The sequence below is a fragment of the Chaetodon trifascialis genome, chromosome 20, assembly GCF_039877785.1.
Source record: "Chaetodon trifascialis isolate fChaTrf1 chromosome 20, fChaTrf1.hap1, whole genome shotgun sequence".
Classification (NCBI taxonomy): Eukaryota; Metazoa; Chordata; class Actinopteri; order Chaetodontiformes; family Chaetodontidae; genus Chaetodon; species Chaetodon trifascialis.
Genome location: NC_092075.1, coordinates 18737837 through 18808442, shown reverse-complemented (window position 1 = coordinate 18808442; position 70606 = coordinate 18737837). Strand labels below are relative to the sequence as shown.

General features: G+C 41.4%; 5 protein-coding genes across 7 annotated transcripts; 3 read left to right on the top strand and 2 right to left on the bottom strand.

Annotated features, from left to right (window-relative positions):
- The first annotated feature begins 12606 nt into the window (after window positions 1–12606).
- LOC139349091 (uncharacterized) lies at window positions 12607–14456 on the top strand. The gene is made up of 2 exons (XM_070989583.1): window positions 12607–13030; window positions 13969–14456. The coding sequence occupies exons 1-2, from the start codon at window positions 12720–12722 to the stop codon at window positions 14432–14434; spliced, it is 777 nt and encodes a 258-aa protein (XP_070845684.1). The 5' UTR covers window positions 12607–12719; the 3' UTR covers window positions 14435–14456.
- Window positions 14457–25898: 11442 nt separating this feature from the next.
- On the bottom strand, window positions 25899–27514 carry htr1ab (5-hydroxytryptamine (serotonin) receptor 1A b). Its single transcript, XM_070989091.1, has one exon. The coding sequence runs from the start codon at window positions 27391–27393 to the stop codon at window positions 26143–26145; it is 1251 nt and encodes a 416-aa protein (XP_070845192.1). The 5' UTR covers window positions 27394–27514; the 3' UTR covers window positions 25899–26142.
- Window positions 27515–29531: 2017 nt separating this feature from the next.
- Window positions 29532–38627, top strand: rnf180b (ring finger protein 180b). 3 transcript variants are annotated; one of them, XM_070989576.1, is made up of 8 exons: window positions 29532–29664; window positions 30670–30770; window positions 31319–31417; window positions 33056–33814; window positions 34872–35000; window positions 35290–35509; window positions 35799–35924; window positions 36620–38627. In XM_070989576.1, exons 2-8 carry the CDS (start codon window positions 30714–30716, stop codon window positions 36814–36816), a joined length of 1587 nt encoding a protein of 528 aa, XP_070845677.1. In that variant the 5' UTR covers window positions 29532–29664; window positions 30670–30713; the 3' UTR covers window positions 36817–38627. The 3 variants fall into 3 exon arrangements, with proteins under 3 accessions (XP_070845677.1, XP_070845679.1, XP_070845680.1); XM_070989578.1 differs by having other exon boundaries at window positions 29550–29664; window positions 31322–31417; XM_070989579.1 differs by having other exon boundaries at window positions 29557–29664; window positions 31319–32664.
- A 543-nt stretch (window positions 38628–39170) lies between these two features.
- c6.2 (complement component 6, duplicate 2) lies at window positions 39171–59290 on the top strand. The gene is made up of 21 exons (XM_070988309.1): window positions 39171–39607; window positions 39870–40042; window positions 40902–41032; window positions 42340–42478; window positions 48291–48423; window positions 50153–50197; window positions 50578–50722; window positions 50820–50961; window positions 51694–51832; window positions 52600–52809; window positions 53061–53304; window positions 53781–53903; window positions 54024–54190; window positions 54283–54508; window positions 55495–55663; window positions 55840–55951; window positions 56562–56694; window positions 56827–57021; window positions 57783–57870; window positions 58210–58454; window positions 58597–59290. The coding sequence occupies exons 1-21, from the start codon at window positions 39476–39478 to the stop codon at window positions 58776–58778; spliced, it is 3273 nt and encodes a 1090-aa protein (XP_070844410.1). The 5' UTR covers window positions 39171–39475; the 3' UTR covers window positions 58779–59290.
- A 1825-nt stretch (window positions 59291–61115) lies between these two features.
- Window positions 61116–70387, bottom strand: c7b (complement component 7b). The gene is made up of 18 exons (XM_070988713.1): window positions 70366–70387; window positions 69858–69919; window positions 69643–69718; window positions 68408–68549; window positions 67921–68065; window positions 67668–67806; window positions 67217–67345; window positions 66867–67110; window positions 66413–66526; window positions 66105–66271; window positions 64304–64532; window positions 63564–63735; window positions 63205–63292; window positions 62859–62991; window positions 62431–62622; window positions 62075–62171; window positions 61782–61963; window positions 61116–61418 (listed from the first exon to the last, which is right to left on the bottom strand). Exons 1-18 carry the CDS (start codon window positions 70369–70371, stop codon window positions 61240–61242), a joined length of 2496 nt encoding a protein of 831 aa, XP_070844814.1. The 5' UTR covers window positions 70372–70387; the 3' UTR covers window positions 61116–61239.
- Window positions 70388–70606: the final 219 nt, after the last annotated feature.

Genomic DNA, 70606 nt, shown 5'->3' with positions numbered 1-70606 from the left:
CTAGAAGCAGATTAGTTCTCTTATCGCACGTATATCCACAGATGGGCATCTTTTTGGAGCTGAACTGATTTCGACCCATCTGAAGATGTGAATTGCTGAAATACCTCTGTTGTTGCTCATGCAAAAGGCCCGTGGCACACAGTGACGAATCCAGAGGCTCTGTTCCAAATGTTCCCCTAAGCTGCACAGCCTCTGGTCGGCTGAAATCAGGGCAGGAACAAACTATAAAGCAACAGAAATGGAGAGAGCATCTGTTTGTCGTGTATTGTATTGTAATATCTGACATCTGGAAGGTAGCATGATGTTATAGGTGGGGGTGTGTGCTTTCACATTGACTATGACATAAGAGACTACTCTTTGCATGCCATCTGCTACCAACGTTTGCTTCTTTTAACCATGAACATTGTCCTTTGCTTACCAAAGACAGTGGTCATGCTTACAAAACACATTGTTCTGAGCAGACAGGAGACATTTGAAGATCAAGAAAATACCTCATTGCTGAATAACAGGTGAACTCATGGAGTGACTTATAGAGTGCCGTGGTCACTGTTAACTTCCCTGGGACTTTCTAGACCTGTTCCCCACCTGTCCACTAGATACCATCAGACTTTTCTGCCATTTGCCACCTGGTTGCCTGACTGCACACCTGCTCCTAATTGCTTTATCAGCTCCCCTAGTATAAAAACCAACCACTTTCCATCCTCCCTGTGCCAGATCCAAGTCCCTAGCTGTACTGTGTTCCACTCTATAATCCGTTCAGACCTGCTGTCTGTCTCTGGACGTGCCAACATGCCTTGCCCTTCTGGACTTGTTTGCCTGCTTGGACCTAATATCTGAAATGAATCAATGAAAAATGAGTTAATAATGATAGAATAAATCAATAAATGCATTTGTGCATGTGTGTTACTGCAGACGAAGGAGCTGACAGGTGCTCGGCCAGCTGCCTGACATAAAGTGCACTTAAATCCGATATTACCACTGCAGTTCTGCATGTGCTGCCTTATGAAAGTCATGAGTCAGACCGACAGAGACAGACACAGACATACAGTCGATTTTTTTGTGAAAAGGCGATCAGGTGAGGCGTACAACGCATAAAGCCATCCACAGTTTTTCTTGTTGCAGTGATGTTTTTTAAATCGATTTTACTGTCACATTATGTATCACGTCAGTGTTTATATCCTTCAGCAGCCAGTGACTCATGTCTTAATATGCTTTCTGGTTTCCCTTTTTCCACTCTGCATTACATTCCAAGTTTTTTTCATGCTAAAACAACCTTGACAATGGTCGAACTTTGCACTTATTGGCTTTAAAGTGACCTTGAAAGTTCATTAACACCTCAACGTAATCTCAATTTAAGGTCCACTTACTACCTTGTTCCGGAGCATTCAATTATATCAAACAGTCTTCATCAGAGCATGCAACTGTCTCAGAGCTGTAGATACTCATTAGTTTTACTGAGCAAATTTAGGCCTTTGCGTCTGCTCGGGAAAGTGTAAAGTTATGGCAAGTGAACATCTACAAACTTAATCTTCGAGTTTAGTGGAGTGTTTAGAATTTAGATCACAGTTTGAGTTGAGATTGTTTTGGCTTCCTGCTGTTACCAAGGTCACAAATGAACTTTTAAGCAATGGCCGTCCAGCAGAAGCGTAAAAATGAACCCGACACAGTCTTCACCGTAAATCCGTTCAAAGGCACCTTGACAATAGTTCAAACTCTGACCTCTACGGTACGGCCATGAATATGGAGATGGGCTTAGAAATTATGAAGTCGATTGAACCATCACTTGATGAGTGTGACACATTTATTAAGCATTTGGTTAGAGACTAATGAAAGCCTTTTAACCCACGTCTCATCTCCACACTCCAGATAAACCAAGTCTGACACCAATGTTCACTTTGATTCACGAGGTGTGAAAACTGATCCTAAACACAGTTGGGTATTGAAGGCATGAAGTGTCTAACAGGCTTGTGGAGATAAAACGTCTTATGGAGTTCAACAGTGTTTATTTGCAAATGCTGATTTAATGAATGCTCGCGTTTGTAAAGTTGTGTTCAAGTTCTCAAGGATGAACTGATTGCTGATTTCTTTCTTTCTTCACTACTATTACATTTAAAACTTAGGTTACTTGCAGATTTAGATTAATACTACAAAATATAATCAACAAATACATGATTATGTAATATTATTAAGAAGATAAGATGAAGTTACCTAGCTGTATAAATATATATAACAGGAAAAAAGGAAATAGCTAAACCTTTAAGAGCTGTAACATTAAATACAAATAATAAATCAATAATTATCATTCAGTGCTATAATATAATCCATTCTGAACTGAGCCATTCTGTTTTTACAGTATGCATTAATATTTGTCTCATGCTAATATTGTCATAATTCCTCACATCTTAATATTAAGACATTCACATAGACATGCACAACAGGTGAATATAATATAGCCAGAAATAACCAAAAATTCAGCTATTGTCCAAATACATATTGATCTATGTGTATAAATCCCAAACCAACCTTACACCTGTAGGATCCCCCCACAGCTTCTCCTTCCTCCAATTACAAGTGTTCAGACATGGTGGACATGGGGTGTGTTCCTCACCATCAGGAATCAGGGGTTAATCCCTAGCAACCTTTCAGCAGTTTCCTCCATTTCACACAAACTTCTCATAGGATGAAATGACGAAGTGATGACATTTTATATCTAAAAGGTCATACTGTTCTCCAAATACACTTTTCTGGCCTTTATTCAACACCATACCTCAGGAACAAAAGGGGAGGTTGCGACCATATTTCACATTTGGTCAGATTCTGATTTGGTGACACTAATCATGGGTGTGGGCTGCACGGTGGCGCAGCAGGTAGTGCGCGTGCCTCACAGCAAGAAGGTTGCCCGTTCGATCCCCGGGTCGGGCAGGGCCTTTCTGTGTGAAGTTTGCATGTTCTTCCCGTGCATGCGTGGGTTCTCTCCGGGCACTCCGGCTTCCTCCCACAGACCAAAAACATGCTCATTAGGTTAATTGATGACTCTAAATTGTCCGTAGGTGTGAGTGTGAGTTTGTTTGTCCTTGTATGTGGCCCTGCAATCGGCTGGCGACTGGTTCAGGGTGTACCCCGCCTCTCGCCCATTGTAGCTGGGATAGGCTCCAGCCCCCCGCAACCCCGAAAGGGATAGGCGGTATAGAAAATGGATGGATGGATGGATAATCATGGGTGTCCACCTTGAAAATCTGGTGTTTGTATGGATCTTCTTCGCCGGGTTGAAGACATCCATATCCACGTTTACAATTTGTAGCTCCTTTGCAACCTAATACTAATTTGTTAAATAATTCATTATGGAATGACCACCCATCACAGAGGATTCAAGAAATTTTTACTGACCTTTGAGGTGCACTGCTACATAATCTGGTTACATTTTCATAGTTAAAACAATTCATCTCAGATCATTGGATTTAAGTGGAAGTTTAACTTTTGTGATGCTCAGATTTGTGATAGTTGTTGACCAACAGGGAGCTGTCTGATAGTACTGACCTTTGAGGGAATGGAGGAACAGAGAGTCCAAAATGGAGGAAGCAATCATATCTTATTAGCTGGATTGCACTATTCACTTTTATTTAACCTCCTCTTGCTAAAAACTGCTCCACAGTAAAGGAGAATGAAAGAGGTTTGCATACTGTTATGTGATAGGAGTCAGTGGTACGAATCCATCTTTTGAATAAACTGTATGAATGTATTGTCCCATTTACAGCCAAGCTAATAAACATTGTTGTCAAGTGAGCAAACGTTTGACTCTTTATTATCTTTTATTGTTCACAAAGTTGCACTGGAGGAACAGAATTCCATCCCACTGTACAAGTTTAATATTGTATATAAATGTTGGATATGGATGATAATAAGTTCTACTTTTTCATTTTGTTTCTTATCTTTGGAGGTGCAGTCTCTTGGATACATCACTAGACTTTTAGTGTGCCATGTGTCTGTGTGTGTGTGGATTATTTGTCTTCATAGCACATTCAGTTTGAGGTGAAGGCTTTGGAAGGTCACACTCTTCGGTGCCCCTGAATGTTTTCTCTCTGACACAGAGACATATTAAACAGCGCCACCAATTTCCACCCAAGCCATCCCATGATTGCCATCAAGGGTCCTAAACAGCTCGCACTGGTCCTCTACTTGTCTATTAAGACTCTATTCATTCTCAGTCTGTGTGTTTTTTCTCAGTGGCAGGAGGGGAGAGGATCATGGCCCACTGATCATAGAAGGACTCTTCACCGCTGTGACGCATGACAGACAGCAATTACCTGACATGTTCCATATTGCATTTTTGCAGGATAATGAGGCCTGCCCAGCCTTTGTTAGTGAATCAGTTGTGGCTATTGTCTTGACATCTTCTTTTGTCTTTTCATTTGTCTTTCCTTCTCCTATTTTCTTCCCTCCTGTATTCCAAGTAGTGAAACTACTTGAAGGATCAGGTTGGCATTATGGGTAGTGATGAGTATTTAAACCTTCCTGTTTTATTTTGCAGATTAAAGAAACACAATATAAGATATAATATTGATTCAGCATTAGAGGTGCTGGTAGGTGGATTAGAAGCTTAGCTGCTTCTTCCTGCTTCCTTTATGCCAAACTAATTTGTAGTGTTGTTTTTATCAGACAAATATAAGACTTGTATCAATCTTCTCATCCACCCATTGGCAAGGAAAAAGCATATTTCCTAAATTGTAACACTGTTCCTGGAAGCTAACACAGATGTTTCACAGGCCTTCCAGTTGCTCAGAGATTATAATCCTGTTTCTGACACTAAATGCCATGTGCCTTTTTTTCTCTTTTTAATGTGAAACATCTCTGCATAAATTTAATAATCAGTAAAAGAGAAACCTTCATAGTAAAGCAATTAGTGATCAAGACCTGTATTTCTGTTTAAAAGAGAAACTCAGAGCAGCAGAGTGGACGATCGCATGGCTGTCATTGTACTGATGGAAGTACTGCTTTGTGAATGTTCATTATACTGAATATTCACCATATGAAGTACAGGAGTGAAGCTGAAATGGTCAGTCAATTCATCCACTAGTTGTTTAACAGAAGAATAATCAGCTGCTATTTTAATAATTGATTCACCCAAAAATGCCAAACGTTCCTTAGTTCCAGATTCTCAGTTTTTTTTTTCAATTTTTTGTGCAAATTAAAGACCAAAAGATTAATTGAAGCTAAAATGAGTGGATTAAAGAATAATAAAAAGAATGAGTTGCCTATGTAAGAGGATTGATAATTCCATACCCTCTTCAGCTAAAACATTAAGGTGGTTCTGTGCTGAGTGCTTTGAGGTGGAACTGATATTGATATCTGACTGACACTAATACAGCAAATCAGTGAAGATCCCAAACTGTCAGGAGGGGCTTTTAAATGTAGACGTTTAGCTGTGTGTGTTGGTGTAGACAGATGAGGGGTTCGGCCCGGCTGCAGAGCGGTGCCATTCTGACGGCTGGTGAGCGCAGGACAATGGCTGACCGAGAATGAATGTGGACAGCTGAGCGACCGCGGGGCAGCCCCGGCCGCGGGTCGTCGTCTGATGACCTTGTGCTGTCTGCCGTGGAAAGCTGATCTGACAGCGCAAGGCCCGAGGCCGCGGACACACATGTTGGACCACAGATAGCCACCAGGACGCAGACTGACTGACGCGGTGTCAGGAGGACTGTGAGGACTGGGAGTTGTCGGGGCGTTAACGATGATGCTTTGCACATCAATTAAACAATTAGTGCTCTCTTTTTTTCTTTTGAAATGGCAATGCAGAGTTAGTTTGGTGAGTGGTCGACACTGTGACACATTAGGTGGGTCAAGAGTTCAGTCCCTGCAGTCAGTCTTACATACAGATTCATATTGAAGCTCCTTTTTTGTTTGGTACTACAGGTCATGGAACATTATTCGTGTATGGAAAGTTTCTTATTGCTCAAAAATTGCTAAATAGTGGCTTTTTGTAAGACTAGTAGACCTAGATAAACAGTGATAGTGGATGAACAGCTGATCAGGCCATAAATTAAACTGTCTGTCAAGTTAGTGGGGCTGGCAATGAAGCTTAGTCTGAGCAGATACAAAGGAGATATAAGGCAGAGTCAAGCCATCAAGTATCTGCTCTTCAGCTAGGATCCACTCATTGTTGGTTTTTAGCTTTGGGATTTGATGAGAACAATACACAATATAGCCAGCCTTATAATTTTTCAGGAAAAGTAATGTACTGTAATTTCTCCTCTAACCTATGGGCCAACAGACATATTTATTTCATTGGTGCGCATATTTAAATAATTTGGATCCTTGTGTCAAACACAGCAAGTCACTTTAGGGCTTGCTATGTTCCATGTAAATTTCATATGATAGAAGAATTTAATCACAGTTTTCCCATAATGTCCCCAAATCAAAGTCTTAGAAGGGTTTTAGAAACAATAATGTTTTGAAAAAGCAACAAGCAAGTTAATTTGTTTAGCCCTATATAAGCCCTTTGCTGAGTTATTAAGGTCAACATTAATGGCCACTTTGCTCCTGAGCTGTCTGAGTTCAGGCAATGGATTCAATTTCCTGACATCAATATAACAAATTCATCACAGAGTTTATAATTTCCTTCCACAGACACATTCTCTATCTATGAACTGTACTTAATATAACTGACAATTAAAACCTCAGTCCCTGGTGCAGTAGTTGCTCCAGCTTGCCAGAGTGGATGCTATTTTTGGCTTCTGTGCAATTTTACATAAATGCTGGTCAGTGACCAGTAAAGTCATGTTACCCTCTAATGGTTGAGTGGACAGATATGGCCTAATCACTCGATAGAGACTGTGAAGGAGAAAGGAATTACAGGGTGCGTTGAATTACAAGTTGAGTCCACTTTTATGTAAAATGCTTCTATTAATAAATGCATCAGATTATACATGCAGCTCAAGTTTTTTGGAGGAAATGATCCAGAGCTTTTCAAAGCCGGTAGATATCGCCATTGTTTTTAAGAAATTACAGAACCAATCACCATCTCATTATCTCAAAATCCTGCTGTTTTGCTGATGTAAAGTGAAAAGGATTCGGAACTTTTACAATCATGACTTAACTATTTTCCTCTCTTTAGAAAAGATTGGCTTGTCTTATCTGGATCTTCAGGTGTCTGAGTGAGTGACTCCTTCAGCATTGAAGGCAAGATGTTGTGACAGCCACCCATGGGGGTCCCACTGGGATGCTTCTGGTGGTCCCTGTTGAGCGGTCCCTGTTTAGTTAGTGCTTGTAGTCTCAAGTTCAGATCAGATTTTCATCATCCATTCCTGGTGTGCATTGACTCAGAGTGTCCCTCACATTGACTGCACCTTTCAAAAAACCATATCAAGTACATTTTTGGTGATGTTAGCTAAATGAAAATGAAATACACCCAGTTCCTCAATAAAGGCCTACCACTGCTTTCACATTTAAATGAAATTGCTGAGAAACATACTGGACGGGGTGTACTATCAGCAGTTTCAACCTTAGCTGAACAGCAGAATAGAAAACTGGATTTAATGTTGATTTGTCACATGTGGCTGATATCCGATTTTCTTGATAATCTTTATACTGTAAATCGCAGCATTGACTGGAATTGGTGCATCCCTGTTTAAAATGTTTAAAATTAAGATGTTGAAATTCTTAATATGTCTTCAGGATATTAGTTTCTGTTTTCATAAGTAAATGAGTTCAAAGCCACATTTTGTATGAATATGAACATACAGTAGAAAGTGTTGCATAACCACACATTAACTATGTTTTATTAAACTGGTCTGTGCATCTTTAAGGCTTACAATTTATTAGATGATTTTATATACACACTAGGTCCTTTTTTCCCTTCCTGTCTCCCCCCCCACACTGTGTCATACTTAAAGACTTTTGAAGGCCTTGTTTGCAACAGTGTGAGTTAACAGTGGATGGCGATTCAAAGAGCACTTAACAGCTCCTTGGTAGTCTTTAGTCACGCACAGGAAAAAAGTCCAATCACTGAACTCCTACTTCAGTCCGTCAGCTCCGTCAGCTTGTCAGAGCGGCTCCACGCTCAGATGGCAACGGCCACATTAGCTCTTCACATTAAGAGCTCATGAATAGATTTACATCTGCGGGGTGATTAACTGGAGGATTCTCTCCGCTGCTTTTCACCCCACACTGCCTTTAAAACGCTGTCATCAGCTTCAACACATCATCTTCATCCTCCTCATTATAAGCATCTTCATCGTCTTACTAGCATCATCATCATTCTCCTTACTAGTATTGTCACCATTATTAGAAGCTTCATCATCTTCCTCATTATCAACACCATCATCACACTATCATCATCCTCATGTCATCACCATCCTCATTATCATCATCATCACTGTCGTCGTCCTCATTTTCATCATTGTCCTCATATCATCATCACCATCACCCTCAATATCATACTCAATGTCATCATCCTCATCACCATGCTTGGCATCATCATCATCATCATCATCACTGTCATCATCCTACTCATTATCATCACCATCATCATCAATATAGTCATTATCATCATCATCCTCAATGTCCTCGTCAACAACATCATTATAATCATCATCATATAAATCATCACCGTCGCTGGTGTTTGGACTGATTAAAACATGCAAATTTCAATAAAGGAACATGCAGCTAACACACTTCAGTCACAAAACAAAACGCAGGAGTAAAACAAGACAACAAATAAAAAAACATGGCCACAGTTGCTTTTTGGGAAATTTTTACAAAGTTCAAGGTTCAATTGCAATTTGCTGAAAGAGCGTTGTGTGGGAAGAAAATGGCAAAGTGCTGTTCTTCTGACATTTCTTTTTTTGGTGAAACATTTTTTTCCTATTACTGCCGATTTGTGATGATGATTCAACAACAAGAGATTCATATTCATCCAGATAATAGAAATCGCAGACAGTTTGTCCCTCCTCTGTACTTCAGCCTAATTAATCCAACATTAAAGTGTCTTAACAAAAGATTAAGTAACATAACAATAGAATAAATGAACAGAATATATGAGAATGAAGACACTTGTTTCTATTGTCAGCTTTGTGGTTTCAAGAAACAGTCCAGCTCCTGAATCCTTTCCTAGCAGGTTGTCTGGGTGGATCACCTCCTCCCTGAACTACAATTGGGCCTCTGATAACAGATCTTTTAATATGACTCTCTTCTTCAATATCAGAGGCTTGTGGTTGTGCCAGGCAGGGATATTAAGTGAGAGCTAAGAGTTCCTCCCTTTCAGCTTGGCCCGGCATCAGAACTTATTAGACAGATAAACGAGAGGTGGGCTTACGTCGGAGCCCAGCCTCTTTCTGTGCCTGTGTGTCACTTATTCGTCCCCTGAATACCGGCTCAATCAGATAGCAGCCAGCCTTTCTCTGCAGCTACCATCTCTCTGCATCCGTTGACCTGCACTGGTGCAGTTGGGACTAATGTAGGCTGCTTTGGTGCCACTGAAACGGTCATTTCTCTTTCACTGGTGGTTCTGCTACCCTATTTGGTGTTTCGATCCCTGATTTATCAAATAAAGAAGCCATGTAAACTCTTTTAACACAAGACTTCTTTTTGTGTCCCGAGTTTTTGACTTTCATCCTACTCTTCTAGCTTGTATGACAAGATTCTGCACAGATGGATGATGTTCAATAATATTAAAGCAGCGATTAGAGTTTGACTGAAAGACTTGAATAATAAGTATTTCTTCTCTTCAGCCTTACAAAAAAAAAAAGATCATCCTTGACCAGTTTCCTGTAACCATGGTGATAGGAAGTCCTCCCCAATCACATCTCTGCATTGTGTGTTAGGGAAGTACACTGTTTCCTGCTGTTTTCACTGGCTTCCTCCCGTCGGTGTGGGCTCAGAATTCCACACTTGGTCCTGGAAAGCCACACAGTTCTTAAGCAGTGCTCCTGAACTCTTCTGTTCTTCTATTTTGTGCATTTGTTTTGCTAACGAATGTGCCGACTACCACGCCGTCAAATTCAAATAAGTAAGTTGCAAATTTTTTGTGAATATTAATATATTTTTTTGTCTATTTACCCACATACTTGATACAAGGTCTGTAACGGTACAGAGTTCATGGTGTGGTATGGACCTCAGTTCTGGGGTCAAGTTTCAGTATGTTTCAGTATAGAAGGGAAATCAAAAAAAGACAAACGCAAATGCTAGGAAGGAAGAAAACCTAGTGAAATTGTTTGTTAGATCTCAAGTGTGTTTTGGTGAATGACACTGTACCACAGGGTACCATTAAAACTGGAGTCGGTAACATTGGAGAAACCAGGAAAAGTAAGCTTGATTTTGAGAGAATACAACTGAAAAATCCCAGCCCGTCCCTTCATGGCTCCCTCCAAAGACACTTGAAACACATGAGCATGCACTGCTGATGGAGGTTGTGTCCACCAGAAAGAGATGAGAAGGCTGATTCTTTTAATAAATGCATAAATTAACACCTCTTAAATACCACAGTCATGTAAACACAAGCAAAATAGCCATTACAGATGTACCTTTCACTCCTTCGCAGACTGGCAGCTACTGCTCACTGCTGTCGGTGCTTTGTGCTACTGGATTAGCTGCTGAATGACTCGCTGTGAGAGCGAGCGCAGTGTATCATTGTCATGGCTAAAGGTCTCCAACTACTGCATGTTTCATTCATATGTAAGAAAACACCCGACATTGTCATAATGATCAAAAACAGCGATCATGGCTGTTGTTTGCTATTACTGGATATTAGCAGTCAATTAAGGAAAACAACTTAACAACTTCCACAAAAATGGTACGACTAATACATTAGTGTTGTACTTACTACACCAGTTTGAGCATGGTGGCTCAAACTGGGCCTGATAAGGTGGATCACTGTGTCATTCTCCAAGATGACAGTTGGGAAGGGGGGTGCTGACAGATGCATAATTTCCACCTGGTTCTGATGTAGCTGCTGGTCTCGTTTGTGTTGGTGAAGGAGTGGGCACTTGGCTGCACTTGCTAGTTGCTAGATTGCTAGTTAGGAGTGTTATTACCGTACATGATGAAGTGAAACCAACTCAACAGAAAACCAATGTACCTGCCCCAACTTTCAATGCAAACTGAATTGATGCAAATGAATTTGCCATTTGCGCCAATGATCTCTGCTCTTCATCTAATGTTTCAGATGCTTCTTAACCTGGTGAAGAATTGGTGGAATTGCTAATTGGTGGTAGCATCAACGCTACTTCCTGTTTCATTACTGAAATCTGTAAGACTGCTAGCAGTAGCTGATTCTTGTAGTGTGGCTGCACCTGCACCCTCATCAGGTGAGCTGTTAGTAAATCAATTTCTTATGAGCATTTCCTCAGAGAAATAGGATTGCTAATACTTAAACCAAGCTAGCCAGATGCTGGCTGAAGTGAAGTATCATACCAATTAAAAAGAAGAACTCTTGAGAGGTTGACATTGTGTTACACACAACTCAAAACCAGTCTCGCAGATCACCAGCAGAGGGTAGACTTTATTACCAGAAACAGAACAAATTCTTTCAGACTTTCATCCCAAAATAAAAACATGTGAATAAAGCACACATATATCCATTTACAACCACCAAATATGATATTTATAACAATATTAATAATTACCATCGTAATAATAATCATGCTGATTTCCCCTGAAAAGGCTAAATTCCTGGATGGGCTGGCCTGGTCCATAACACTGGCAGTAACACAAGTGGAAACATTTGTTATGTTCCCGCTAAGGCTTTGAAAAAGAACTCCAAGTAAGCGATGATGTTCTGTAAATGAATGTTAATGATCAAAAGGCAATTATTCGCTGTCAAGCTCACTATGTCGACTTAAAAGGTGAAAATATGTCAATTTGAAATATTTAAAAAATGGGCTTTTCAAGGAGGTTATTAGGAGGGAACGGAACTCCTAACGGTTATTAGGAGGGAACGGAGCGTCGAGCTCTCTGGACAGGGACACAACACACACAACAGTTGTAACCATAAGTGAGGTGGCTATCACATTTCTTCAGGCCAGTTGTATTTCCAGTCAAATGTGTCCCTTGTCAAGTTTTTTTCTCTCTGAAATCACTAATATGTGCTGAATGTTTGGTAATACATAGTACTGCACTACATAATGTAATTAGAATGATAAATAATGAAATAATAATTAAAAGTTAAATCACATTATTATGTATGTAATTCAAGAATAACTGAACACCGGCCTGGAAAGTCACTTCACTGCCCTCTTTCATTAAATATATAAAGGCTAAAGTTCACCTCTGTTGTACCTGTGACCACAATGATGTCACCATGTACTAAACATGCTGGAGAACAATTGCACATCACTGCAGCAAGGTGAGAAGTTAAACCATTAGAGGTAAAACAAAATAAAAAAAAAAAAAGGATTTTCAGCTGGTGTTCAGTTGCTCTGTTGCTCTTCAAGTTCCTAATATATATATATATATTTTAATGTTTGTATCTGAAAATAGCAGTCTTTTACACCGAACTGTTAAAAGATGCAAAAGACACACAGAACATGACTGGAAAACCACACAAAGGCTTCATTTTGAAACATGCAATGATGGACAACTTTTTATGTCCTAGAGAATCTGACAGCCCTTTGAAGCTGCCTCCTTGGACACATCTGCTGACACTTCACAGTGTATTCAACATGGGGAAATAATTTCCATGCAGCAACACTCCACCACTCGTCCCCACTGGTTCAAACCTGGCAGCGATGCAGTTTAGCCATCAGGTCACGAGCAGAACCTCTCTCCAGATCCCTCCCCAGCCTCAGACTGCTGTACTGGGAATCCAGCACTCAATCCTGCAGGACACCGTACAGCCCGTCCTCCAGGCCATCATCAATCCAAAGCGGGGTATGGAGGAACCCCTCCAGACACCACCGCCCCCCAGGACCTGCAACTCACCTGGACCTGCTGGGAAACCCTGCTGGAGCTTGGATGTGAGGGTGGCCGTGCTTCTGGTGACGCTGGCTGGAGCTGTAATCCTGCTGCTGCTGTACAGACTCTTACAGCTGAGACACAGGTGTGTACACTTCACAGAGAAACACATGATGTAACCAACCAGCCTTATCCACATGGGAATCTTCTCTGCTGTTTTTACCCCATTTACTCATTGTACTGTTTGCAAATATGGAAGCATATATAGGCAACGTTACTCAAAAGACAAAGCTATAGCTTATCAGGTGTGTTGCACCATCCATTTTCATTGATCGCAACATGATCAGATATGTCTGACCACATCTGGAGGCAGTCTGGCTCGTATTGCGTTTGGATCTTAGGTGTAAACGCCATCCGTACAATGTGCTGGCATCCGTACACAACCTAACACTGACACAGATATTTGTTTTTAGCCAACATGAAATAGAGGTTATTGTTCAGATCCAGATTCAGAGCGAAGAAGCAAGAGCACTGCAACAGGCACACATTTAATTACTGATAATGCTTCTATTCTGTGCCATGAAAGTGCCAAAAGATGTGTTATTCAACGGAACTGCATGAGAAATGAAAGCAATATGGGTTGGAAATGAATGATGTATAGTTAGAAATAACTCTGAAGCCATCTGTGCCGCTGATCTGCTGTTAACAAGTTACATGAATTATATGCCTGTGACTAGATAAATGAATAATTTTACACATGAAATTATTAATTTATCTAGTGACAGACGCTAGTGCTGCGAGATGGTGGGACAAAACTGATCCAATATTTTCTGTACAGAGAAAGGAATAAATTTATTGCCTCTGTTGCATTTACAAGAGGGACAAATAAGTCAGAATTTACCATCAACAGTTTATGAAGTTTCCACCGACTCAACAACTTACTCTGTGACAAAGACATGAGATTTATACAGATCTTGTCATCGAACCTGAAATGTTCAGCTACTCGTTGAATCTCAATGGGACCTTCACCTGGTTAAATAAAAGACAAAAACCAGCTTGATTTGTGATTGATGTGTCCTGCAGGCTGAGGTTGGCCAGGGCGAGGCACGCTCTGGAATACTACAGCTTCTTCCACTCCGCCACCTACACCCTCAAACACCCTGCACCACGTCAGGACCTGCCCACCAAGAACGGGACGGTCCCCGAAGCTACTCCACCTGTCCAAGCTGTACCCACAGTGACACCCACCGTCATCACCCCACTTCCACCCCCACCAGTGCCTTCTCCACCCCCGCTGCCACTCCCCCCACCTCCTGCACTACCCCCGCCACCGCTCCCCCCTCCAGCTTCTGTTCCTCCAACACCTTCTGTCCTGGCCTTCCCTCTCCCTCTACCTGTGATTCACACCACCCCGCCCAGCCCTCACCTGTCATGGGGCGCCTGCTCAGATGCAGATGTGTACTCTCGGATTGGAGCTTTCAGGCCCTCCAGGCTCTCCAGCCTCTCCAACCAATCGAAAGTCATCCTGTTTGAGCACTCGTCTCTCTGACCTCTGATGCAGAACATGGCTGGAGCTGTCAACGATTGAGAGGACTGTAGTGGTTACCAAAAACGTAATTCTTCTGATGGACTGATGATTATCAGGCATGATCAAATGTTTGTTTATAAATCTATATATTGTGTACAAGCAAGGTGTCGACAAATATTTGAATTTCAAATACTTTCAGGCCTCTCCAAAACTTCCAAAAATGAAGTTTAACTTTTGAAGTGATTGATTTATACACTATCCTTTAAAATGTACCAAACCGTGTGCCAGACCGCTGCAAGAAAGTTACAGTTTGAACTGAACATCCCAACCCGAATAATGCTTTGTTCCAGAGTGGAGAGTGGGGTTATCTCTTCATTCAGCCTGGTGGGAGCACTGTGACAGGCCCATGGTGGATATGTCTTTTGGATCCTCACATCTGTTCTGAAATGTGTTTTGGAGGTAAAAGAAAGAAAGCTGAGCTTGAAGAAAGACATGTTTTTGTATGCTCTGTCCTTCACAACCTGATAAATGCTCATAATTCAGAGCCTCAGGATCACCTTCAGAGTTTTATTTTCCAGATATTTTTTTCTGAATTTATGTTGTTAATAGTAACTGTCTGTTGGTATTGACCTTTCTGCACCTATAACTACATAGTGGCAAATTGAAAGGATCAGTATTGGGTGAAAATTCAAAGTATTGACAATTTAAATGTAATTTTGTCTTTGAGTTTATCCAGCTTAAAATTTTCACCGTGGATGCATTGTTACTTCAACAGTTACATCATTACAAATCTCAGCAAACTGGTGGTTAGCTCATAATTTTAAAGGAATTGTTTGGCATTTTGAGAAATTTGCATGTTTGGGTTTTATTTAAAGATTAAATGACAAGAATGAGAAGATTCTAAGCTGTTGTCATGAAATCAGAGGAGACTCAAAGAGGTTTCAAATTGCGGTCAAGAAAATAGTCCAGTACATAACCCCACGTGAAACAGCTTGTTGTTTTATACTTTAGCTCTTGTGGCACTAGTGAGCTTTAAAGGTGCTGATTTTGTGACCTTTTGACGGAGCAGCTAGCTGTTTCCCCATTTCCAGTGTTCATGCTAAAGATACTGTCTGCAGCCTTATATTTAACAGACAGATACAAATGTATTAGTCAAAATGTAGAAAATTAGCTTTACGTTAGATGACTGTTCTCATGAATAGGAACTCATTTCATAGCTCTGAATTTGAGACCGAGACAGGTTGACTTAAGTCTAGTTACACTGAGGTCAAAATAAAAGACGAGTTGATTAATTACACGGGTTAAGAGATTGCACAGGGCATTATCAAAAAAGTTTGATATAAAGCTGACATTATGTGAAAAACTTGGTTTACTTGCATTCCACAACTAAAAACAGAAGTTAACACAACTTTTTACTGCACTGCATTTGAACTATGACTGACTCCTGAACATAGATGTTAAGTAAATAGTTTGGTTTGGTTTTCTTGTATGCTAATAATTGATATTTCTGTCATATCTTCATATCTGCAGTGTAGTTACTGTAGCAGAGCCCATTGTTACTCCAAATGGGAGGCATTTCCTGAGCTGGTTTTCCATGGCAGGGTCCCTCCCTGTTCCTCACCACTCTCTACAGTCTCTGTCTTTCCTCTCACTCTATGGCAATTTACCTTTTCATTTTCAGATGGGCACAGATTGACCGTTCTCTCAGGTAGCCCTGTCACAACACAGCTGTTGTTCATATGGTAACCGTGGCATGCACACCTTGACCCTAACAAGCTGTTAACATTCATTTTCTTTCAATATTTAACCATGTTTTCCCAACAGGCCTCTTATTTATAATTCACAGTAGTTTGTGAATTCATGAGGGAAGCTGTGTCAGGCGATGGTTGTTGGTTGCTCTCTGCTTGCGTGGTTGAAAAACGAGGCCTGGCGTGACATGCCTCTTTAGTCTTTCCTGTATTTAAGCCTGCTACTGATGCCGCTGTCTCCATACTAAAAGCCTGTTAATTCAATCTGCACATGCACTGCAGCATTGTCTCTTAATTGGTTGTAAGCTGAGCAGGAAAGACATTTGTAACAATATACTGCTGCAGGAATGAAATAAAATCAGGGAATATCATGCAAGGATGAATATGAATGGGTTTGTATCCTAGATCTGAATAATATTAATTGAGGGTTTTAATCTCAAATCTCAAATCAATCTCCTTTTTCAAATGCCCATAGCAATGTTTCATACAGTGGTACAAAATATGCATGAGCTGACTGCAATCGTATTGCTTCTTGCAGGCAAAGGTCCTTAAAATAAAGTGTGTGACTTTTATTTCTTAAGAGCAGGTTGGTGTTAAGTTTTTAAGTGCAACATATGCATGTGTGTCACCTAGGACTATTTTTCTAAGGTGCAGTGTGGAGGATATGGCCAGAAAGAAGAAGAAAGAAAAGCAAAGAAGTAGCAGTTCTGATGTTACGTACATGCGTGTTGCAGAGATATCTGCATGCTGCATTTCAGGACCTCAGAGTCAGTTTTCCTTCATAGAACATCAGGAGATCTTTGCCATTCTTACATGGTTGCTTAGAGTCCCCAATCAGAACGGTATCTGGCTTATCAGGTTCTTCTGACCTCAGCCTAACAGTGGATTTGGGACTATTATTGCCTTTATGCTACTGGTGTGATTAGTCTCCTCGGGTTCAACATAGTATTATCACACCTTTCATTTTGGTCAGTGGGTTGTACCTATTTTGCAATGAAAGTTTGGGTGGTGGAATTAGCATTGATGCCCTCTTATTTAATTTCTTGCTGGATTTGCCTTTATAACGGATGACGTCAGACCAGGTCCTGGCTGGAGTGGATGCTCTCGGCCTGGCGCCAGTGCTGTGACAGTAAGAGGCATCATGAGGGAAGGCTGGTCAGGGATCCTCAACACACTACAGTTGCATCACTCGGGTAGACTGCAGGTGGAACTAGAGTAAGAACTGTAACTTTAGTATCCTATAGGTTACCACCTAAAGGACTCAGTCACACACACCAGTGTCGATGGAGATGGAGCCTGTCCATCAGAAACAACTTAGCATTTCGTGTCTTGCCCAAGGACCCTTCAGAGTGTGGACTGGAGGAGCTTTGGATCAAACCATCAAAGCAAAGACGAGTGGATGATCCCCTCTACTTCTAAATAAATCTTCAGATGTTGTCTGATTACACAGTCTTTGTGTCTTTGTTCCTGAAATGAATCTAAGCAGTTTTGTTTAGAGCAGACTTGATTGATAGCGGTCAGTCTGCCGGATCATTAATCTGACCCTGACTCTCTTTAAAAGGCTGTTTGTCCCAGAGGCCCTTGACTCAAAGTGCTGATTCTTGGTAATTGCATCTGTCCTCATAATCGCTACAGTCACAGTGAGAGGAAATGGTCATTGTAAGCAGTGTCGTCCCCTCTGCATGATACCAAAGCAAGTCCTTCACTTGTAAAATTGAGGGATGCAAGTGTGCACTTAGCATTGTTCACTCTGATTTTGCATGTCACAAAAGATCAGATTATTTTTGGTCCTTGGGGACAAAACTTCTGAAAGAATATCATTAAGATTTTCCATGGGAAGGTGGAGATAATTCTGTCGACTCAAATTGGAACAAAACCTAAAAAGTATGTAAAAAAGCTTCTCTGTTGAAAGTGAATCTAATTTGAATTTTAATATCTAATTTTAAACATCATGTTTAAGTTTACATGATGTTTTCTTTTTTATATATATGAGGCAAGAAATTAAATTACTGGATGATACAAAGGTTAAAAGATTGTTGAAAAATTCACCACAGCCAGACTGAAATGTTGTGAATTTTCTATCACGTCAGCAAACATGATTCTAAACATGAACTGAAAGCAGTTTACTTCTCATTGTTCCATATCCATTTCTGTGTATATGATGTCTACCTGTTGTCTTGATCAGATCAGCACAACATGCATTTCCGCAGCACTAAACCCATCACCACAGCAGACTGATGTCATACTCTCTCTGCTGCTTTGTGTTTCTCATTTGAACAGATGTTTTAATTTGTCAATAATTATTTGACAGCTTCTTAACCTTAACCTCCTGTTTCACGTGTTTGAAACATGCTCTATAAAAATATATTATTGTTATGTTTGTAAAGATTATTGGAATTATGAAACATCATTGATGTTGAGATTTTCTTTGTACTTTACATGCAAACTACCACTTAAGAGCTCCAGGAAGTGGAGTGTGCATTGTTCATCTGTATTAGGGAAAGATTTAAAACGTGAAAAATGTGAACTGCTCCTAGCGACTGCTTGCACAGCTTCTGTGTGGACTGAAACAACACTGACAGTCCCTTGCTACTGACCAAGAAAACACACTCCCAAACAGAAAATATGAGACTGCCTGAAGACCATAAGTGACTGAATAATGAAGTGCGATTATCAGGCTGAAAATATAGTTCAAATCAGTGAAGTCGCCTTGTTTTAGTGATGTAGCCACTGTCAGTTTTATGTCTAAGCAGCTGCGAGCAAAACCTCATCACCAGGATGTCGCAAGTGGCCTGCTCAGCTCCTGCTGAAGTGGACCAGCTAATACAACACAACCCCTGAGGAGCTCTTATTCCTGATATTAAGTCCATCAGTGTTCCTCTCTGTTAGTGGTCCACCAAATGGCTACATGGGAGCAGTCCAGTGCCAGTAATGGTGGCCCAGTGAACAGAGAGATGGAATCAGGCTGCAGCTGAAGGATAACACTTTCACTCCAGGAGGCTTGTTGTGCTGATGAAGGGACGGTGTGTGAGAACGTACAGAGCTTTCTGTTCCCTGCTCCGAGCTTCACAGTCTGCTCTGACTTCTGTCACAGCGAAACAGCAGTTAGAATTTCAAAATATAATGTTTAACATTATGCCGTAAAATATCTAAAACAGACCTGTGCTACAGCATTTGTAATATTTTGTTGAGTTGTGTACTTAGGTAGGTAAAAAGACCAAAACCACAAATGCCTTAGTCTGCCTCTCAATACTTTCTAACTTCCCTCTGTGGCACTCAGTCCCAAACCCATTGGATTAATTGGTCACAAAAATAGAGTTTTATTCTCATAAAGGTGTAATAAATTTCCAGTTCTCGCCAATGTGAGCTGGGATCAGCTCCAGTCCCCCATGACCCTCTCAATAAGTGCAATCAGCTGACACATCCAGACCAAATGACGAAGCTGTTTGTTAACTTTTATCTTCTTGAATCAGCGAGAGAAGACCAGGAACACCTGTAGACGGTATCAAACAGCAAAACAACAAACAATGAGCGTCTGTTTCATGTCCCACTTAAAATGACTGACTGGGAAACCAACAAAGTGACAGCGCTGACACCTGCTGCAGGTTCATTCAGGTCAACTTTACAGAACCAACAGACCAGACCTTAGGATTTAAGAGAGGGTGGGCAATAGAAGAGAAAGCAGCTTGTGAATGAACAAAAACATAGTTTGCCAATAAATAGCTGTAGCACATAACTCCCTCACAAAGCACAAAGTATCATTTTTACATTTCTCAATGCTTAATGCGTAGCTTCATATCACTCTTCTCATCTCAGTCTCAGAAAGAAAGTAAACCTATATAACCTAAACAGATTGATAATAGAATACTGAAGAAAAACCCTGATCACTGGAGTTCAGATTTAAAAAATATTTTCCTTTTAATTCAGTTCAGGTCAAATGCAGGACCAGAGCAGCAAAACAAAAGTCCAGCCCTTGGAGTGCTGAAGTTAATTTAGTAAAGACGTACACGTAATCAGTCGTGACTTCATTATTGTTGGAGGAGCCCAATGAAACATGACGACCTCACAGCAGAGGCTTCATTTGTTTGCCTATAGCTCCAAGAGAGACGCTCGTGCATGACAAGGAATCCGTGTTTGGCATGATCCCATCAGCACAAGTTTCATCACTGGACAAACACAAGTTAACTCTTTCAAAACTGCAGAATGTGCAATTTGATCTCTCATCTCATGTTGGTTCCTATCAAGGAAATTAGGGGAAACTATGAGATCCTTAAAATGAAGAGATTTCAGTTGGTTCTCTGGAGACTGCGATAATCAGCAGTACATTTTGTGTTTTGTGTTTAGTTTAAAAAAGTAGATCTTATAGCCCCAATGTGCAGAGTTTAAATGTCTCACGGTTCCGACTCAAAGACACAGAGATGAACACAGTCTGTGCCACATTTCAGTGGAATGTCTCATTTGTCTCAAGTGGAAGATGTTGCAATCACATAGAAATTCTACAAATCATATAATACTCATTCACTTTTTTTTTACTATAACTCTGCAGGGCTGCTGAATGTACAGCACTGCTTTAAAAGCCACATATATGTTCATAAAAAATATATACAAGTACAATTTAAAATGAAAGGAGGTTTCCCTCTTTAAGAAAATGGTGTGCAGCTCATGTTCTGCTGTTTTCCTCAAAGCTTGTTACCAGCAACAGTTCCAAGACGAGATCCAAAAAAGACGAGGAGGATTTATTCTCTCTTTGGGTCCTGCGAGGCTTTGAAAGCCCGTAACATAATTCCTCTGACAGCAGAGCGCCACTGGCAGTCCTGCAGGGCAAACATGACTGAACAGTTCAAGAGCGTATGGATGAAATTTAATCCACATTCTTCACCTCCTCCGATATGCAGGCTGATTTACAGCCAAGTGCACTCGGCGGCAGTCTCTGAGGAACACAGAAAACAAACCTGGAGAACACACAAGCATCTCTGATGACACATTCAGACAGTGTTACGGTGTTTTAGTGGGTTTAGTGTCGTCTTGCACATTTTGAAGTGACTTTGTGGAATCTGGCTATCAAGGAAAAGTCAGCAGATCAAGATGTTGTTGTTTTGTTTTTTTTGTTTCCTGCTTTTGTTTTCTGTCATTGGTGTTGAAATCATGTTGTTTGGAGACTGTAAAACTTCAGGAATTGGCATCAGAGAGACAGCACAACAATTGTGCTGAGGAGGAAATGCATCAATTCACAATTTGGTGCATTTTTGTCAGGATGTGACCGAGCACATTAATAGGATGCCATACTGTAGAAAATAAGTGTCATTTGGATTGACAATAAGCATAACTGAGACTGAGCTGTTCTATATTACTGATTTCTCTGTGATATTTAAGGATTTACAGACAGTCGAGTTATGAGGAGACAATGCTCAGCTCAATGCTGTCTAATACCTTATCATGCTGTTAGGTATATTTTTTCTATATTTTTTGGAGCACGTTGCTTTTCAGGAAAACACTTAAAAGGTGTCATTAAGTATGTCACTTTAACAATGGCTGACAGGTAAGAGACAGATTTTAAAAAGAAATGTTCAAAATTGAAGCAGCAGATGCTGAGATATCCTCACTTTTAGTCCCTCATGTGGATGGAGCTCCAAAATGCCTACACTTCCCATAATGCACCTGTTAAACACCCGCATCTTTCAAACATCCATGCCTGCAGTTAGTAACACTGTTTTTTTCTGTTAAAAAAAAATTATCTGTCCAAGATGAGATGGCAACATCTGCCTTTATTTGTCAGAATGATGATGATGAAGATTCTTCCTTTTCAGCAGCTTATAAATGCTTTCAGCTGCATTTAAGGCCCTCCTCAGAAGACGGGATTTACTCTGCTGTCATGGGGTTGTGGAGATCTGCTGTCTCCTCTCCTTTTTCCTCTTGTGCGTTTGTGTTTTCCCCCCTCCTTCTTTTCTCCTGTCTGTCTCTTCTCTGTCCATCAAGTCTGAGTGTGTGTTTCTGCAGGGCGTGGCCGACAGGTTGGGCCCAGCCTCCTCTCCTCCTGAGCACAGGTGTGCTCAATCAGGCAATCAAGACTCACCTGCCTACACTGTATTTAAGCACCAGGGTTTCAACCAATCCTCGTCATATCTTGATGATATCATATCTATCTGACTCTGGGTCATTGATTCTTCTCGCTTGATGCTGTTTTGGGCTGATGTTGTCTGTTCCCAGTGTTCATTCAGTCAGTCTGTTGTCCGGGGTCCTTGCTGTTTGAGCTGTGGTTGTGGCCGTGTGCAGTAGAACATGTTAGCATGTTCAATGTTAAAATTAGTATGCAAAAGATCGCAATGTGATTGGTTGTACGATAGATCTGTATTTCTGTTTCCTGCGACAATAACGGGATATTTAAGATTGCAGAAAAGAGAAGGAAATCATGGTTTGGGAGGTAACAGCTTGATTTCACACAGGAAACAAACGCTCCTGTTTGAAAGTCCATCCCCCCAGGGCTGCTCTTTATACCACGTCCATCCTTTTTTTAAAAAAATCCTTTTGTTCTGACACACAACACATTCAGTAAAGGCAAACAGAAAATCAGTGTATTTCTAAATTAAATAAGTTGTTGATATCAGACTACTTTTTCTGTGTGTTGTTATATGTCCCCTTGTTTTATGAGCGTTCATCACATCACACAACTGTATGGTGATGTCTGTTTTCAGTCTGTGAGGTAATGGAGGACAGAATTTGTGGAGCAACTTGAAATAAGTTTCTCTCGCATTTCTTGTTAATAGATGTTTAAGATTTCAGGATATTCACTGTATATGTCTGCTCTAATGGGTTTTTTTCTGTTCCTCTTCTTATAATGGTAAGAAAAACACGCTTTACCCACAAGACATTTTCATGGCGACTGACCGGGTCAAACAATTATTCTGGAAAAGCCTGAAAAAGAAAATCTCCTGAACGGCATGCAGTATAATTGCAGTAATAGGAATTCTGTATTTTCACAAATATTCAATATGTTTCGAAAGGAGGACATCAGAGTTCAGAAGCTGAGTGATTAATAAAATGGTTTTTTTTATACCAGCTGTCCAAAAATACACTTTTCTTTTGACACAAGATAAAATTCCAGATTGAATGAGAATTTCTGAGGAAATATTCAAGCTACTTAAAACTGAGGATATTTATTTTCACTGCTATCCATGTGTACAGATTTTTTCATATAATGGATTTTGATGTTTCACCAATGTAGTGTTTCTTACAGCTGTAAAATGATGTCATACACCGCTCCAGTGGTGGATCTACAGGGAGGTTTGGGGGTCCAGTGCTTGCCCTCCAGCTGACACCAAGTAATGTAACTTTCAGTCACCACTATATCTCTACACTGTTTAAAGCACTTCGGCTCCTTGAGCTCAGTCACAACCAGAATTAACCTTTAACCTCTAGCCTTTTGGCGGCAAGCACTCATGCCAGGCAGGCCAAAATACCAAAGACATCATGATGCAGCCATGACAAATCATGGAATCTTTGGAACAAGCTGAAACAGAATTCAGGAACGCGATCCTTCGAGTGGAAAAAAAACCCCTAACCTTACAGAGTTAAATAAGATGAAAGAAAAAACTGTTGAGGACTTGAAGCAACTTTAAAAAGAACCAAGTTTGTTGCACTTTTATTGAGAGAGGATGACAGAACACTGGCCTTACTGTACAGTAGCAATCACTGTGTAACACCCTGAGCCCAGAAGGAAAAAAAGAATAAAAACTACACCTGCTTATTGTCTGAGGAAAGCTGCCAGCTGTGGGGCCCTCATACACACCTCGCAGCAGGCCTTTGATCAGGTAATTGCCCCTTCGGCCCCCGGAGTTTGCATCCCCCATATGTCGCTATGGCGACCACCTCTCCAGCATCCATCTGTGTGTCCCCTTCACAGCTGTTTTAAGATGGACTTATATGTTATGAGGCTGTGAGTGATGGAGGAAAAGGGCAGCAAGGCGCTACAAGAAGCACCCTGACCGCTTCAACAGCAACCTTTTTATGACCGCTCGTGTATGGTGACGAACGTGTTGCTTTTTTTGTCTCCCCTTCTGTGAGTCTGTCCCTCTGTCTGTCTGTCTGTTTGCCCGCCCACCCCATCTGAGATGCTCTCCATGTCAGTGTCACCCCCGTGAATGACGAAATGCAATTTTCCAAACTGTAATAAGGATTGCCTTTGTTTCCCAGTCAGCCCTGAGATACAGCAGAACCACACATGCATGTGATGAGAGGATCAGCGTGCAGGTAGAGCTCAGGGTGCTGTTTGAAGACACTTTGAGAAGCGTGACACATTTTCTGTTGCAGGGGATCCAATTTTCACATTATTCTACTGTGTCAAATTCACAATCACAACATACATATTAACCTAACCTAAACACAGAGCTTTTCGCCTTTTATTTCCCTTTATGTAACCCTATGGTTATTGAAATGGTCTTTTTTACTCTTTCTCACGGGGTCACACAAAATATTCTGCTAAAGTCAGTTCTTCATTGAACCATTATTGTGTTTATAGAGAGAAATAATCAAATCAAAGTCTTATTGGCTGCACTGTTGCATCTGATCTAAAAATTCTAGATATAGATATAAATATAGATATAGCTATAGATATAGATATTCTAGTAGTGAACACCAGTTTTCTACACACATCCCAAAAATTCAGCCTGACATATTTGGTATTTTTTGCAAACTTTGGGAAACTTTGAAATAAAGCTCTGTTGATTTCAACAATGTTTACCTGCATGGCAGGAGTGTGTAATGACCGTCCCACCAATAGGTTATTCAGGTCATTAAGCCAAACGGAGTGTATTTTCTGCTCAAACTCATTGTGTGCCTTTGCTTGAGAGCACTGCAGTAGTGCAGGCCAGATGTTTAATTCCATCATTTCCATGCACATCCATATAGCCTGCACGTGCTAGCTGACAGGGGAAGAATCTCAAAGGTGAGAGGAAGCATATCTCAAAACACTGATAGTCATAGAATAACCTAAAAGGAGATCTGAGACAGGAGCGTGGGTTTTTTCTGTGCAGTTGGCAAACGACCAATTTCAGATCTTTAATGAGAAAATAAAGTAGCCTTTATACTGTATGGGACGGTACCTTGGATAAGAGCTTTAGCTAAATGCCATAAATGTGAATGTGAATGTGAATGTGAATGTAAATGCACCTCCTGGTTGCTCATTTGGATCCTCAATTTCAAAAATTTTAATTGCCACAGTTTTAATGTCGCCTATTTTAACATGTGGAGTGAACTACAAGAGGATTTAGTGTTGGGCTGCAAATAAATATATTTTAGTTATCCATAAAGCTCTTTATTATGTCAATGAATTAACTTTATGCTATAAAATGTTAGAAAATAATGAAAAATACTCATCACAATTTCTATGAGCCAAGGTGACATCATGGATTGTCACCAATAGACCAATAGTCCCAATTCCAAAGAATTAATTTACAACAATAGCAGCTGAAACCAGAGATTTTTTTTTAATTGTAGCCCCATAAATGATGTATAATTAATCAATTAGGCCCAATAACTAAATTAATTACAACTAAATTGATGGCACCATTATGAATTATTTTATTGTCCGTTCATTTTCTGCTGACTGACTAATCATTCAGCACAGGAGAGCCATGAAGTGAATGTACATCATCACCGACTTTGCAGAATTTAAAAGCGTCAATCCACATAAATCTTCAAATCACGACTTCTGAAAAACTCTGAAAAAAGTATTTCTTTATTGAACATTACAGAACAGGATGGAGAACATGGAGCTTCAATCAAACGATCACAGCTTTATCTATGCATAGGCTACAGACATCTCTGGGAATATTTCAATACTGATAACGATGGCGATGACCGACAGTAATCATTATGAGCCCTCTTGCCAGTTTCAGCATCATTCTGTATTCGAAACAATCTCTTTGTGCCACATTAAAAGGCTGTTAGTTTTTCGGGCTGCTCCTCTTTTCACCTGAATGACCATCACGGCCTGCAGAAATGACACTTGATTATTTTCTTGAAAGCGCTCTGAAAGTCTTTGTTGAAGTACGCGTAAATGATGGGGTTGAGTAAAGAGTTGGAGTAGCCCAGCCAGTTAATGACATCCTCCAGCCAGCGCGGCATGTAGCACGACTCTTGGCAAAAAGGCATGACCAGGGCGACGATGAAGAAGGGCAGCCAGCAGAGGATGAAGGTGCCCATGATGATGCCCAGAGTCTTCACCGTTTTGCGCTCCCGCGCCAGCGCGATCTTCCTCTTCGCCTCGGTCGCCTTCTCGTGTCTGCTCTCGAACAGCGGCACCGAGCTCGGGGTGTTGGGCAGCGGCAGGTTGCCTTTGGAGTTGCTGTGAACTTCGATGATCTCCAGAGACTCGCCGTCCTCCGCGTGTTTCACTGCGCCATTGACGCTTGGCAGCGGCCGGGGCTCCACGCTCCTTTTCCAGGTCTTGCCCTGCGCGTCTCCAGGAGTCTTTTTGTGGAACATGGCGGGGGATAACGCCAAGCACGAGTCGGACACTTTCTTTTTCTCTGTTTTACGCACTGTCCTCCTGATCCGAAACCTGGCCGCTTTGAATATTCGCCCATATAAAACCAGCATCAGCGTCAGTGGGATGTAAAAAGCCCCGAACGTTGAGTATATTGTGTACCACGGGTCTTGCCTGATCTTACACTGCTTGGGGTTCGCTCTGTCCTCTGCCATGCTGCTCGGCTGGGAGCGCATGATTAACATTGGAGGCACTGAGATGGAGAATCCGACGAGCCAGGTGACACTGATGAGGACGGCAGCTCTCCTCGGCGTCCTCTTCTTCATGTAGTCTATGGGCTCGGTTATCGCCCAGTATCTGTCCAGAGCGATGGCGCACAGGTGCAGGATGGACGACGTGCAGCACAACACATCCAGAGAGATGAAGATGTCGCACGGAATCTGTCCAAGTGTCCACCGGTTTAAAACCTGATAAAGCGCCGCCATGGGCAGCACCAGCACCGACACCATCAGGTCGGTGACAGCCAGTGAACCAATCAGGTAGTTGGCCACATTCTGGAGAGACCGCTCCAAGGCGATGGCTGCAACCACACACGCGTTCCCAAATATTGCGCACAGAATGAGCGCGCCAAGAAGGAAGGATGTGATCACTTGATAACTCAGCTTCACCTCCTCTTCTTCAGTTTTGGGAGTTTTGTTGGAAGGGCTGTCAAACTGAGACCAGGCTGTCGTGTTGTTTGTGTCCTCCATTGTTGGAAAACTCGAAGTGTCTGGAGAGCTTCGGTTACTTGATGGCGAGCCTGGTGCGCATCACACCGTCGCACCTTGAAGAGCGCATAGTGGACTGCTGGACTGTTATGTGCAGCAGAGAGGGTCTGAACTGCGACTCTGGGCTACAGACAGAGAATGATGCTGCGTATTTATACCAGTGATGGAAAACGCGTCATTTGTCTGTAAGGATGTAACAGTCTGGCTGTTTGTGTCTTTTTAGTTGGCAGCTGAGGCGGTGAGGATGTGGGAGGTATTACATAAACATATACAAACTTGATATATATTGCTTTACTTTTATGTTCTTCAGACTGCAAGTCAAATCAATTTGCTGATTTTTTAAAATTGATTTTTGTGAAACAAGTGGATTTTTGCCATTTTGGTGAGAAAAAAGTTCTTCATTTTCTAGTGGAGCTTTCGAAATATTCCTCTGTGTCCAATGACACTTTTTAATGTCATTTTATTGATGTCAGTGAAGTGATCTGTATTGTATCTACACGGCTTGTCTATCAAGAATTAGTAGAAGACAAAAATTGAACTTCACTGTAACAAACTTTTATTTGCTTTAATGATGATGATGATAATGATGATGATGATAATAATCATAATCATAATCATAATAATATTTTCTTCTTCTTCTTCTTCTTCTTCTTCTTCTTCTTATTATTATTATTATTATTATTATTATTATTATCATCATCATCTTGAGTATGGTAATATTTTGGAATGATTCTTTTTTGGCCTATATGATCTATGTAGATCTATTAAGTTCTATTTTTTAAAAAATCACAATTAAAAGAGAAAATGCTTTAAGTTTCCCCTTCTAGCAATGAATATATTGTTTTGTTTAGTTTTTTCTCTAATTTGTGTTTCCTTACAGTTATCCGAAGGGTATAAAGTAGTGAGACGTTTTTCTCCCCTGTTTTCAGCGCGCTGGAGCCACCACATGTGACACTGCCCCCTGGCGTTTGTTCTCTATCATAACAAAATTCATTAGTTGAAACAACACTCACACTGTCAAAATAAATAAATAAATAAATACAAAGACGGATCATTATATCCATTAATTGTATGCAATATACAATATACCAGAAATATACACCTGGAGGTGATGGGTGATAGGAAATTCGAATGAAACAGAAAATTAAATCTTACAAAGCAGGAGCTTCTTTCTTTATTTTTCTTTCATGGCAAAGTCTGTGTAGTGAAATATAGTTTCTTTTTTTTTTACATGCACATCACAGTCATATAGTCTACTATAGTCACCTGTAATTTTAAAGGTCTATTCATTCATTTAGTTTGACTTTGAATTTTTGTTTAATGAATATGACATGATTTGGATTTAGGTGGCCGCAGGGCAAAACTTTTGTTGTTGGGCTCCTATTGATATTCAGTATCTCTCTCTCTCTAAGTGTGTGTGTGTGTGTGTGTGTGTGTGTGTGTGTGTGTGTGTGTGTGTGTGTGTGTGTGTGTGTGTGTGTGTGTGTATTTTTGCATCCTGTCGTCTACAAGTTCCCAGTAGGTAGGCCTACAGCATGGTCTCATGCACAACAAGCCAAGTAATACTGTATTTTAGTGGCTCAAATTCAATTACAGAGTTCAATTCAATTGCAAACAAGCCAACAAACAGACATCATCATCATCCTTACCATCATCACCATCATAAAAAACAGATAGAATAGGGGAAAGAAGAAGAAGAAACAATTGACTAACAATGGCCATAGTAATGACTTTGGGGGCCCTGAAAACTGTTGATGCTATTCAATTTTTTTAGAGTCGTCAAACTGTTTTTTGTTTTTTTTTAGATTCATATTCAATAGGATTTATTAGTTGGATGAAACCAAGGTGTTATTTGAAACAGTGTTTACTTTATTTCTCTAGGCCAGACCAACAAGATCAGGTCAGTACAACATGGTAGCATGTTTTGGTCCCCGCTCTCTATTCATTTATCTAAAAATAGTGTACTGGAGTGGCAGCAGAAATCTCACTTACTGGAATAGCGAGAGGACACGCTTCACTTCACTTACGTTTCTTTCTCCTCTCATAAATCGCTCTGCCATCTCAGTGAACTGTACCTTTAAGATTTTACAGTAAACGGCGGCAGGACTTTTGGTCTATTCGACCTGCCGTCGCCTCTCAGCTCTCGTGACGTCACGGCCTTGCTTAAAACGAAACGCTGCTTAACTTTCTTGTTTTTGCGCACAGGTGCTCTTCGTTACTTCAACACAAAAAGTCTCCCCAGCTGTCAGGCAGGTGAGTCTATATGTCTGATAGATACATGAATGTGCGGTACGTCATTATCTTATTTTTCGATAAAAATCCCTCAAGGGAGCCCGTTGTTGTGGTTAGCAGAGCTAAGTTAGCAGGACTCTGTTTTTATTTTGCCACCGTGATTGTTAGCTAGCTACACACGGCAGTTGTTTGAACACTGTGAGTGAGACAGAAACCGTGCTACTGAATCAACACCTGAGCCTAACTTATTTATTTTCCCTTCATAACCTTATATTGGAGGGTCAGCAGGCTTTAGAGGTAGTTTTCCAGGTCTGAGCACCTAAATTATGGTTGAGCAACCACACCGGTTAACATGATGATGCCCCTTATGCATAATCCCAGTTTGGTGTGGTGGAGGTAGTCAGGCCTGTAGAGCCCTGACCTCAGCTCTGTCCAGCATGGGATGGATTGGATCACCAACTGTGAACCAGGTCTTATCCCCCAACATCAGTGTTGGACCTCACTAATCATTTTGTGTCTGAATCCCTGCAGCCAGGTTCCAACATCTGGTGGAAAGCCTAAAACCAGAGCAGTGGAGGCTGGTATAGCAGCATATTATTACATGTAGTTTTAGAATGAGAGCTCAAAAAAAAGCAACATCAATATAAATGTTGTCCTGCAAGGTTACCTCATAACTAAACAAGAGGCTCACTGCAATAACCTCTCTTATACCAGTCTTAATCAAGGTCTTCTTAAAGGTTTTCCTACTCTTAAGCCTGAGATTTCATGCACCACAAGTCTACGTTTAAACATTTTGACTCAGTTTGTCCTGACTACATGCAGACAGTTGGCTAAACAAAGTTGACAAATAGTACTTTAGACACATCTGGGAACACCGAGCCTTCGATTTTTAAAGATTAGATCAGGCGTTTTTTAGCCTTTTTGCATTCAAATTAAATCTGACCTGAACTCAAGAAAAGCAAGTTTTTGTCAGATTGTATCTTTCTGCAGTTGTTTTTCAGTTGCCTGTGTCATTATCATCAACAGCTGGACTGAAAACTTGGTGCTAAACAGCCATAAGAGAGAGAGCCATGCTTCGCTGCAGGAGGTGTCGCAAAGGCGTCATAGACTCAACATGTCTGTCAATGGTTGGTGAAAACTTTGTGTGTCTGATTTAGCATTGAGTCTTAAGTTTATGAAAACTCACTTTTCTTAAGTCCTTTCTCTACCCAGTAATCTGCATACTTGTTGTTGTGAGGAATTGTTTGTCATAGCTATGACTAATGCTGAAACAACAAGTTGATCATTTTGCCAATCACCAGGAAATTAATGACCAATGAATTTAATAATTGATTATGATATTTTACAAGCAAAACATCAAACATTCTGTTTATCTGGTCTCTCACATGAAGATTTACTGCTTTTCTCTGTTTTATATCACTTAAAGACATCACTCTGGGCTCTGGGAAATTGTGATTGGCATTTTCACTATTATCTATCTTATAAACTAAATGATTAATCAATAAATCCCCTAAAAAATGCAGAGACTGTGTGATAATGGAAATGATGCAAGGTGCCGTCCTGATCATAGCTGGGTTGGGAAAAGATAACAGTTTGTGTTTGAGTCATAAAAGCGGATGGTTGGCTGTCAGCGTCAGAGAAACTGGGTCTGTTGATTGTGTCTTTTATGCTGAAGCAGGTTGAGGCCACAGATGAAAGCTCAGCTGCTGTTTGCACTATTTGGCACGTGAATGTTGACACGTTGCCAGAGTGGATACTGACCTCAGTTCACCAGGTAAGTGTGGCAGCATACAAATGAAGTGTGCGCAGGCTTCAGTGATAGTGTTCACTGCCGCTAGGGGAAGCCAGGTAAAAAAAAACTGAAAGTTTATTTTTTCTCATGCTGATTTTCACCACTGTGATCAAACAGCTTCACATTTTTGAATGAGTTAAATTAAAACTATAGTGAAATTTTCTTTGTATGTGTTGTACTTTATGAATATCAAGTTTCTGTCTCTGTGAATAACTGAGTCAAAGATGAACTGATTTCCAGAAGTCATGGAGTTGGAGACACATTTCTTTAATATTTTAGGCAAAATTACTTTTTCATTTCCATCTTTTACAGTTTCAAAATAACAAAAAAGGGCGGCACGGTGAAGCAGCAGGTAGTGCGCGTGCCTCACAGCAAGAAGGCCGGTTCAATCCCAGTGCGGAGCCTTTTTGTGTGGTTTGCATGTTCTTCTCATGCATGCGTGGGTTCTCTCCAGGCACTCCGGCTTCCTCCCACAGACAAAAAACATGCTCTCTAGGTGAATGGTTGAATGGCTGTTTGTCTTGTGTTTGTTTGCCCTGCGATCGACCGGTCCAGGGTGTACCCCGCCTCTCGCCCGTTGACAGCTGGGATAGGCTCCAGTCCCCCGCAACCCCGAAAGGGATAGGCGGTATAGAAAATGGATGGATGGAAAATAACAAAAACCTGAAAAGGTCTGAAGCAGTTTGGGCACTCTGCATGGTCAGTCCTTAGAAACTCCTCCTTTGACAACTGTCACAGCTTGTAAAGGCTTTTTGTAGCCAGCGAGGAGTCTTTCAGTGCTTGTTTGGGTTTATTTTGCCTATTCTTCCTTTCAAAAGGCTTCAAAGTCTTCTAGTTCTGTGAGATTCTTGGCTCGTCTTGCATGCACTGCTCTTTTGAGGTCTATCCACAGATTTGATGTTTAGGTCAGGGGACTGTGAGGGCCATGGCAAAACCTTCAGCTTGGTCCTCTTGAGGTTGTCCATTGTGGATTGCGAGGTGTGTTGAGGATCATTATACTGTTGCAGAAACCATCCTCTTTTCATCCTCAGCATTTTTACAGAGGGTGTGATGTTTCATTACAGAATTTGCTGGTAATTTAATTAATCCATTCTTCCTTTTACCAGTGAAACGTTCCCCATGCCACTGGCTGCAAAACAAGCCCAAAGCATGATCAATCCAGTCCTGTGCTTAACGACTGGAGAGGTGATGGTTCTGATGACTCTTCCATGAAGGTCATATTTGTGAAGGTAGAACCGTGTGCCACCACTCCAGACATCTGTCGCATGGTGTTCTTTTTCTTTTTTTACTCTCAAATTGTACAAAACAAAAATGATACACTAATCTTGCATAAAATATTGGACACAATGTTTCATCTTTAACTTCATGACTTTTGGAAATCTGGTCAACTTGTTTAGCTATTCACAGTGAATTGATTGATAATAAGATCTGTTATCTTAGATCTTGTTACATTTATATATCATTTAAGTAATTTAACAAGCAAGAAAAATGATAGTGGCAGCTCTTTATTTTCTCATACAAAAAAGTGAATGGATTTAGCTTTTTATTTTCTGGCTCTTTTATTTATTTTAGAACCATTTTAACATGCAGTTGTGATTTGTGTGCGTCATTTCTGTGCAGGCCCAGTGGACTGTAGGAAAACTAAACTGCCAGAACTGTGCTGCTCGTTTGGGCGGCTTCAACTTCATTAACCGCAGTGAGTGTCCGTGTGGCCGGGACGCCACCGTCCACCTCAACAAAAGCCGCGTGGATCGTGACCACAAACACTACGTTCTCATCGTGCAGCCGAGGAGGACGAGGCCGAGGAAGGATCAGCCTGGTCTGCTGACAGATGGCTGTCAGAACATAGAGCAGAGCCCTGAGTTTAACAGGACTGCACTGGACAGTTTACAGCTTAACTGTGCCGCTGTCATGTCCCATAGCAGCCCCGCACAGGCCTCTAATTCACTGGTTGACAGTGACAATGCCCAGTCTTTTTCTTTCAGCCCTCTGTACTGCATCTCTGATAGGAGACGGTGCAGTTTGGAAGACAACGCCGCCATCAGGTCATCTTGTTTTTGCACCGCAGGCCTTCCAGACTCGCCTGCCGTCGAGATGACGAGGGCAGAGACAGAGGAGTCTGCACGGTCACCTGTGGCGTATCCCACGAGTCGGCTGTTTGACACTGATGGCGAAGCCTCTGTCAACACTGTCGTCTGCCGTTCGTTTGTTTCTGGAAGGACACGGTCACCGCTGCATCAACAGCTGCAGCAAACTGTGGAGGATGTCGAGTCTTCTCCAGAGACCACGGCTGTCCATGAGGAGGTGTCTGATTCAGCCCTGTTCCTCAGAGGGAGATCCATCTCTGACAGTGTAACCGAGCAGGACGAGGAAGTGCAGGTATTTACAGTGAGTTAGAATAATAGGGGTAAGGGTTGGGTAAGTGCCAGAAAAAAAAAACATATAGAATAAAGAGTGTTTTCCTTTAACAGTGGCTCGGATAAGCTCAGATAGGGCCAGAAACCAATACATTCAGAGTTCCTCACAGTCTTTTTGAGTGGAATTGGGACCACTACTCTACAAAAACAAAAAACACCTCTGCAAACAATTGCAGTGAATGTGCTCCTAGAATCAGAATGAGAAAGAAAAAGAATAAACACAGTAATCACCTTGAAATGTGATGTGTTGTTTTGATCCCCACAGGATGAATCCTGATGTTTACACTGACCTTCTCACCTTTTTGTGTAGCGCCAACATCCACCCACAATTGCTCTTCTGCATGAATGCCAAAATGTAATCACCGCATTGACGCTCCTCAGAGGATGAGCCCTTTAGATTTTAATGACCCCCCCCCCCGACCTTTCCTCTGGCTCAGGACAAACTTAACAGTTTTCCCCTTACCACTGGAAAACCTCTCTGTGTTCAGACAGAATGAGAAACAAAATTTTGCCTCATTTGCAGGAATAAGCCCACTGGACCATTTGTTTATTCACTCCAAACAGCCAGTGTACCAGCTGTACGTTAGCTTTAAGCTAGCGACCGACAGATGCTGCGTCTGTGGGAGTGACCTGCGTATGCCTTTGTGCGTCAACTCAAGACTTTGGCTGACGTCAGAATTCACCATAAACTCCGCTTCTTTCTTTTATTTCCTGCTAGTCTAACCTTTATCACTGCCCCTGGTGTTTTCTGTGGTTTGTCCAACTCTTGTGTTATGGGATGCAGTGAACACTGTAGCCTCTAGCAGGACTTTTTCCTCATGCTGAGGTCGACTGTGGTCAACATCAGCAGCTCCTTTATACCCTTAACACCTCAGAAGAAGATGAGGTCATTGGTGGAGGTGGTGGTTACATCAGCTCTTCACAAACCAGTTGACAAGCATGAACCCTCCTCATGGATTGTGTTGTTTCAGCTGTTGAATCAGTGATTCTTGATGATTGTGTGTGTATTGTTTTCTCAGCCTCAAGCCTTCATGGCGTCCCTGGCCTCAAGCAGACTGAGCAAAAGAGAGAGGAACCGTCTGAAGGGTCTTCGGAGGAAACAGAGGAGGAGAGAGCGATGGCTGCACAGTCAGCTGGAGCAGGAGCAGGTGGGAGAGCAGAGTTCACGCTGACATCGTGGGTGTATTCAGTGTTGAAGTCAAAATTGCCACCACTGAAAGAATGTACTCGCAGCTCTTTTACAGCCTCAGAGGATTTTAAACATTACTGATGTGTTTTTGCTATGAAAGTGCTTTGCGTGCTTGCACAATGAAAAAAATATCCTGATTATTGGATGGAGATTGTTGTAAAAAGGTGTGTGTGTGTGTGTGTGTGTGTGTGTGTCTGTCTGTCTGTCTGTCTGTCTGTCTGTCTGTCTGTCTGTCTGTCTGTCTCCAGGCCAAGAGTGTTAGCGCTTCGCTGATGGACAGTGAGGAGGAGGACAGAGAGTCCCTCACGTGTGCCGTGTGTCTCGACGTCTACTTCAACCCGTACAGCTGTCAGCCCTGCGGTCACGTCTTCTGCGAGCCGTGTCTCCGCACAATCGCCAAGAACCGACCGACGAACACGCCCTGCCCCCTCTGCCGCACCCTCATCTCGCACACCAATTTCCACAAAGGTGAGCGACTGTCATGTCTGACACTAGTGTTAACTGGATCCTGTGAAGAGACAGAAAATTCATTTGCACAAGTTTGATTATATTTTTAGAATAATATATGCATACACTTGCTGGTTCCAGCTTAGATGATGGTATTTTTCGCAGTTATCTCACATTAGCTCTTCTTTCTAAATCCAAAGCCATTGATAGAAATGACCCACAGTGCAGTAATAAGGAATTATGGCATGTTGCCTTTAACAAATTGATTCAGAAAAAAATGACTGGAGGTACTGCTCTCATTCCTCTTCAGAGCTCAACCAAACAGCAAAGACCTTCTTCCCTAAAGTTTACTTCGCCCGTAAGCAGACTTTCCAGAGTGCTTCGTGTGGAAAATGGCCTCTTCCCAGCTGTCGCAAACGCTTCCGTACCTTCTGGGGTGAGAAAGTGTTTTTACTAGTTATACAACTTCAGTTGCAGAAAAGTCGGGACACTCACACAAATGAGATGTGATCTCTTTCTAATCATTTTTGACATATAGTGGATGGAAAACAGTAAAAAGACAAAGACTGGGAAAGATGTGGAAAGCTCCAAAAACACCTGTTTGGAACATTCCACAGGTAAACAGGTTCATTGGTAACAGGTGAGAGGATCATGATTGGTATGAAAGGAGCATCCTGGAAATGCTCAGTCATTCACAAGCCAGGACCAAGTGAGGTTCACCACTTTGTCAACACATGATTGGATATAAGATCTTAGTACATGGGCTTGTGTGTAAAACTGTTGTAAGTAAACACAGTTCATTTGTAACCAGCATGCTGTTTCTGAAAAGACGTGGCTCAGTTTACCTCCTGATGTTTGTGAGAAAATCTGAAAATCTGTGTCTCTGTATGACTGTCCTCATTTCTATGCTGTCCTCATGTTATGCCATGACCTTGTTCACTAAGAAAGCATTTTATTGCTTTTCCCCAAACAATTTAGTGGCAGTAATAAACTGTATCTTTACTGCAGTTGACAGTTTAGTCCAACAAACGGCCTTTCAGACAATCTAGCAGCAGTAATACAAATCCAATAAGATACAATGTGTTCGATCACTTTGAATGCAGATGGTCATTTTATCTGTCTTAACTTCAGGAGAGCAGCGGCAGGCAGCGATTCCAGGGAGACGCTGGCACTTTGCCCACGGAGGCTTCAGGCTGGACGCTCTGGACCTCACCGACATGCGCGGCTGGCTCTTTGACATCGGCCTGGTCATCGTCTACATCCACTCAGTCAACTGGATCCTGGCTTTCCTGTTCCTCTGCTTCCTCATGTACTGCTTCTTCTTTTGAGACGCTGACGAGAGCTGGAGAGTTTGCAGTGCGGTGCAGTTTTTTTTCTTTACAGAGAGTGTGCGTTTCTCTGGGTTCACCAGTTGGATAGAATCACAAGGCAGACCTGTTGTCTCAGTGGGAAAGTTTCTGAGAAGTAGCAGAGGTGGTCGTGACGTGCATAGAATCTGAACAGTCACAGGTTTTGAATTTGCACAAATGGTTGGAAAAGTTTAAGGTTTGACGAAGTTTTTGAGCAAAGTAGCGATATTATAAGTGCAATAACACACTGTGAGGTGGCCTGACATACAGAAATACTGGGCAAGGCTATAAAAAACACCACTGCTTGAAGGACAGTGGTTTTTCTTCTCTTACTTCTGTTACCTTGCACATAAGGGAGACCTCGACAGAAGTGTGCTGTTTGGTAGTGAAGTCTTTGGTTTGCGGTAGAACAATATGGGATCAGTGGTAGTGTTGATCATAGTAGAAAACAGAAGATTGCTACCTCTCCCACATCTGTGCCTCAAGTATTGTGCAGGAGCTGGGAGGAAGAAGAGGAGAGCAGCTAGCCTGGCTCGGTCCAAAGTTCATAACCAGGCCTGCAGACAGCTCTAAAGCTCAATAATTAACATGCTGTATCTGTGTGAAGAGTGAGGCAGTGACTGTGCACAGGTTTGTGCTCGCTGTGAGGTTGCCAGGTTGGTACCGTTGTGTCTATACAGAGACCAAAACCAACCACGTAGCTGAAGACGTCCTGAGCGGAGGGATCGACTGGTGTCAAGAAATGTTTTGAAAATGTAACTCCCCCTTAAACCATAAATTGTTTCCGTTTGTATGTGGACAAAATAAATGCAGTATTTTCAGTGATGAGCCTCAGCAGTGTTGACAGAGCCAAGCCAGCTGTTCCCTCCTGTTCACAGTCTTTATGCTAAGCACATCCAGACTGCAGCTCTGTACTGAATGCACAGACATGAGGTCAGTAATGGCGCTTGTCATTTAAATCTCTAAACAAGCAAGTTTATTTCCCAAAAACATGAAAGAATTTGATGTTGGGGATCAAAGTGGCACTTTGCTGAAAAACTTGTCAGAGTCATTAATAAATGCACACAGAAGTTTTCAAATGTAATGGGGGAGTCAGCACCTGTTTGTAATTTTGCTCCAGTGTCATCAGAGGAAGTTTAGACTTTTGTGTTTTGTTGAGTGATGCTCAGTGAAATTATTTAGACTGAGACATTTTGCTTCTGTGTGTCCATGTTGTTGTGTTGACAAAACAGAGGATGCTCAGGACTCAAATATCTAACAAGTAAAGACAGCAGCATGGGTGAAATGCCCATTTCAGCACGGTGCCTTTGCTCAGTCTGTACCTTCTGTCTGTAACGAGTAATATGAGAGTGGAGTCAAGCAGCTGGAAGTGTTCGCTCTCTGGTACAGACTGTGTTACGTACACTGCAGTCACAGAAAGCCAGAAAGAAACTGAAATAATGGGAAGCTCTCGGTGAACACTACTTGTGTCTTTTTTTAAAGAAAAGACTTTGAAAAGTCTGAAAATAAATTCTCAGCATTCAAATTGTGTAAAGAGTTAATTGTCTGTGTAAAAAAAAAATGTATTAAGGCAAAAAGGTGTTTCATTTGAGCTATGCATCTATTTTTTTAATTTGAACATGGTCTGATTTAGCATTTTAATTTGATTTTATCATCATTTTCTGTGGTTTAATCTTTCTGACAAGTGCTCTTGTTCGCTCAGTAGCTCAGTATTAAAAGTAACTACAGGTTGAGACCCATGAACGAGTTTATGGAAATGATTTATGAATAAAAAAAAATCTTATAAACTGATGATGACTGTTTTTTTCACTATGCTTCTAAAATAACTTACAATCACTTGTCACAGTGTCTCTTTTTAGCTTTTTGCCTGTGGTGAAAATGAACAAAGGGACACCTGTGAGCTGAAATACTGTAGTTCTTTAGAGGAAAAACTGATATTTTTCTTAAGAGCTGGTGGAGACCAAAGCGGAGCTACAACTTTCTAAAGTAATCAAATTTGGGGTTTGTGTCTGCCAGCATGTTTTGGGGGTATGATGCCCCCTCGTGGCCAAAAGAGTCAATGCAGCTTTAAAATAAAGGTTTAAAAAAACGCGAAAAATCAGCCGAAGCCTGTGACACTGAATGTCTTCGCTCCTGTGGCGGAACAGCGCGAGAAGTGTGATCTGAAAGTGTCTCTGCGTCTGAAGGAGCGTCCCTCTAATGCACCGTCACCCAGATCTGACACTGCGCCGTCTCCGAGTTGTTTTCTGGGCCACTGATGCTCCTAAACAGTTAATTGTCAGTCGGTGGGTGACGACTTGTTTTGCTGTTGGCTCTCTCTGAATCCTCCTCACACGTGAACGCGCGGCGGAAGACGGAGGAGCCTCCCTCTCGGCCTTCAGGAGGGGCTGAAGGTGACTCTCCTCTCGGCTGGGATGCAGAGGGAGCTGCTGGGGGTCCGTCCGGCCCGCGACACGGTCCTGCTGCGGGAATAACGACGCTCTCCTGCGGGGACTCCGAGCATCATCCAAACTCGCGACCCTGCTGCGTCCGAGCCGCTCTTTTTCTTCTTCATAGAGGACACCGCAGCGATCAGGACAGAGGGGCTGTCTCTCTCTGTGTGTCCGTCTGGCTGGGCTCCGGTGTTGGGTGTGCATGCATGTGTTCTGCACCGTACGGGCGGAAAAAGCGCCCAAGATCCGCAGGGATCATTTTTCCCGTCAGTAAAGTGGCGCAGACGGAGCCGGAGCGCCGGGAGAGCACAGAGGGGGCCGTGGACAGCAGCAGGATGGTGAGTCCTCAAACACAGACAATGTCTCTGTTAATGATTGCTGAGAGGTCCGTATTTAGCGTAACTCTGCACCAAAGGACGTGTTCATGGATTTAGTGGATAAAAACCGATTTGATCATGTGCAGGTGCAGCAGTGGCGCTAAACGGACCAGAGGTACAAGCGCAGGGAATCCTTTTACTACAGTCTTGCCTTCCTTTGAAGATGGCATGTTCTCGGTTTGTTCAGGCTTAACAAACAGTCAGACTGGTCTCTTTTCCTCAGACTGTCCAGGAATTCAACACCCTCGTAGCGCTGTACCGGGAGCAGGTCATATCCGTCGGGGAGATCTCAGCCGACTGTCCGTCTCTGCGGGCTCAGATGCACCACACACGCTCCAAAGGATGCTCCATGGCCCGGGCTGCGCACCAGGACCTCGCCGTCATCTCCGTGTCAGGGTAAGAAGGAAACAAAGAGCCATTTTTCCTTTGCATTTGTTATTAAAGGTAAAGATTTGGGCTCTCCTGAAACATCGCAGCGGTCCATCATTGTTTGTTGCTTTGCACCTTTTAACCTCTTGAGCCCTGATTTTTTATTATTATTAAAAAAAAAAAAAAAAAAAAAAAAAACAAGAAGAAGAAAAAGAAAAGAAAAAGAAAATGAAATTGATGTTCCAGTTATTCCTTTGACGGATGACTAAAACAATGATAAATACTGCACTTGACAAAACAAGTGACTGACTGTAAAACAACAGAACAGGCCTAAAACAAACAATAAGTACTGACATTACACCATAATGAGGTAAGAAGACAGGAGAATAAATAGGTGAATAAAACGAAGTTATAACAACTAAATAAGATACAACACAGTTCAAGCGGACTGTTTAAACCTTCCACTGTTTCCACACAAATTTAGAAACCAGCAATAAAAAGAAATACTGTTCTTTTCATATTTCAAACAACGGTAGGAAAATCCACAATCATACTGAAGTAATGTGTAATAGTGAATGTTCTGTTATCACTGCTGATGTAGCTTTGACAAAGGCTCGCAGAGATGGCTGTGTCAGGTTTTATCTGCAAGTGAGTTAAGTTCATTTGTAATGAAAGGAATGAGAAATGATGGAGAAACATGGTGAAAAAGTTGAATCTGCAGCATTTTTGGAACTTGGTCTGCTTGAATGTGAACTACACGTTACCCATCTCTGTTGGTCTGATTGTTTCTGTCGCTCTCTGCTTCCCTTCCTCCCCGTCACCCTCTCTTCTCTCACCCCTCCTCCTCCTCCTCCTCCTCCTCCTCCTCCTCCTCTTCATGCTGCAGTCCAGAGGACGGAGAGATCCACCCTGAGATCTGCCGACTCTTCATCCAGCTGCAGTGCTGCCTGGAGATGTTCATAACAGAGATGCTCAAATCCATGTGCCTGCTGGGGGTGCTGCAGCTGCACAGAAAAAGTACCGTCATAACAACGGAAAAAAAAACATTTCAAGGAAATACAATACAAGAGTCCACGTTACTCTTAAAGCCAGTTTCAAAAGAATTGATCATCTTTGGCCGATGTTCATGAAGTACTCTGAGATTTATGAAAAGCAAACAAGCATAGATTGATTTAATTTATCCACCTTGATGTGCATCACATGACCACAATGGGTCTAATCAATATAATCTTTCTAGCAATGTTCACACACTGAATTTATAGTCGTAAAGTAGCATATCAGTTTAACATTTTAAACCGCTTGTATTTAAACCGCAGTGCTGGGATTGAAGGCTGCATCTCAGTACTCAGTTATCCAGCCTGTCAAAGCCCAAAAATATATTCTAAATTTAAAAAAAGGCACAAATGACATACAGAGTCTAAGGGATGACACATTTTATCGCTAACTAGTCAGCATAATGTGGGCTATCAGTCAGAGCCTTAACACAGGTAACACTTCCACAGCATGGTGGTAACAGTGGCAGCAGTGTGGGAACCTCCTGAAAAAACCCTGCAGTGAATCCTTAATCACTATCAAGTGTTCTCAACCTAAAAACATGTGACAGCCTGGTTTTAATCCATCTCCATAACCTAAAAACAGAGACCCTCTTGTCTTCTACACTGAGGACCCCCAGTAATTCACCTTCTTGAGGAGTACCATTAGATAAGTCATTTAAAATGCACACCGACTGTTTTTCTCCTTGAAATCCAATCAGTACTTCTTCTAATCTATTTAAAGTCTATTTATTGTACCTCAGTTTTGATCTAATGCTTTCCGAGCACTTGGCTCAGTTTTTCATGCATTTTCCCAAACTATACAGTCAAAATGTTAAAGTTAAATGCATTGTGGACATAAAATGTCTACTTATATAAGACATATGAGCATTATATGGGCTGTCAGATGATATCTGTGGAGATGGGAGTTCAGGTCACACACTGTTAAAACAGCAGAGGGCAGCAGAGAGCTGTTAGTTTATTCCACAGATGGCTTTTGTTCGTTTTTGTTATATTTAGGCTCTATAAAATGAAAACAAGTCTTATTTGATTTATAGAAGCAACCATTTCAGTAACATTTATAAAAAGAAAATAATGAGATCAAACGTTTCAGTAATGTGTTGTAAGCTCACTAAAGACCTTGACTGTCACAGTAAAATGACATCTTTGACATACTGAGTGGTGGGCACTAAAATTTCCTGTTCTATGGATAGAAATCATCCGTTGCTTTAAAGATGCAGTGCTTTTGAAAGTGCTGTGCCTCATGGCTGCTGTCTCTGCTCGGACCTGAAGGAACGGACTCAGAGCCAAAGGTGGACTTCAGGATGGATGAAAGCTCAGACGTCGCCATCCTGGAGGACCGATCGTCCTCCCCCATCGACTTTCTACAGGAGCAGTGGCTGGTGGGAACCGATATTGAAAATATAGAGAGGTACACGTCTGCTTCTTAAGCTTCATTCTTACATTCCATTCTTACATTTATTTAATAGCTCTTACAAAAACAGTCCAGAAGTCATAAGCATGGGATTGACAGAGGACTAGGACAGAATCAGAATTCACAAGCAGGCAGAGGTCATAGAGACAGCCGGGATTATAAGTACTATAGGAAGGCTGGTTAGACAGTAGAGAACAGGAAAAAAGTAAAACTGTCAGGAAGTGAAACAAAGTGGAATACATGGAGGTAAGACTGCAAAATAAAACAGGAAATGAAGTTAATAGAGATCATTATAACTGAGCCATCACACTAAACTGTGTTCTTCTACTGTTGCAATGTCAGAATTGATTAAAGCTGCAAATCAGTACCTGCTGAGTCAGCGTTCCTTTGTTTTCACAGAGATATGAGAGAGATGCGGAACCTACTCAGCAAACTCAGGGACACGATGCCATTGCCACTGAAAAACCAAGGTATGTAACGCTGTGATGGTTGAAATTCATAACTAATTATTATTAGTGCAACTAATTCGGTCAGACGTTTATCAAGTCTGGGTACAAAGAGTAGTCCAAAGTGACTTAGAAACAACAGTGTGAGTCTAAAGAACCAGAGAGCTGATGAGGCGAAGAGCTATTTTCTTGCTCACAAATGTCTGTCATTATTTAATTCAACAGCATCTGCTGTCAGGGCGAGTGGACAGAGCTGTGGTTTAAGAATGCTTCGAACAGAAGTGTAGTTTTATTTTGGTGACAATGACAAGCTGCTCAGTCCACTAAGATGCTCTTTCAAAATGCTTTGTGCAAGGATGTGAAAGAAACCCTCTATGAGAAAATAAAATACATCTCTACTGCAGTGGTGCCCAACACGGGGGTCTGGACCCTCCTGTAATGAGGGGTCGTCAGACTGGGAAATCTGTTTATTCCCTTTCTTGACCAGAGTTAGATGACAGGATTGATACACTCTTGTTTCCTACACAGCACATGCTAAATATTACAATACAGGCAACAAACAGTTAGCTTATCTTAGCATGCAAAAGTCATAATACAGTTGTAGAAACAGCACACTTTTTTATTATTTATTATTTAGGGATTTGTACTGTATTGTGCACAGTGGAGTAATTATTTGTCACAGGTGACAATCAGGAAGCAAAGCAATATGACAACCAGTCTGACAAAAGCCCAAAATGAATTAAAAAGGAAGTGAATAAAAAAATAAAATGACGGAAGTGATGAGTGAAATGAGCTGCACTGCACAAAGTGTGACGAGGTGTGTGTGTGTGTGTGTGTGTGTGTGTGTGTGTGTGTGTGTGTGTGTGTGTGTGTGTGTGTGTGTGTTCCAGATGACAGCAGCTTGTTGAACCTGACTCCACACCCGCTGATCCGACAGAGGAAGAGACGCTTCCCTGGACTCTGCTGCATGGTGTCTGGCTGAGAGCCTGAAGGCAGCAGTCCACACACACCACACGCACACGCACATGCACACACACGCACACACACACACACACACACACACACGGGAGAGAACTTCTATTTTATCAGATTTTGTGACGTATATTAAATAAGAGATTCATGAATCCTATTCCATTTGATTCTTTAGTTAGATTCAGTGGGGTTTTCATATTATCTGAAATTGTAATCTTGTAGAGGCTTATCTGATTATGTCCCATTTGTCTTTTTCATCTGGATGTTTATTTTCTTTGCTGGTTGGTTCTTGAGTTCTGCCACTCAGCTCGTTCAGGTTCAGCTGTTTGGATGTGTAACATTGCGTTTCAGTTTGGCTTTACTTATTTTCAAATGTGTTTAGCACACAGGCAGTAACAGAGGGGAAGCCAGCAGACAGTAAAGGATACAATAAAATGATATAAACCAAAAATCTAGTGCAGGTTCTGCACGTTCTGCTGGGTGAGACCTTAAAGACAGGCACAGGCTGGGTTTGGGTGTCAGTTTTCGACCCTTGCAGAACTCTTTTCAGTGTGGCATCTTTGCATTTTCTTTCCTTTTTTCTTGCCTATTCAGCCACCTCCTTTATTTTTTGGACCTTTTTTTTTTTTTTTTTTACCATGAAAGAGTATCAAAATGTACATATTCAGGCTATGCACTGGCGTTTTTAGTTCGAAGCTGTCTCACTGTGCTTGTGTCTTGCCTCCATGTTTGAATGTGTCACAATGTGAGAAGTTGTCGTCCCAACAATGTACTTCATCATCATTCAGTAGAGGCTCTAGCCAGGTGAGTCTCTACTTGGCTGCTTGGTGTGACACCTTGTAGACAAAGCAATTCATCTACACTGTAATGATGCTTATACTTAATTGGCCTATAATTAGGATGTTTCTTTCTCTATAGAAAAAAAATGTATTTTGAATTTATTCAACAGTAACTGTGTAAAATAAACTTTATGCCAGATTCTTAAAAGCTTTTACAAAGCTTGGCCAAATCTTTGCCTCTTAGACCTCTCCAGTATATTGATGAAAGATGATTTCTAATCATTTAGGTGACACCCTAAATGTTTCTCCAGCAATGATTAAAGGTCAAAATTGCCTTTTAAGTAACACTTTAGTCCATAGTAGGGAACCTTTAAAACTATTGGCTGTATGTGATATACAGTATTTTCATTTGCTGTGACTATTATGGTCCCCAGAGGATAAATGCTAACAATTTTACTCCCATTAGCTTCATCAACTTCCATTTGTAGCGAGGAAATATCAAAAGCTAACATTAATATCAAGAAAATATCAAAGTGGGCAGATTGAACATAAAATTGAGCAATCACGAGGCTGCTCCCCAGAGCATAAACCCCTTTGACTTGATCAGCATCATGACCTCATGAAAAAAACAAACAAACAGTGAGATATGAGAAAAAGTCATTTAACAAGAAAAAGTTGGAACATGTTGAACATGATCAGAACAAGTGAGGGCATGTCGGTAATCTTCCCAACCTAACTGAAATATGACCCTTTTTCTGTAACTTTGTTATCATAATAACAAGACTTTTTCTTATAAAATTGCCCCTCATGATCTTACATCTGCTGTAGTGCTCCTTCATAAAGAATAGCTGAATCATCAGTATGTTCCTGCTGGTCTGACACCTTCATATTATGGGGTGTGATGATCATTGCAGCCTCTATTGCGTTCTTATTTTCTACAAATGTGCAGCATGTCATTGGCAGTCTTCCCTGAAATAGTACTTTTTTTTAATTTCAGCTTCAGTTTTCCATCACAAGGGCTTTTCAGATGCTCCACATAAAGAAACAGCAGAATGGAAAAAGCCACACACACAAAAAAAAAAAACAATTGAAATCCACTTAAACAGTTGTTAATCTGAAGCGTTGTACTAGAGCCATTTTCCCATTGAATGTCAGTGCAATGTAATTTGTAAATTTGTGTTTGTGGAGGTCCCCCCCCCTTTAATGTAATCTAAAGTAGTGATGTCTAAATTGCTAAATTCTTTGTTTTGGCATGTATATGAGTAGAGTAGGCCATGTGTTGTTAGTATGTCCTGCAGTGTAGAGAATCCACAGCTAAACCGATGTACAGCTTAGGACATTTTATAATGTGAATAAAGTTTTATATACAAATATGATGATATTTCAGGGTTTTGTTTTGTTTTTTTGTCTAAAACATTTTGAAACACACTCATTAATGTTCTTTCCAAGAGTAACAACAAGATTTCTAAGCTCCTGACACAGAGCCCAGCTGTCATTCACCAAGAAGCAGTTCCAGCATGAAATTCCCTCTAAAACCACAAATTGTTGCTTTTATATATCTATACATTTTTGTGTGTGAATTAAAGAAATGAGATACAACTCGTTAACAAGTGAGGTTTGTGTTGCCATTTAACAATAATGTGTAATTGTGAACAAGGCCGGCTGTGTCCCCTGCCTCCAGTCCCTATGCTCAGCTAGGCTAACTGTGCCTTCCATCCAGCTCCGTACTCAACACACGGACGCGAGACTGATACTGATCTCCTCATCTGAGTCCTGGGAAGAAAGCAAGTAAGAGTATTTCCCAAAATGTTGAACTATTCCTTTAATTAATCATTCAAAAACCATATGCAATTATGATATGCTATAGCAGTATAATCAAATATAAATTAAATTTAGATGTAAGTTTTCTGACAATCTTTCTAATAATTCAGTCTTTGACTTTCAAATGATGATGGATTTCCATTTTGCCCAGTTGCAAAGTTCACATCAGTTTTTCCATGACTCACTCTAGGTTTCACTTTGTCTGTATCTTAAAAATTTTATGCCATTAGTATTTTCACCAGTCATTTGCACCGTTTATCTGTTAAATTCCAAAATGAATGCATGACTTTTGGTATTTCATGTCTGCATATCTTTTGGAACACATACCTTTTCCTCTTCTTATGTGTTTTCTAGTCTTGAAAACTTGAGCACTAACTAAAAATAAATAATTAAATAACAATTTTTTGTTTAATATCAAAAAAGTTCAAATCATTCAGAGTGCAACAACCTGTTCATTTTTCCATGTACTCACATTTTGCTTCATTTACAGCGTTGCAGTTTTGCACAATAGTAGAATTCACTTATGCACCTTAACATGAACCAATTGCAGTCGTGTTGGTGCCAGATTGCACAAACACTTGGATAACTGACGAAAAGAAGTTTTCTCCCCCTCAAGATCTCTAACTAACGCAGAACATCTGGTTTATGTCTCTGCAGCCGGGAAACTCCAGAACTCTTGCTTCCCGTAACAGTGAGGGACAAAAGGGTTATGTAAGATCTTTATGCACTGCTGTGTTTTCTGATTATTATTATTATTAACTAGATTTCAGTTTGAGATGTTTTTGAACACCAGATTGGGCAATCTAAGTCAAAAAACAAATGGTTTCCCATGAAAGGGGGGGTTTTATATTGCTGCTGGCCAATCAGACACAGACCTCAAGTCAGTTTCAGCTCTGCCTGCAGTTCTCCAAGTATACAGTCACACACAGGAGCTGCTGAAGCATATGCCTTAATATCTGCTGAAGAGGACATCAGTATATGTGGTGAGTCTGCTTTTACTTTTTAATGTATTTTGATGGAACTTTATAAACTTAAATATTGAATAAATAATCCACATCAACTTAACATTTAATATGCCTACTTAAAACTGCACCACAACCCTTTGCTGCTTTGTAAAAGTGCATTCATTCGTTTGTGTCATTTTCTTGTTAAATGCCTTTTTATGCATTACCTTCCTTGCCTAAAAGGCATTTTATTTGCATCAAAAGAACATTAAGTCTCAATGTAAAACATTTGGCATGGCATTAAAACTGCAGAGACAGAGCCTAATGAATCACTTTAATATGTTTGACAACAAAACCCTTGAAAGAGAAAGTAGCAATTACAGCAGGCTGCACTGCAGGGATGTGCTGCAGCATTATGAACCACCTCGAGCAGAGAACAGTAGATCAGATTGTAGGGTTTGTTTTAATAGATGTCTTCACAGTCCAATCATCATGGTCACACATCGCGAAAGGTGTGTTAGGATGATCCTCTGTGGAGAATACAGTAAGGGGGAGCATCAAGGCATCTTCAATTTTCAGTAGTTTATTGATGTTGAGATGTTCAGTGGGGAAATGTTGCTTGACTTTTAAGTCCTCTTTGATTCCTTTTAATAAAGCTGATATTTAATAGTGTTTATTCAAAGTACAATAAATGACGTCCATGTAATTGAAACAAATCTAAAACACATGATGTAGAAATTAAAAAATCAATAAATAACCCGTTTTAGACAGATGTTGATTCTGGTCTGGCCATCAAATTCATTTCAATAGGTGAGACCAGTTTGAACTTCCTGATGGCTCCTCACAGTCAGCTGGTCCTGCTGCTGCAGCTCCTCAGCTGGGTGTCAGCTGGCCTGGCCTGTTTCTGTGAGCGCTACCCCTGGGGATCCTGGTCTGCCTGCTCCAGGACCTGCAACCATGGTACACAGAGCAGAGTGAGGTGAGACACATTGTTACAGGTGAGACATCGTAGACAAAGTTGAGACAGCAAAGGTACGCATGAGACAGTTAAGACAAAGGTGAGACGGAACACACAAGTGAGACACAGAACATACACAGCATAGACACAGATCAGCCAAATGAGACATGGCAGCACAGACAAAGATGACACAATACAGACACAGGTGAAATGGCAAAGACGCACATGACAGCACAGCCACAGGTGACACAGTACAGACACAGCTGACAGCACAGCCACAGGTGACACAGTACAGACACAGCTGACAGCACAGACACAGGTGACACAGGAACAGACAAAGGTGACAGCACAGACACGTGACACAGGACAGACACACGTGACAGCACAGACATAGGTGACACAGCACAGACACAGGTGATACAACACAGATACACATGACACAACACAGACACACATGACACCATAGACACAGGTGACAGCACAGACACAGATGAAACACCACAAACACAGGTGACACACCACAGACACTTAACACCACAGCCACGGGTGACACAGAGCAGACACAGGTGACACAGAAGAAACAGACATGGCGCCACAGACACAGGTGGCACAGCAAATTGAAACTGCTGTGAAAATAGAGCCAAATCTATTGTGAAATACTGTAATCCAGAATTATTATTATTGTTACTTGTCTAATGCAGATGATGAAAACAGCTGCTGTATGTAAAAACTTTCACTTTTTTGGCAGGAACTTTCAGTATGATGACTACTACTGGATGAGCAGCTGCCATCAGCTGTGTAAGCGAGAGGACTCAAGAGCTTGTAACGAACAGCTCTGTCCAGTCAACTGCCTGCTCACTGAGTTTGGGTCTTGGTCTGACTGCTCACCCTGTGCCAAGAAACAGGCAAGAAACATAAATCACACTGCAAACGTATCCCCTGTTAGCTGCGTGTTCATTCCATGCTGCACACAAATTCTCAGGTTTTGAGGATGTGGTGACAAAATGACATATACAGTATTCAAAGCAGTCCTTGAATGTTGATGAACCCTGCTGTACAACACACTGATAGAAGAGTGTGTTGTACAGACGGCTCAGGATTATCTTAGAAAACAAAAACTAAGTATTTCATCTTCCAGAAAATATTTTAACAAATGAATCTAACAAATGAACAAATGAATCTAACTTCAAAGGTCCACTTTCCAGCGCTCTGATCTTAAATCTCATCTCATTGTCTTCATTCAGTGAACAGAGCTTTGTTTTTCACTTGGAGGTTTAATTGGCAGTATCCTCCCAAAGTCTCACTTTGATTCTTGTCTACTGATGCACACTACAGTATGTAATGAATAATTTTCCGTTGGTACAGAATAACATGGTTGGCTTGAAAAGTAGTGACAGTACGTGTGTAATAGTACACAGCATTTTTGTTTTGTACTAATGATGAGTTTGGTTAAAGAGACATTTCTTAGTTGTTAGGTTGTTGCACACATTAATTTTTGTGATGAGGAAGCGTTGTTATTTCATGTATTTTCCAAGCCACAAAATTTTGATATTGAAAGTATCAGTAAAATGTTCCCGTGCAACCTATTTCATTTGTTTTCCTACAAAATATTTGATCTTGCAACACGATATCAGCTTGTATTGACTGTATGCATTGCATTAATCATCTTTTTACGGTTCTGTTTGGGCACTGGCAGCACTTTAAAGGTTAATAATACAGAAGAAGTCTGCATTTATCTTAAATACTTGACTCTAATTGACTCTAATATGAGAATCAGCCTTAAAAATCTGTCATTTGTAATTTGTCTATAATTGCAGAACACTCCCAGAAACAATCCCACGGACATGTCTTAAGTCAGCCCTGCTGAGATTGTCAGATGAAGAAAAAAAGAAAAGTTCTGTGTATTATGGAAAATAAAACAATGGTTAAAGTAGGCGTGTAGTGTGTGCATGGCGGAGCTTTGACAGTATGTCTTCTTATAACAGCAGTTCCATATCCTCCTGCCACTTCTGCCAAATGAACTGTTTCACATGGAAGAACATTTTCAGAAAAGAAAAAGCACATCTGTCTCTACCTCTGTTTCTTCCATTCTGTCCATTCTTCTGTCTTCTCAAACCTCTGTTGGATGAAATGAATTAAATTCTGAATCACTCTCTCTCACATGTTTTTGCCTCAGTTTCGGACACGGTCTGTCCAGAGGCCGTCCCAGTTTGGTGGATCAGCCTGCAGTGCGGAGCTGACAGAGGAGAGACCCTGTCACCCCTCCACAGAGTGCAAATTACCACCCATCGACTGCAAAGAGGACTTTAAGTGTGATAATGGCAAGTAGTTGTTTTTCCATAAATGAAGAAATGTGCAATCCTTTTCACACACACACGTCCACAGATCAACTTTTTCTCGTCATCCTTTCTGCTGCAGGACGCTGCATCAACTCCACGTTAACATGCAACAGACAGAACGACTGTGTAGATAACTCTGATGAGAAAGACTGTGTCGACCACAAAATTGTGTGTCCAGCAGAGAAGAGAGTGGCCCCCGGGGCTGACCTGGTGGGAAACGGGTGAGCTCAAGGTCAAAAAGTCACTGCTGAGTTAGGAACTTTAGTTTTAATGTGAACAGCCCACATTCCTCGCTGCTGTGCTCATAAATTACATCCTCTCTTCTGTCATGTTCCTCCTCTTAAAACATTTCTAGTCTTGTACTGTGTAAAACGCATATAAAAATAGAATGAACCCTTTACCTACAACAGTTTTCCAAAGTGTTCCTGCATGAGCCCATGTTCTAATATCATGTGTTCACAAAGTGGTGAACCTCTCTCCGTCCTCGCTTGTGAATGACTGAATCTTTCCAGGATGCTTTCATACCCAATCATGATACTTTCATCTGTTACAAATGAACCTGTTTACCTGTGGAATGATCCAACAGGTGTCTTTCCCAGTCTTTAGTTGCTCCTGTCTCAACTTGTTTGAAACGTGTTGCTGCGTCAAATTCAGAATAAGCAGATATTTATAAAAATCAATGAAGTTGTTGAGATCAAACATGTATATATATTGTTGTACTGTTTTTAATTCAATTTATGTCAGAAAGGATTAGCAATTGATATCTTACATAAACATAAAAAATAATGTATTTGTATATAATTTAAGATATTACAGTTGAAAAATGAAATATTTTTTGAAATTACAGTAAATATAAGATCGATTATGAACAATTAACATATTGTTGGTCTTTAGTGCTCATTGTAAAGAAAAGTCCATGATTCATTTAATTCTTCACTGATTTGCATTTGAAGGTTTGATGTTCTGGCAGAGGAGCAAAGGGGAGCGGTGCTGGACAACATGTTCATGGGAGGAAGCTGCAACATCAAGAGGCCCCAGAGCACTCTGCTCTACCACCGAATCCCTCACAACTTTGAAAGCTTTGACATCAAGGTGGAGTAATTATTTGTAATATCACATTGTACAGTCCTTCTGTGAAGCCGGCCTGGTTCCAGACCTCTGAATTACCACCCATATCTCAGACTTGTTCAGTGATTCTATAGAGATATGCCATTTTTCTGAGCCACAGCCAGAATAATAGTGACAGAAAAAATGGCCTCAACAATGTTAGCAACATTACATTAATGTAAACCTTTGCTCCTTAAGGTAACACAAACAATAAGAGCTGAACAATGAGTTTCAAATCCTACCCAACCGCTGCTGAGTGCAGAGTAGGAGCTGCCTAATTAAGCTGATGTTTGTGCTACTCCGAGCAGCCAATAGCATGCTGAAGTAACATCAACATCAGTCAAGATGAATGACCGAGTGACCGAGTGTTGGTCAGAGGAACAAATGCTATTGCTCCTTTGTTGCTGCTGCTGCTTTTCTGACAAAAATGAATTAGATAGATGAAAGTGGACCCCATGACACAATTTCGGTGACAACCCCTCATTTGCATAATGACTCAGAAATGCATAACAAACTGTAAGAAAAGCGTTTAGAAATCAATGAGTTTGGGCAAAAAATTGAGAAATGAATCGACTAAATCATCCAGCATGCAGAGACCTAATAATTAGAAAAATGGTCATAGTTTGCAGAGAATCTCTTTTCAGCCTTGGTTATACCACCACAGATGAACACTTCAGGAAACACAGACTTTAGTTTTTGTAGTTAGCGCTTTGTTATTATAGATCCTTACAGATGTGGTTGTGGTTTTAAAGGTTGGAGTACTGGAGGACTTCAGCACCGAGCCCCACCCCCTGCATGCTGAGTCCATCGACCTGAAGAGGTCCTCTTCGTCTAGTAGCAACCAACAGGATGCAGACGACTTTTTCTTCCCCATCTTTTTTCTCCCCATCTTTTTCTACAGTGGGAGATCTATGACACAAGTTAGCTCGAACAAGGAGGCTTTTGAAGCTTCAAAGAAATCAGTGAGTGACTCAAACAACAACACACACACACACACACATTTACAGTGATAAAGGCCACTTGTGAGAGCCTTCACTGACCTAATGCTTCCCTGATCCTCTAACATTAAGAGGTGAGGACCAGACAAAAAATCTGAAGGTCTAAAACATCCCAACAAAGAGCACACACATGCATGTATCTGTTCCCATCACTGGTTGCAGCTATACTCCATCTTTTCCTTCTTCTTAGTCATTTCCAGTCTTTCCTTCTGTAGGACTCCAAGTTTTTCCGGGTGCACCAGGTTCTTCCCGTGTCCACGTTCAAGGTGAGGGACCCGGAGGACCTTGTCCTATCACAGCCTTTCCTCCAATTCCTTCACGCACTTCCTCTTGAGTACAACTACGCCCTCTACAGGGACATCTTCCAGCGCTTCGGGACACACTACTACAGCTCAGGGAAGCTGGGAGGCCACTATGACCTGTTGTACCAGTACAGCCGAGAGGAACTCACCAGTTCAGGTACAGCACAGCAGGGTGGACACCTGTTACACTCTCGTGCACAACTATAATGTTCCCTTCCTCCATCTCTGTATGTTATCGGGTGACTGGGTCACTTAGCATTCCCTCCACAAACATCAGTGGACACATTTCTATGTTTTGGGGTTTTTTTGCCTGTTTTCTAGCAGCAGCAGGTTCTATGACACTGTACACAGATGAGGCTAAATGTTCTCATCATGTGAAAGTCCTTTTTTTCTGTGATTATAAAATCGTGTTTGACATTCCTACAACATTTTTAGACAAGCAGAAACCGAGAAGAAACCCCAGATGAATCTGTCACTGAATGAACAGAGCAAGAGGAAAATGTAGTTTACCAGTAATTTTTAAATATGACTTATTCACTGGAAAGAAGACCACCCATAGAGTGCTGCATAACATTTTGTTGTCAGCTTCTTTGTGTCTGCATCACAATGCTCTATGCTCTTCCTCTGCAACAGCTCAAACAGAAGAGCGCATCAAAGGCTGCCTGGCCCGAGAGACCACCTGGACCATCATCCTTTACACTGAACACAGCAGTGTAACCCGATGCTCTGACAACAGGATGACTCAGAAATATCAAGGTTTCTTTTAAAATCTGACAGGAAGCACACCTTGTTTATCCCGACTCTACTGTTCATGGCTTACTGGCTCAGTATCACCATCCTTTCCTTCTCTCTGTCCTAAAACATTTCTTTGTCCAGGCTCGTACGTTCAGGCAGCTGAGAAATCTTTCTCGATGGTGAAAGGAGGTCGGGTCAGAGAGGCAGCAGCTTTGGCCTGGGAGAGGCAGGGCCCAGCTCCAGACCGCACATCCTACAAGAACTGGGCCAAGTCTGTCCTTGAAAACCCTGTTGTGATTGAGAGCAAGGTTATTTCAAGTACTACTGAAAACAACAACAAAACTATCTTTAAGCCTACAAGAAGCTGATGCTGCGTTCATGTATGTGTGTGTTTGTGCAGGTGCTTCCCATTATAGATCTGGTTCGGGGGATCCCATGTGCGGTCACAAAGAGGAGACACCTGAGGAAGGCCTTCCTGCAGTACTTAGATGAGTTCGATACTTGCAAGTGTGCTCCCTGCCCCAACAACGCCAGGCCAGTTCTCTCCGGCACAGAGTGCAAGTGTGTTTGCCAAACCGGCACATTTGGCACCAACTGTGAGAAACGAGCTCCCGATTATACCTCAGGTACAGCAGCACTGCTGCAGACCACGGTATGCTTAGGGTTCAAGTTAAGTGTTGAGATGACTGTTTCTGGGTGAGGGGAGCGTGATTGTCTGTGTCAAGTTTCATGGTAGTCACTAGTTTTTGAGACATTTGACTCTAAGCCACAAATGTCAACATCATGGCGCTAAAGGGAAAATCAGAGGATCACCAAAGTCACTAGGATTCATCCTCTGGGGATCACAAGTGTCTGCACAAAATTTCATGGCAATCCATCCAAAAGTTGTCAAGGTATTTTACCCTGGTTGACCGGAAGACCAACAGAACTACGTTTTTATCCATAGAATCACCACTGGCTTAAAAACACAAGCTTTAGGTTTTGCCTTGAGCTTTTATGATGGCAGTAGATGCAAGAGAATTTTTTTTAGCTTTGTGATTGGATATTTCATACCAAAATTCACCTTGGGAGTCTTAGCTTTCTCCTCACTTTCAGTTTTAAGTACACAGGTCTTACTTTGACTTTTTATCAAAGAACCAAACACTTCTAATGTTTTGTACTGATGTTTCACGTCAATTCAAGCCTTGAAGTGCTTGAACTGTCAGTCACCAATACAGTCTATAAAGGAAAGGAACATGACTTTTACAGCAGGAACTAGTGGTGCCTGAAATAACTCCTCCAACTTTGTAACTGCCATAAACAAAAATGGCATTAGAAAATGAAAACTGGTTTAACCTTTACCATTGGTGAAGGTGCACCAGGTTTGACTTGTTTCCTGCAGATTAGTTTGCACATTGCGCCCATCAATAGCTGCATATGTACTTGTTGTGCCTAGGTTGCTTTTCCATCCTTGTGTTTGTCTAAATCTTTGGTCCAGAGCAAGATATCTTTATTTTCTGAGAACACTTATCATTTTTGTTACCTCCTGACCTTTCCTGTATCGGTACCATGAGGCCAGAATTTGCGCAGAATCAAACTCTATCAAGCTGATTGTCAAGAGTCTTTTACACAGAGGCAGTGGATGGTTACTGGAGCTGCTGGGGGCCGTGGAGTAGCTGTGGATCCTCAATGAAGAGGTACCGAAGGAGGCGCTGTGATAATCCCGCACCGCTCAGCGGAGGCCAGCCCTGCAAAGGTGCTGACAGACAGGAGGATCCGTGTCACATCTCCATCTTCAGAAAGTAAGATGAACTGTTTGCGTCAAACATCTTGACATTGTTTTTTCTCACTGAATTGTTAATGTTGCTGCAATAGACATTGCAGACAAACTCAAATTCAAAATGTTTAGGTTGTGTTTGGTTTTCATGCATATAACACTGGATTTAAGCAATGATCTGATTCGTATTTTTCTGTCCAGACAGGAGACGTGTGACAACGATGATGACTTCACTGTGGGCTGGATTAACGAGCTGCCTCCTGGTATGCAGGGCTGTCTGAGGCCACAGATCCCGGACAACAGCTTCCTCCTGGTAAAGACTAACTCTCCAGCCTGTAGTTAGTGACTGAAATGTAGAAGTAAACCAATTAGTCAGTCAGCCAATGAAGCCAATATCTTGAGAGAATGGGCATGGGCCTGCCTTCACAAGGCAGTTAAAAAATAAATGTCTGCAGACACACATTATTCATTTTCAGATAATTTTCTGTGTTCAAGTTAATAACATATTATCGTTGTTGTTGTTGTTGTTGTTGTTGTTGTTGTTGTTGTTGTTATAACTGGCACCAACAGACGCTGCTGGCATTGTTGATTTTTTATTTATTTAATACATTCACAAATTGTTTCATAAACAAGGAGATATTGCTATCAAGTGCACTAAAACTTTTTTTTCCTTCATAACTTAATTTTTTTTTTTTTAGCTCATTATAGAAGGAGGGAGGAATAAAGAGGCAGCAACAGAAATCAGGAAAAAGGAAGCAACAAATGGCAGGAAGAGATTAAGAAAAAAGGAAAGAGAGTCAGAGTTGTAGAAGAGTGGAAGGAGGATGACAAGTACTATGAAAACTAAAGCAACATGCCCAGGAGGGTTTGTTTTTGTCTCCTTCCTAACTTCTCTTGTATTAATTAACTTCCCCTTCTTACAGAAAGCAAAGCAGTATTATAACTTTGGTGAGGATGAGGAGTTCCAATGCTACACTGGATTTGAGCTGGAGGGTTTTCAGTACATCAGCTGTCTTCCTGATGGGACGTGGAGCCAACCAAGTGGAAAATGCATCAGTAAGTCAGTTTTTTAACCAGACAAATCAACAATAATCTCCAAACTCAATTCAGTGAACATGTCTATGTAACGTCATTCTTTACAAACATAACTGACTGCTAAGATTAACTTAATTATTCCTGTACCTTTAGGAAAAGTGTGCCTTCCTCCTGAAATCCCTGATGGCATGATGCTGTTCCCCTACAAGGAGGAGTACAAAGTGGGGGAATCAGTGGGCATGAACTGCCATGACTCAGGCCTGACACCACAGCCACCAGGCCTCTACAAATGCGGCAACAGTCTCACCTGGGAGCCTCCACTACCGGCTGACCTACGCTGCACTGATGGTACAGTAGATTACTCATTTTGAGCTCCAACTGTCATTGGAAACTATGAAAGACTTGCATTACAATACAAAAATTACATTTTCAATGAATACATCAGTCTGTATCAGTCCAGACTAGAAACAGACTAAGAACACAACTTAATTTCTAAATTTCATGTGTTAGATGCAGACATATTTGTCAGTCTTTTTTGTGTGTGTACTTGTATGTTTTGAGTATTTTCTTACATCAGTCATTTTAATTTTACCTCTACTTTTTATAGTAACTGTTGCAATTTGCTACATTTCAATGTATATCTGTTACAGAGCAAAAGCAAAGGTCACGTGAAATAGTCCTGATAAACTGTGCGAGAAACGAACAAAAGAAAGACGCTAAATGAGCCGAGAAGAGTGAGTGTGTGAGGCCGCTGTGCTGTGTCTGACAGTTTCTGTCACAGAGAGGTGAACTGGTTATAGTGGGACAGAGAAGCTGTGTGGACTGGTTATAATATGAACTGAATGTATTTCTTAGAAGTAACAGTACTTCACTTGTGTATAATATTCTAGCAGGCACACTCTTTCCATCTCTGAGAACTGCTGTTGTTGTGTGTGTTTTCCCCAGTCGGCCACAGGGGGCAGCAACAAGCGGATTCACACAAAGCAAATTTTTGTCAAGTGACAAAGAGTTGAGATTTCTACTTTCTCAGTGTTGTGTAAAGTTTCTTGTGAAAAATACTGTGAATAAAGGAAAGGCGTCTCTTGGTTCTCTGTATCTGTTGCATGCAGAGGAGCCGTTTGTGCCTGATGCTCAGTGTCGTCCAGGAGAGAAGCGACAGGACTCTCAGTGTGTCTGTATTCAACGGGAGAGCTGCCTGTAGGTGTTTAGGAATTCATTTATTGTAATTTTTCTTATCATCATGACATTTTTATCAGTTTAGTAAGGAATTTTTAAGTTATACACTTTCAGATGTATATTTATTTTATACACAATGTAATGACTTTTGGTGTGTTATTCTTATTATTCTTATTATTATTATTATTATTATTATTATTAATAATAATAATAATAATAATACTAATCATCATCATCATCATCATCATCATCATAAAACTACCCTCTGTAAAATGTTCTTGAATATATGGGGAATTTAATAGAGCTTCCTGTGTGTGTGTGTGTGTGTGTGTGTGTGTGTGTGTGCATGTGTGTGTGCAGTTCACAGCCAGAGAATCTCTGTATCCTGAACACAGACATCGATGTCACCGTGCCAATGTCCCTCTGCTCCTTCCATGCCGGACGTTGCCACAATGATCCGCTCTTCTTTGTCAGCGACGGTTCGTGTGATGCAGTGGATTCGGGTAAACTGGAGTGGGCCAAGTTCAGAGCCAGGATGTCTTCGAAGAGCTCCGTTCAGGAGCCCTGCGATCTTGACACCTGTTACGAATGGGAGACCTGCTCTGGTGAGTTTGTCTGACAGGAAGCCATCTTTCCATTCATGTTGCTGGTTTAAGTGAATGCAACCCAGACACTAGAAAACTTGTGTGAGGACTTCACATATTATATCAACTGATTTTCCTAACGTGAAATCACATCTATCCTCAGCATCTAAGAAGTGTGATTGCAAAGCTGCTCGGGACTGCCCCAGAGTTGAAGAGCACATGTTCTGTGTGAAGCTGACAAGGACCCAGAGGACGCGAAGCATGGACCTTTGTTCTATGGCTGCCCTCAAATGTGCCAGCTATCAGTTTGAGATTGTCAATGAAGGCGTCTGTGAGGCCAGATGATCGGTCTAAAGTTTTCTTGTGATGTTAAACTCATCTAACAGTAGTGTTCCAAATAATTCTCCACCACCTCAAAGTATCTAGGTGGTTTAAAATATATATGATTTACACTAACGATCAACAAATGTCTGTTTCTTTTTCAACTGCTCTGTGCACTAGAACCGGTGATTTAGACAAATTATAGACTAGGTCATCATGCACTGTGTTGTTTTCTGTGCTGTTTTCTAAAAAAGGCACTAGATGGCAGCAGGAGACCATGGACAGTAGATTAATGTTGCACAGCTGTGCTTAGAAATTTACATACCGCAGTCAAATTTGTGAAATACTGGCCTTTTTGGGGCAGGTACGTCATGCAGAGGAAGATTCTTTTATTTAAAGATAGCGGTCAGATGAAGCTGTTTACTTACTTACTTTACTTATCACACAATTGTTTGTGCCCTTTTGAAATCATATAATAATGATAATGATAACTAAAATCACCCAAATGACCCTGATTAAAAGTTTTCATACCCTTGAATGTTTCTAATATAATGATATACACACACACATTGACACTCACAGTTTTAAATGGCTATTTAAGGTAAGTTTCCCCACCTGTGACTTGTTTGTAATTAGTGTCTGTGTATTAATAGTCATTGAGTTTCTTAGCTCTTGAGAGACCCCTGCACTTCACCCAGGGCAGCACTGACTATGCTGAATACTGAATACTGAGCCAAAGGGAAAGCAAAAGAACTGTCAAAGTACCTGAGAGAAAAGGTAGCTCAACTTTATAAATCAGGAAAAGGACATAAAACGATATCCAGAGATTTGATGCCAATACGCACTGTTCAAACTCTGATAAAGAAGTGGAAAAATAGGGGCTCTGTTAATACCAAGACACAGTCAGATAGACCAATGAATGTTTTTTGACACAACTGCGAGGAAAATTTGATGGAATGTAAAGAAGCAAGAGGGAACTTGAGCAAAAGTGGGCTTTATGGCCAAGTTGCCAGAACAAACCTGTTCCACAATGCCTTTACAACTTACTAAACAGCACAGGACAAGCCTCAAAACTTCCAGAACAAAGTCATTAGGAGTGATGAGACCAAAAGCGAACTTATGGTCACAACCATAAACATGTTTGGAGAGGAGTCAGCAAGGCCTGTGATGAAAGCACTGCATTCATACTGCGAAGCATGGAGGTGGATCCCTGGTGCGTGTGTGAGCTGCAGAGACACAGGGACTTTCCAACATGACAATGTTCCAAAACATGACCCTTCAGTGGCTACAGCAGAAAAAAGTGAAGTTTCTGGAGTATCCTGACCTCAATACCACTTAGTCCCTTTGGGGAGATCTCAAATGTGCATTTCACACAAGACAGCCCAAGAATTTACAGGACCTGGGGGCTTTTTGCTAAGAAGAATGAACAGTTTTGTAACCTAAGTAAATAAAGGGCCTCATTCACAACTGTAACAAACGACTGCAGGCAAGGAGAAGTAACAAAACCAGTCACCTTGGCCATCTGCGAGAGAAAAATGGAGAGAGTTAAATGTTTGCTTCATTCAGAAAAGGTGTTTCCATCTCCCATTCAGCATCTTATCTCTTTTCTGTTGCTGTTTCTGTCAACTTTTTCAATGACGATACTTAACAATAGGCACAAGAACACTTGATGGAAACACGTGTGATGAGGGTGAAATGTCTGTTGTCTTTTTCTGTTGAATAAATGCATATTATGTTATATTTAAAGTGAAACATATATTTATAACAAAAGTGTGCATTATCAACTTAATGTAGTTAAAGTGGAGTTTATCCTTGTAGGAGTAGGTAAAACATTTCATTCATATAAATGTTCTTTTTATATATATATATATATATATATATACATGTCTCTGAGTGTAAGTATTTAGAGCGGAGGCTCAAGAGCAAATGTTTTGCTGCATGAAGGTTGTATTCCTGGTACAGTATAGCTACAATCTGAAATCCCTGTGGTCACCTGAGGAGCAGGCATATTATTGGTACATCCAACCATAGCTCCTCCCATGGCTTGCTGTAATATTTCATTTCATGTACAGCAAGTGAGTACATACTAATGAGTATAAGTGAGTACGGTGGCTGGGAGGGCCACATAAGGTCTATTGAAATCAGCAAAAATTATCTGGTTCATAAATCTGATGGGAGACCACGTAATTAGAAAATCAATTTAATTAAATTAATCAATTTAACAAAACCAAGAGAACAAAAAGTGTATTCTGAAAAGTGCTTTATTAACTTTCTTTAACAAAAACAGTCTGTTAGAACAATAGCATTTATTCATGATTTTATGTCTACTTTACATTCAAAGTTGTTCATCACCAGTCCTCCATGACACTACAGAATTTACATCATTCAAATAGTTTGTTTCTATTTACAATTCAGCCACTGAAAACACACAAGTTCCTCTTGTCTGTACATTGTGAGCCTGCTCAGCAAAATACAACAGCCATCTTTATTCTGGACAAGCCTCAATACTGATCACATTGACCTCCTCCCCAGCGCACCGTCTGGCCCCAACCTCGCATTCGGTCATCGTCATGGCAACGCTACCAACACCCGAGCTGGCGCACAGGGGCGCAGAGTCTTTGGGGCATTCTGACACATTGTGACATATGCATTTTCCCGTCGATTCTAAAATTGAAAAATAATGATGCAATAAGAAACATGCTCATATTGAAGAATTAAAGAATCGCCATCATTCCTGAGGCTTCTTTAGATCGGGGAATACAGTGGTACTAAAAACTGAGCAAGAAACACATGCATTCTGATGCCCAGATGGGTTTTTACACTTTCAGCTTGCCTGATAATCACTTTCTCTTTGGCTAATGGCTAACCTTGTTCTACCTTGTTGTCTGACATGTTTCTGGCCTCATTGGACTTTGATGTAGAGATTAGTACAATATGAATAATTGAAACAATGGTAAAGACTACAAAAATAAAACTCAAGTTGTACTAAATGGGAATGATCCTTTAAAAAACATCCAGCAGACTCACCCTGACAGATTGTCCCTGGATTGCAGGCCTCGCAGGACGTGGCCGTCTTGTCAGGCCAGTCACAGTCGCTATCACTGGCCAGCGTGAAGTCCCGCCCCATGCACCGCAGAGCTCCAAGCTGGCAAACTTCAAGTAAACGGGTTTGGCTTGAGCCAAGTTTGGCACACAACTGCAGAGAGGTCCTACATGAAGACAATATGTGGAAGGATGCTGTATTTTTTTCTTCTTTTAAACATTACAGCAGGCATTTCTCTGTGTGTCATGCAGAAATCATGATCAAAAATCATACTCACGAACACTGAAATGGCATCTTACACACACACTCAGTTTTGCCTACATTCTCCCACAGCTTACACTTCAGGCCAGATGGAGGAGAGGGAGCTGTGGGCTCTGAGAGGAAACACAGAAAGCAGGTTGATGTGTGTATGCTTCAGAAACCTAGAATCAGTATTTTTATTACAACAATAGGTCACATGACTACATGTATGTGAGAGGCGTCACTCGTTATGAAACCATAACACGTGCACCATCTTCTGTTCTGTTGTTTTTGGCTGCAGCAGGCAGCAGTTTACAGTGAACAAGTTCAAAAGCTTTGGCGGTATGAAGCTTTACAACAATGACGTTGGTACTAAGAATAAATGCACTGTACCAGCTTTACAGTGTGCGCTGGCTGGAGAAGGAGACCACTGCAGACTGGGGCTGCAAATGATCTCTGCCATCTCTCCGTCCAGCACTGACCCTGCAGGGCAGGACAGGGACACTCTCTCTCCAATCTGATAGGTTGTTTTGGTGGGTGTGGCTATAAGCTCACTGTTGAGTGGGGGAATGCTACATGTGGAACCTGAGACAAGAGGAGAGGGATTTTGAGAAACACAAAGTGAGATAAAAGGCGTTTTGATTGAGTGAAATGTACAAAATCTCCAGAAATATTCAACTTCAATCTTGATCCACATCCACATTTGAAATTTTTTAATTGAAATGCGTGACAGTAATCCGTTCCTGAGACATCCTGCTAATGAACAAACTTTAGACAAAACACACAACCTCCCTGGCAGAGTTGATGAAGTGCAGACGTACTTTTACAAACCATCGCTCCTATCCTCCACTTCTGGTTTTCAGTGCATTCAGCAGAAGCGTCTCCAGTCAGGTAATGACCGTCTATGCAGGAGTACTCCACTGTGTTTCCAACCAGGTAAAAATCTCTGGGATTCTGAGGAAAAAATATTACAATGGTGGCCACACTTATGCTGTGCTGATCATCCCCTCCATACAGTAACAATAAACAAGACACAAGAATTAAAGAAAAGATCATTTTCAAATCTTCAATCAAAACTTTTCTGCCACTTTTTTTTGGAAAGCAAAGAGACAACTGGTCTGCAAAGTTTCCTTAACTAAAAATACAGCATCACTGAAGCAAACTCACCCGAATGAATCCGTTCCTGAGGTTTGGAGGTGGCCCACATGTCTTTGGGGGAGTCACAGAGAGACTGAAGCACTGAGGCTCCATCATCCTGCACACAAACAAACAGTGAGAAACCTTAAATATTTAAGATGCTTGCTCCTTAACCATGTGTGCTATTTCTGTCAAATCATCAAGAACATCACAGAAAAGTCATATTTCCTCTGTGGTCCTCAAGATGAAAGCAAATATTACAAACATGTACTGGAAAATCTCCCTTTTATTTGACCCAAATCTGGTTCCAACATGATGAATCCTTGAATTTTAGGGTTAAAACCTGGTGTTGGCTAAGGACAAGTCTGTGTGCTTGCACGTGTCCTCACTGTAAGTACTGGATGTCTGCGTCCTCACAAGGCTTGTGCTCCACCGGCAGTCCGATGCAGTGTTGACCACCTCTGCTGGGGGTGGGGTTGTTGCAGCTTCGGGTCCTTGACCTTTGACTTCCAGAGCAGGATCCCCAGGAGGACCAGCAGCTCCAGCTGCCATGAATCACTCCTGAGAGAGAAGAAGAAAGATTCTCAATGCTGCTTTGTCCTGTTTGTGAGGGACCCCGTGGTAACATAAGCCTTCGTTTTTGCCCTGCAAAAGGCAGCGCTTTGCTAACTCGTTAGCCATACCGACTTTATGATGTGATGATATGATCTGAGCTTTATGACGGTGAAACTTTGAACTCTAATGTCACTGATTCATTTCAAATTGACAGCTGTGGCAGGTAGTTTAGTTGTAGTTTATATAGTTCTAAAGTTGTGGCTGCTGAAGGAAAAGTATTTTGAGCCTCACTGCAAGCTAGAATTTCTTCTGACACAAATATCAAAACACAGTTTAAGTTCATTTTTTCTGTTGATATCTTAGTATTTATTGTTTAGGTGATGTGTATGTAATGGATGTAATAGTTAAAAGCAAATGTCTCCATTAAGGGCTAATTCTTTGTCATTACCATTTTTTGATGACACTATACTGATAGCATTTATCTTTGACATTCTGATCTTAAACAGGTTTTATACTTTTAACCAAAACTAAATATTTTAACCAATCCATTACCCCTTCAGAGTCTTTTGTTTACCTGCTTGTTCTCCTATCACAGCTCCCCTCTCGCAGGCTTTTCCTGACGTTCCCGGCCGGCAGACGCAGCGACACTCGGAGCCCGTCAGCAGCGGCTGACCGTTGTTCCGGCAGGGACGGCAGTGACAGGGATGCTCCTCTGCCATGTACTCCTCTGTGGCTCGTTTTAGGTGGAGCTTCCTCAAACCGGCACACTGCACTTCCTTCACCAGCTCATACAGAGGACGTAGCTGGAAAACAAGTTTACAGTTTATTAATGCATGTATATAGAAAAGGAACTAGACATTTGAGAACATCCAAAAAATGATAAGGTAAATCACTCAGGGGTCATTCTGCCCTGTGCAGGTCACTCAGAGCACCTCCTCTCTAATTCAAAGTCCTCAAGGTACCTCAGGGGATTTCTCTCCCCAGTTGGGCACTGCCTCTCTGTAGCTTGACTCTTTGGAGGTGGAGAAGCTTGTGGAGCTGAATTGTAGGTGGGTGTGATGTCCTCTGGTGAGGCAGGATTCTGCGAGTCCACAGGTTCAGCCCAAGCTGACCCAAACACGGTCTCCTGTGTTCAGCATTGCCTTGTCATAAGCTTTGTGTCTCACTTTCCTTCTGTTCTTTCTCTCAGTTTTGTGACATTTGTCCATCCTGGGTTTTCTCTTTCTGCAGAAGACTTTTCACTGTCGTCACTGCTCGTCCTGCCTCTCCATTGTACTGAGGATATCTGGAACAAATGTCCACTCTGAAGGGAATGTCCATTATCTGTCCTGACCTCGGCTTGTATGCCATAGTATGCAAATATTGACTTGAACTGTTCAGTTACTGCAGCTGCTGTGCTAGAGGTCAATTTAGCAATCTCAGTGTACCTGGAGACTGGCGTTGCTAGGGTCTCTTGCAGCTCCAAGCAAGAAATCCCTAAGGCCCACATCCCACCCATTCATGCTGCAAAAATTTGGTTTTTGCACACAATAATGCACAATTTCTGGGACATTTGAGATGAATATTGAAAAAATAGATTAGTGTTTCTCAAAGTGAGGTCCAGGGACCAACAGAGGTCCCTGAAAGCCCAGGTTTATCAATAATCTTTGTTGTAAATAAGTGGCCAGGGCCCCCCTAGTGGCCGGGGGCTCCAAACAACTGCCTGGCTTGCCTGTCCTCAAGCCTCGCCCCTGCCTGGAGAAGTAATTCACAATGGCCAGATACTAGTTATTGCTCCAGTCAAACAGATCTGCACCAACTATTTTAGAGGGTCTGGCTGGAAATTTGATTGGAGAAGTATTCCGTCTTTCTTTTGCACGTCTCCCACTCCTCCACCATCTGATGAAGCTGCTGTTTGCCCTGAGGACCTGTGTGCAGCCTACCCTTAATGTCCTTTTGTTATGCCTTTTTGCAGCAGACTATTTTCAACTGTCAGATTTAGCTAGTAAGGCTAACACAGGCCTGTTATGTTACTTATATCTGGCCAACCACTCGTACAGTATTGTTCCACCTGTTTCAGCACATTGTCTGTCTTGGTGCTCCTCGTCATCCATCTGGCAAACGACTCCATCCAGGCCCTCCAGAAGCTCAGACATTCTTTTTTTTTTTCAAATGTTTTGGTATTGAGGGGATACCCAAGCAAAGTCTGTTGAAGCAGTATCTCCCAAATGAAATAATGAATGTTGATGATGACGGGATTTGTCAAAATCCTGAATTAACATGCAGTCCTTTGGTACATCATGTATAGCTCTGAAGTGAATTTTTTTCAAAGGTAGAAGGAATACAAAAAAAAAGCTATATCAATAAGATCCAACCAGCTGTGCTGACTTTTGTACCTTCTGGTCTGTGACTTCAGGGAAATCTTTGACAGATGAGGCCCAGTTGTCGTAGATCTCTCCGTTAGCTTCTGGGTTTTCCAGATCCAGAACAGCCAGAGCACCTATAAAGGCTGGATTTCCTCCAAACAAGTTGACCTTAATGGGCATCTTGTTAACAGTGTGTCCTGCAGACAAATTACATCAGAGCTCAGGCTGTGATAGTCAAGTTTGATTCAGACAAAATTAAACTGTGCTTAACTGATTTCTGTGACCCTCCACGTTGCACTGTGTTGTTTGACAGTCTAAATAAGAAAGCTTTCACTCACCATTGCTGAATGACAAAGACTTTGCCACTTTTTCACAAGTGGTCGTGACTTTTTTCCTGAAGAGACGGCGTTTCACCTTCCTCCAACACCTCTTGTACTCTATATCTGTTGTACCTTTACGCAGACAAGGCAGGAGAAAGAGATATCAGTTAGCATCCTCAAATTATCAGCTGACAGACACCAAATATTAGTACATAGAGAAGTGACTGACATGGGACACAAAATGAGACATTTTAAAACTTTTTTTGGTATTAAACTGTTCTTTTATTCAATATACTTTATACTTAAAATTTAGCAAATCTATATTTGATAAAAATTGTCTTTAACAAGTGTATCTACTGTTTTTGGCTTACTTTTCTACTTGCTGATGTGGCAGGGGAACCGAAAATCTAAGTGCAGTGTGAAAATGAAAGGCTCATACTGTCTAATATGACCAATACAAGAAACTACTCACTGGTCGATGAGAGCGCCTGATGGTCAAACTCCAACACGGCTTGATATTCGCCTCCGAGTGTGCCCTCAGAGAGGTAGTGTGTGCCGTATGTCTGAAACAGCTGGCGGTAAACTGAGTAATCGTATGTGAGAGGCAGCGAGGACAAGGCCTTCCAGAAACCTTCAGCCAGAGTCAGATACTGAGGAGCAGAGTTCTGGAACTGGGCCAGCTCCACCCTATTCTTCAAGATTATAAGTCTGTAGGCCTGAACAATAGATAGGAAGAGCCCAAGGACAGAACATCAGGCAAATCTGTCAGCTTGTCAAACACTAACATAAGTTACTGTGAAGCAGATCAGATTCTGTCATTACTTTATTGTCAGTGAGCTCTTTGTGGAAGGTTCGACGATCGTGTCCCACCAGGGCGTTGGACTGGATGTGCTGCATGTAGGACCAGGAACTCTCGAAGGATTCATCGCTCTCTTCATTGTCTACTTTCACCTTCGGCACAAACAGGCAACAAGACACCATTTGGTTTCATTAGAGCAGCTGCTGTGAAAACAGCTCATCAATCTCTGCCATGCTGACTGCATGGTTTGATGAACTGATAAATAGATTAGAATACAAATGATTATAAAACTGTTATCAGAACATATAATCAGTAACAAAAGGCTACTTCAGCATGAAAATCTAAAGCTTGGTAAATCATTTAATGGCTCATAATATTTATATAAAATAGTATTTCAAATCTTTTTTAAACGCTGCAGAGATGCTCCTTCTCTGTGAACATGACCACTAAACATAGTTTTCTTGTTGGTCTTACCTCAAAGCTGTACCTGAGGATGCTCTGTGGCAGTCTGTAATAGACTTTATGGTCACCACTGAACACCTTCCTGCACTGGCCTCCAAAGCTCAGTGTGTTGATCACGCCTGCTTTTAGTTTGCCTGTAAGCACATCGTACCTGTAAAAGATGACACAACAAATCCATTTTATGTACTTTTTTTATTTAAGTCATCTAAACTCGCTAGTAACAGTAAAGACCCAGTTTCCTGGTGTTAGAGCTGGAGGCACTCACCCTCTGCCTGTAAAGTCAGAGTTGGGAGGTGTTTTGTCAAAATCACATGAGTCATGGCTGCTGTCTTGATCACAGCCTCTCTCATCCAGACCATCATCACAGTCCTGGTCCCCGTTACACACTAGAGACTGGCTGATACACAGACCTGCATGAGGGTTCCAATAAACAGCTTTCAGTCCACATGGCAAGAGGCATCATTTGGAAAAAAAATATTTTTTTATTAAGTCTTTTTGAATCATATATGAAATGAAATATCGTGTGGGAGTGGTAACTCCGAGTAATGGTGACAACTCAGACATATTGACGTCAAAAGTCAAACTTTAACCCAGTTAACTTAACTTTGACCCTGAAATACTGAAGTCCAAAGCTGTAAATGAATAAACAAACACATCATAGCACTTTCTTTGATTTCATCAAAATGGAATTAACAGTCATGTTATGAAAAAATAAGCACATCTTAAGAAATATGATGTATGTTGCAACGTACCAGATGTGCAGCGGAACCTCTCCCCGCAGCCCGTTTCCAGGGGACATCTTTTCTGTGGGACACATGGTTGTGTTTGTGTGGCTCCTCCTGAACATGGTATCCCCCCAAACTGGGCATACACAGCCACATGGCGAGTCCGCACCTGAGGAGGAAATGATCATAAACAGGAAATGACTTGAAGAGGTGAATTATTAGCATTTATTTACTGGTTTTATTTATTCTGACATCAGTTCAGAAGCACAGTGGAAGACCAGGGTTAATGCACTCTTTCTGGCCTTTCCGGTTTTGAGTCATGACATACTAAATTTGTGTTTTGTTTTCAACAGACAGACAGCCCCTGCTGGATTATAAACATCTAATAAAAATGTCAAATGTAATTTGGATTAAAATATAACAAACATAAATCACCGACAGTGATGAATTCTAAGTGACCTTGTCTACATATCATGCGATCCCGCAAGCTGAGAAACGCTGTGTATTGGCTCAGTCACACAAAGTGTGGCAGCAAAAATCATTTTCCACTATGATCAGTTGATATGCTTGCGGGGTCAAAGTTCAACTTTGGTGTGCTTGGACACGCAAATTAGTGCAACTAACCAACAGCGAGCCGTCTAAACAGTGCTGACATTTGAGAAAACAGAAAATCAGAGAGTCAAAACAGAGGAGGCTCTCCTCTCCCCATCTGACTGCTCCATGTAAGTAACATTTTTTAATCTATTATTTTCACTGAGTGAGTTACCTGACGTGCACTAGTTGAGAAAGCGATTGCAACTGACAAGTGTAAGTGAGCTCCCAGCTAGTTTGCCGGCTACAGCAGCTCACCAACAAGCCATGCAAGTAGCCACTGTGTCACCAAGCATCCAGCAACACTTACTTTGTGAGGACACGCAGATAAATTTGACTGTGCGTCCAGACCTTCAGATTACATACAGTATGATTCACAAACTGCATAATGGATTACATAACAGGGTCCATACTGTGAGCGTCAGACAGCACTGGTGTGTGCTCTGTGTTCAGTACACCACGTTGTGAGGACAAAACCACCACATTGTGGAGACTCGCCTTCCATCTGGGGACAAAACCGGAGTCTCAACAAGGTTAGCCTTTCAGAGTTTACGAGTTAAGACTTGGTTTCATAGTCACGGTTGCCTTTTGACCGCATCTTCAGCCAGTGAATTTAAGTCTATACAATGTCCTTACAAGTACAATAGAAGTACATGTGTGTTCTGAATTACCTTTGTCCTGGAGCAGCCATCGCACTCAGACCAGTATCCATAAGGCCCCCATCTGCAGTTTACAGGCTGCTCACAGCTGAGAGGAATGTACACTGATATTAAACACCACAGTTGTTTGACAACAAAGCATGGCTAATATCCACATCATTCATTATTATCTTATTATGATGAAGTAAGATGTGTGGACAGCTCGTGTGGTAGGTGTGCGCACCCACCAAACTGAAGACAGAAAGATGAACAACGGTGCCAAAGAAGACAGAACTGCATTCAAATCCAACTGCACAGAGAGCAAGAAAACTGCTTTTCAGGAAAAATGAATCTTAATTATGTCAAAACCAAACAAAACAAAAAAAACAATTATCAATAGCAGTCGTCATTGTAACATTCAACCCCCCATTTTGGCAGTTTTGCCAGGAATAAAGGTCCTAGTTCCTCCAAGATTAGATTATTTAAAGTTAAAGTTATTCTACCTGTAAATTAAGAGACATAAATGTTACACATTTATTTTTTTAATTCTGAATTCTAAATTGAATAAACTCAGAGTCTAAACTAAAAACTAATGAAGTTACATCTCCAAACAAAAACATTTGATTAAAATTTGTTGCCTTGAAGTTGAACGTTTTTCAACTTTTTCCTTTCTGGCAGAACCAAAATCTATAGTATCCAGTGTTATGATCGCAGCACCTAGTCTGAATGGTAACTGGGTTGTGGAGTTGGTGGTACCTTCATGATGTGCTCCTCACAGTTCAGCCGTCTCTTCTGGTCCAGCTGTAACAATCAGGGTCATATAATGAGTTGTGTGTGTATGGTGGGGGTATTACTCAACAGATCCCCGAGTTCAGGAATTCCCACAGTGAAGAAACACTCATCCATCAAATCTGAACTGCCAAATTTTTACCTCTCCTCACACGATGAGTCATGAACAGAGACCCAGTGTTCTTTTCCACAGCTGCAGTTTAAAGCC

Excerpts from the sequence above, each read along its gene's own strand:
- LOC139349091 (XM_070989583.1), top strand. The coding sequence starts at position 12,720 with ATGCAGTTTAGCCATCAGGTCACGAGCAGAACCTCTCTCCAGATCCCT. Across the intron at positions 13,031-13,968 it reads CTCTTACAGCTGAGACACAG|GCTGAGGTTGGCCAGGGCGA; the intron begins GTGTGTACACTT and ends TGTGTCCTGCAG.
- htr1ab (XM_070989091.1), bottom strand. The coding sequence starts at position 27,393 with ATGGAGGACACAAACAACACGACAGCCTGGTCTCAGTTTGACAGCCCT.
- rnf180b (XM_070989576.1), top strand. The coding sequence starts at position 30,714 with ATGCTTCGCTGCAGGAGGTGTCGCAAAGGCGTCATAGACTCAACATGT. Across the intron at positions 30,771-31,318 it reads ACTCAACATGTCTGTCAATG|CAGGTTGAGGCCACAGATGA; the intron begins GTTGGTGAAAAC and ends TTTATGCTGAAG. Across the intron at positions 35,925-36,619 it reads ACGCTTCCGTACCTTCTGGG|GAGAGCAGCGGCAGGCAGCG; the intron begins GTGAGAAAGTGT and ends TCTTAACTTCAG.
- c6.2 (XM_070988309.1), top strand. The coding sequence starts at position 39,476 with ATGTGTTCTGCACCGTACGGGCGGAAAAAGCGCCCAAGATCCGCAGGG. Across the intron at positions 50,198-50,577 it reads GCCTTAAAAATCTGTCATTT|TTTCGGACACGGTCTGTCCA; the intron begins GTAATTTGTCTA and ends TTTTTGCCTCAG. Across the intron at positions 57,871-58,209 it reads ATTCAACGGGAGAGCTGCCT|TTCACAGCCAGAGAATCTCT; the intron begins GTAGGTGTTTAG and ends GTGTGTGTGCAG.
- c7b (XM_070988713.1), bottom strand. Across the intron at positions 66,272-66,412 it reads GTCTTTGTCATTCAGCAATG|GACACACTGTTAACAAGATG; the intron begins GTGAGTGAAAGC and ends ATTTGTCTGCAG. Across the intron at positions 62,172-62,430 it reads CAGCGCACACTGTAAAGCTG|AGCCCACAGCTCCCTCTCCT; the intron begins GTACAGTGCATT and ends GTTTCCTCTCAG.